Source organism: Gastrolobium bilobum, unplaced genomic scaffold (assembly GCF_033153095.1).
Source record: "Gastrolobium bilobum isolate Gb01-03AN ecotype WA unplaced genomic scaffold, APGP_CSIRO_Gbil_v1 utg18394, whole genome shotgun sequence".
Taxonomy (NCBI): domain Eukaryota; kingdom Viridiplantae; phylum Streptophyta; class Magnoliopsida; order Fabales; family Fabaceae; genus Gastrolobium; species Gastrolobium bilobum.
In genome coordinates, this window is record NW_026895274.1 from 51,767 (window position 1) to 123,855 (window position 72,089).

At 31.8% G+C, this 72,089-nt stretch overlaps 5 protein-coding genes across 8 annotated transcripts in view; 1 reads left to right on the top strand and 4 right to left on the bottom strand.

Moving 5' to 3' along the window:
• Positions 1-202: 202 nt before the first annotated feature.
• LOC133303382 (E3 ubiquitin-protein ligase At1g63170-like) lies at positions 203-3,718 on the bottom strand. The gene is made up of 5 exons (XM_061503290.1): positions 3,067-3,718; positions 2,039-2,158; positions 1,793-1,925; positions 1,061-1,222; positions 203-573 (listed from the first exon to the last, which is right to left on the bottom strand). Exons 1-5 carry the CDS (start codon positions 3,591-3,593, stop codon positions 403-405), a joined length of 1,113 nt encoding a protein of 370 aa, XP_061359274.1. The 5' UTR covers positions 3,594-3,718; the 3' UTR covers positions 203-402.
• Positions 3,719-9,059: 5,341 nt separating this feature from the next.
• Positions 9,060-15,297, top strand: LOC133303372 (pentatricopeptide repeat-containing protein At2g03880, mitochondrial). Its single transcript, XM_061503280.1, has 2 exons — positions 9,060-9,190; positions 12,768-15,297. Exons 1-2 carry the CDS (start codon positions 9,060-9,062, stop codon positions 15,295-15,297), a joined length of 2,661 nt encoding a protein of 886 aa, XP_061359264.1.
• A 648-nt stretch (positions 15,298-15,945) lies between these two features.
• LOC133303355 (shaggy-related protein kinase theta-like) lies at positions 15,946-21,349 on the bottom strand. The gene is made up of 13 exons (XM_061503262.1): positions 21,137-21,349; positions 20,184-20,387; positions 19,871-19,963; positions 19,334-19,393; positions 18,942-19,214; positions 18,728-18,802; positions 17,828-17,884; positions 17,608-17,748; positions 17,146-17,196; positions 16,948-17,043; positions 16,767-16,850; positions 16,411-16,513; positions 15,946-16,331 (listed from the first exon to the last, which is right to left on the bottom strand). The coding sequence occupies exons 1-13, from the start codon at positions 21,197-21,199 to the stop codon at positions 16,264-16,266; spliced, it is 1,368 nt and encodes a 455-aa protein (XP_061359246.1). The 5' UTR covers positions 21,200-21,349; the 3' UTR covers positions 15,946-16,263.
• A 15,259-nt stretch (positions 21,350-36,608) lies between these two features.
• Positions 36,609-43,509, bottom strand: LOC133303335 (homeobox-leucine zipper protein ANTHOCYANINLESS 2-like). Of its 4 annotated transcripts, XM_061503256.1 has the most exons (11): positions 42,761-43,509; positions 42,407-42,612; positions 42,152-42,269; positions 41,764-42,055; positions 41,360-41,613; positions 41,101-41,202; positions 40,782-40,994; positions 39,122-39,296; positions 38,323-38,688; positions 37,710-37,714; positions 36,609-37,418 (listed from the first exon to the last, which is right to left on the bottom strand). In XM_061503256.1, the coding sequence occupies exons 1-11, from the start codon at positions 42,965-42,967 to the stop codon at positions 37,047-37,049; spliced, it is 2,310 nt and encodes a 769-aa protein (XP_061359240.1). In that variant the 5' UTR covers positions 42,968-43,509; the 3' UTR covers positions 36,609-37,046. The 4 variants fall into 4 exon arrangements, with proteins under 4 accessions (XP_061359240.1, XP_061359232.1, XP_061359224.1 ...); XM_061503248.1 differs by lacking the exon at positions 37,710-37,714 and having other exon boundaries at positions 36,611-37,418; positions 38,321-38,688; positions 41,360-42,055; positions 42,761-43,093; positions 43,298-43,509; XM_061503240.1 differs by lacking the exon at positions 37,710-37,714 and having other exon boundaries at positions 36,611-37,418; positions 38,321-38,688; positions 41,360-42,055; positions 42,761-43,093; positions 43,295-43,509.
• Positions 43,510-67,269: 23,760 nt separating this feature from the next.
• The window catches only part of LOC133303389 (probable pectin methyltransferase QUA3), a 4,958-nt gene continuing 138 nt past the window's right edge, over positions 67,270-72,089 (bottom strand). Inside the window, exons 1-7 of the mRNA XM_061503302.1 lie at positions 71,531-72,089; positions 69,939-70,142; positions 69,649-69,859; positions 69,299-69,560; positions 68,755-69,129; positions 68,009-68,104; positions 67,270-67,725 (exon numbers count right to left, since the gene is read on the bottom strand). The exon at positions 71,531-72,089 is cut by the window's right edge and continues 138 nt beyond it. Coding sequence (XP_061359286.1) covers positions 67,518-67,725; positions 68,009-68,104; positions 68,755-69,129; positions 69,299-69,560; positions 69,649-69,859; positions 69,939-70,142; positions 71,531-71,977 — 1,803 coding nt within the window. The 5' untranslated portion in view covers positions 71,978-72,089 and the 3' untranslated portion in view covers positions 67,270-67,517. The remainder of the gene's footprint in view (positions 67,726-68,008; positions 68,105-68,754; positions 69,130-69,298; positions 69,561-69,648; positions 69,860-69,938; positions 70,143-71,530) is intronic.

Consider the following 72,089-nt stretch of genomic DNA (forward strand, 5'->3'; position numbering starts at 1 on the left):
ATAAAAATTTGAAATATGTGAATCATGTGGCCATGAAAAAATAAACATACGTATACATTCTAGAATACTAACTTGTTTAATTAGTATGCTATTAAGGTATGAAAATAAATAATTAAGTAAAATGCCATCTTTGATGCATATGTTTGTAGCTATAGTTGAACTACAAGTAATTCAAATATATTACAGTGATAAAGTTATCCACAAATGCAAGAATGTTATTGCTAATATACAATATTTGTGTCTTTGGGGTCATGTTATGAGAGGACTCAAATTCTGTATACATACTAGCTCATGGAAACAAACTGTTCCCAATATGGTTAGGACTTAGGAGAGAAATATACACAACAGAGAACAGAAAACAGGGCAAGGTCAGTCTGATGCTGCTTGCCACAAGGAACTAGTTCATACTTCTTGATGGTGATTACCAATCCTCAAAATGTTAAACTTGCAGAGAGGACAGGTAGCATTGATTAGCAGCCATTTGTCAATGCATGTGCAATGAAAATGGTGGTTGCAAGGAAGCTCTCTAAGTTCAACACCATCATCATAGGCAGAAAGACAGATACAGCATTCCTGTTATTAACAGCAAAAATTCATATCAAAAGTGGCATTTGTTAAGCATAATTGAATTTTGCAGTTGCAAAAATTGGGAAAGTGAAACCACCCATATATAGCATGCTAAGCATAAAAATAAGTATTATGACCCCAACCTTCAGAAAAAAGGTGAAAAGTATGACACATAAGATACTATATTTTACGTAGTTTACCATGGGAGAGTGCACGACTTGAATGCGAGTGATGAGGAAAGGTTTGCACAAGAGCTTACAATTATATAGCTTATAGGTAGCAACAGAATGTAAATAACTGTTTAATTAGCCGTTTTATGATTAGCATTAAACAAGCAACTAAATGTCAAAACACATCCAGAATGATGCATAAGCCGCAAAGCTTTAGGACCAAGGCATGGATAATTGTGAATGGTATACAAAAATATGGTGTTTCAAAGCATAACATGTTTAGAAAATTAGATAATGCTCATTTTGATACACTAGAAACTTACTGCATCTTCTAAGGCAATAACATGTTCAGAAGCTGTATCACTGTCACATTCCGTCATTATTCCTCTGGAAGATTCTTGGATTTCACCTTCTTCCTTAAATTCCTTTATCATTCTGAACTCATATTTTGGCAACTGGTCAATCTCTTCCTTGGTTGCCCCTTCCTGTTCCCACATTAAAGGTCAAATTAAGTCTTATAAAGAAGTTAAAAAAGAAGCATATGATAAATGCAAGTAAGTGAATGATGAAAATCATAAATAAATCTAATTAATCTATGATTGTACACATCAATGCTCCATGAATCTTTTGAAATTATAGGGATTTAGGTAGAGGAGGAGAAAAAGAGAGAACAAACTCCGAATAATAAATTATAATTGTGATATATGGTGTGTAATGTTGTGTTATAAAATACAATGCACTAACCCCTATATACACTAATATTAGATTCCTAATCCTAATCAAATAAATAAAAAATCATGAAATATAGAAATCACCCCTAGGAGACCATCTAAGATCTCAAAAGAGGCTTATCTATAGCACATGATAAAGCTGTTATTGAGCCAGAGACCCACAATCATGCCCATTTTTGGGAAGATTCATGGATGTGTAATTCTGAATACGTCTTTAATTTTGTATTATTATTTTTTTGAGCATTTCTATATGTTTAGTATAAATTTAGTTATCTCAAAATAACCTTTAGAACAAACAACAAAATAAGGGAAAAGGTTATTTACCTGATCTGCCACTGCATACAAAATAGCAAGTATGCATGGCAGACAACAGCAAACGGCAATACCGATAAGACATGCAACAGCAATACAGATCAGTACAATCACAACATCAAAAGCAAGAAATGTAATACAGAGCCTGCAAAACACAACATGCATGATGATTACAAAATAAGCAAGGCAGAATATGGATGAATGAATGCATAGAGAGAACAAATTAACCAGTAGATATTGTTCGATGTTCCAACTAACCAGTAAAGCTGAGGTGAATCCCTTGTCAAACTCTGGCCACCAGCAGTCACCCAGTAGAACCCAACCATCCACCACATGAATGAAAGCATGGTATTTGCAGACTCTACGTGTTTCATGATGCTGACAAAATAATGAACAATACAATTTACAAACAAGTATAAGGTCAAAAACAAAGAGTTCTGTACTCAACCTCAAAGGCCAAATACAACAAAGCATAAACTATACTAACAAATCACAAGAAGATACTCTCAAGTCTCAATTATGAACAGAATTTAGGTGTGGTTGAATTGGAAGAAGTGGAAGGGAAAGGTAAGTAAGGAGTGAAAATTGACAACTGTATCAAGAGATTATGGAAATGCATATATTGAATAATTGAAACATTGTCATTTTCCATCCTTTCCCTCTGCTGCTTCCATCCATTGTCACTCTAACCAAGCAAACCCCAGAATGATGCTTCTTGCACATCAACCAAGGCACACATAACATAAGGGGTAGGTAGCAGCATTAGAGTGTGGGAGAGCAAAAAACACAAGGTGAAATCAGCTGTAATCATATATGGTGGAAATGTATGGATGTGCCTAAAGCTTTATTCCATACAGCAATACATCATTTTTTTTTTTTCATTAAGTCAAATGGTTCTTCAGATGGGTTAACGCATAGAAACATGAAATCATGAACAAGTGATCCTGATACAACTTTGCTGAGAGAGGGAATGGATTCTCTCACATGAAAAATGGTCATATGGTCATGTTATTTGATCCTCACTCGTTGATGATGAGATAAGAAAAAAAAAAAATGTATAATTTTTAGACGAGTGATTGTGATCAAATAATATAACAACGTAATCACTTTTTCACGTGAGATGATTCATTTTCGGTAAGAGAAGATGTAAATTGCAGGATGCAAGAGGTGGTACCTGTTATCAGATCCCACACTCAATGAAGGAAAATACATACTTATATACACTCTCCAATCCAAAAGAAGAAAAAAGAAAAATAAAACAAGATTGAAATTGAAAGAGGTGGTACCTGTTTCCCTCACACTCCTGAAACTGCTCTACAGCATAATACTCATCATCACTCCCAGAACTGAAACTTCTATTCTGCTCAGAAAGGGAAGAACCCAATTGGGTCCTCCTCCTTCTGAATTCAACAACAACACAAAGAGAGTGAAACACACCTTGCAACAAGTACCCCACAATCCACACCCTTAAGGGAACACAAGGTTCCTCCTTGGCACTCAAACCCAAAACGGTGACCCCAATAGCAAGGAACGCTAAGTTCCACAGAACGTCAAGCACCACCACCGGCTTTGAGTAAGCCCAGTCGCTCTGCCGCTCCTCCACCTCCGCCGCCGCCGCCTCCCGGACCCGCACCGACGGCTCCCGGAGCATCATGCGCCGCCCGCTCGCGTGCCTGAAGAACCGCGCGGCCGTCCTAAGCTGCGGCGGAGGCGGCGTACGGCGGAAGAAGCTGCGGCTGCGGTGGAGGAACGGCGCGGTGTCCACGGCGGCGGAATCAGGTGGAGATGGAGGTGGCGGGTTTGAAGTCTGCATTTTTAAAAAAAAAAATTGTGTCAAGGTACAGAGAGGAAATGGGTTTGTGAGATTTGATGGAAAAAGCAGTGAATTGAATGTCAAAATTGAATCTTTGATCAGCTCCGGTGATACTTTTTTATTTTTATTTTTATTTTAAACACTTTTGAGGATTTTAGAGTGAAAACAAATATGGGTTTATATTGAAAAGTGTTGGTTATTTTAAGTGAGAGTAAGTTACGTCATTTTAAGAGAGATACAGACCTAAAAAATTTGAATTTTAAATTAAAAAAATCATCTACTTTCTCTCTTCCATGAGTTTTGTTCTTCTGTATTTATCTCTCTCTTAAAATGACATAACTTATGTCATTTAAAATGACAAACACCGAACCCGAGTTTTATTTACGGAAAAGAAAGTAAACATATAAATTTTTAGAATCAAGATGAAGCAGAATAAAAAAACTGGGGTTTGAGAAATTTTTTTTTTTTTTTATTTAAAAAGTGATTTTGAGAGTTTAATCCAAGCAAAAAAAATGGAAAATTAAAAAAAAAAATTGGGTAACTGATTTTGAGAGTTTTTTTGTTTTTTTGTTTTTTTTTTTTGATAACATTAAGGGGCGAAGCCCCAAACAAAAACAAACTAACAACCAGAAACAAAAAATAACTATCCAGGGTCTATACCCCTACAAGAGGAGATTCCCTGAAGATCGTGATCAAATAACTGAGCAAGGTGAAACGGCATAACTCTATGACTCCAGAATCCAGTATCTTTGTGAAGAGCAGACTTGGCTAACCAATCAGCACAGGAATTAGCTTCTCTTGGAATATGAGAAAGCGTTACCTCCCAATCCTGACCGATGAGTGCTTGTATCTTAGCCACTATACGAGGCTGACAAGCTGCATTGCAATCAGCAAGCAAAGAGAATACTTCAGAAGCATCTCCTTCTAGTTCCACCTTCTTAAATCCCAGTTGCCAAACCAATTCCAGACCTTTTAGAGTTCCCCAAAGCTCCGCCATTAAAGGAGTGCAAGCACCAATATGATACTCAAAGCCTCCCAACCAAGAGCCATCATCAGATCTGATAATCCCACCACAAGCAGCCACCTCAGTATTCCTTTCAACTGCCCCATCAATATTAATCTTCACCCAATTTAACCTTGGAGGTTTCCATAAACTCATACGAGTTGGATGAGGGCTAGTAGTAGCCATAGCCTTCCTACCCATGCAGTTACGAACTTCCTCTATATACATAGCAATTATGTGTGTTCCATGGGTTGGATGCTTGAAGTTAGTATCATGGACACTTTTGTTCCTCCATCCCCAAATGAACCAACAAGAGATAAAAAAAGACATCACGCCAATCATCTGAATTACTTTGATTCCAAGCTTTTGAGATATTATTTTCAACCCAATCTCTAAGATCCAAGTTGTAGAATAAGCTCTGCCGATTAGCTGAAACCAGAGAATTCCAAACACTTCTAGCATGCTTACAATCTCTTAGAACATGGAGGTTTGTTTCCAACTCACCAGGACATATTTTACAATGACCAGATTCCTCACTCCATCTAGATGTGCGGTCTTTAGTAAGAAGGCGGCCATGCATTATGATCCACATACAAGATTTAACACGTTGAGGCCCATGCCATTTCCATATGGTAGTCCAAGAATTTTTCAACGGCATGAGAGGGAAACCAAGCATGTTATAATACGCGGTTTTAACTAAAGAGCAGCCAACCTTTTGATTTCTCCAAATAATGCGGTCATTTCCATCCGATGCGCTAGGAATGAGAGCAGCTTGGATCCTTGCAACAGCTTGGATCCTTTTGTTTTTTTTTTTAGTACATTGATTTTGAGAGTTTCTTGTATTTAAGAGAAAAACGTTTTTGAATGACAAGTTGATGGAAAAGGACGTTGAGGCTTCATAATTATGAGGGTGAATTTTTTTGGATTTCTGAATTTGGCAGACTTTTTTGGATTTCTGAATTTGGCATTATTTGACAATGGATGATGATCTGAAAATGGATACTTTGGGTACAAGGAATTGAAAATTTCGTTGGTTTTTGTTTGTGATTGTTTATAAGTAGGGAAAAATTATTCTTATGTCACGTGATATAAGTTTTCTCTTCTACACACCCTTCGATAACTGTGCCATCTTTTTCTTTTCTTTTCTTTTCTTTTATTTTTTAAGTGGTGGAGCCCACTAGTTTATCTCTATGACATGTGATAACTATCTCTTTTAACATGAGATTAATAAAATCCTTATAAGTATGTAAATGAGAATCTTCAAAGTTCAAACAAAGGAAGCAGTAACGTGGAGCGTGGACTTTTCAATGTTGTGGGTCAGTTCTGTAGGCAGCAGCTGTCTTGAACAGGACAGAGGAGTTTTCGGTTTGTTATATGTTGTTGTGATGCGGTTCAATTATTCAATTCAAAATTGTTTAGCGTTTACTTTGCTTCTTTTTCTTTTCTTTTTTTTGGTAATTATACTTTGCTTTTTAAAAAAAAAAAAAAAATTATCCCTCATATGCTTGTATAGAATAATACATATTGATAAACTGCTCTCTGATCCATATACATTTTTTATTGGAACAATTTATGATCTTGGTTGCAAGTAAAAGTGAATTTGAATGCGTGAGACAGTCAGTCAAAAAAAAAAAGAGACAGAGAAAGAAAAGCAAAAGTAAATTTGAAAGAGAGTATATTTATGATATTTATGTCTTCTCAAAAAAGTTTTTTTTTTATAATTTAGTGTTTTTTTATAAAAGTTAAAGTTATTTATGTTTTTTTAAAAATATTAAATTTTTGAAAAAAATACTTTTTTCTTTTTTTAAAAGGTAAAATTTTTAGTTTTTTTTTTTTTTTTTTTTGATAACAAAATTTTTAGTTTTTAAAAAAGTAGAGTTTTGATTTTTTTATGATTTCTGCTTTTTTAAAAAGTAAACATCCAAATAGACTTTTTTTTAAAAGTGTTTTTTTTTTCTTAAAAAAAAAACAATTTTTGGAGAGAAAAAAATTCATCTAAATGGGTTCATATTTTTTTTTTACTAATACTGATATCACTTGGAAAAAAAATTCGTGTTAAGTTTGTATATATTTTATCATATGAATTTTTATATATATATTTTTTCTTAATAGATAATAAATCAGTGAGATTTTATAATAAAAAAAACAATTAAAAGAGATATAAACACAAAAATTTTATATAATCAACTATATGAAAATTTAACATGAAAAGATTATTTTATTTAAATAAAAGGAAGCAAAAGAGACCAATTATCACGAAAGACAAATGCTAAAAACTAAAAGCGAAAGATTCCAACCACTCGATGCACTATTTTGTTTACTTTATAGCATGCATTATGCAAATACTCAGTTAATGTTCTAATATTGTACTTTGGTCTTTGCTGTTTAATTATTGGCCTTAATTTTTTCGGTTATTTTTTTTTTCCCTTCGATTTTGTTCATCCATTTTCCATCTTCAGCACATTAAGAAACGTTGGTTTTGAGAATTTATTTGCTCATTATCAGTCATTTTAGTATTTAGCATATCGTTGATTATAAATGAACTATTTGTGTGATGAGATTAGGTTGTTTCTCTCTATGGGTTATATAATATCTCTATATAAGAAGGAAAATAATTTTCTCATGTTGTTGGAGATTGCTTTCTCATGTTGTTAGACATTGAAATTCGTGTTGTTTTTTTTTTTTTAACAAGTAATGAGACCTACCCCTTATTGTGTCTATAGCATGAGAGATGTTATCTCATGTGACATGAGAAAAGAGAAGTTCATATAACAATGATATGAAGTATTGATATAGATCAAAACTCGTATTTGATTAGTACTAAATTAAGTAAACAATCTTCTTTGTAAGTAAAAGTATTTGCTTATTACAAGTATATGATTACTGCTAAAGTAAGATGAATTTGAATGATCCAGGAAAAAATTGAAATTGAATGAAATACTTTAAAGGGTAATTGATCATTTTGTCCCTATTAATAAAATTACTATTTGGTCTCTCTTCCCAAATTATATATAGAGGACATCGTCCATATTTTTTCCCACGCTTTCTATCATTTTCCCTCGCTCATTCTTCGTCTTCTTTGCAACCTAACATATTAACTCACTCTTACCATCCAAATCTTTGTCCTTATCAAATCATTGTCATCATCTTTAGATTTTTGTGCAAAAATTCAAACCAATCTCCAAACCCTAGTCCTTGGCAAAGATGAACCAAAGGTCAAACTTTAGAAGGTTAAGCAAAAATTATATACATCAAACACGGTACTAAATACAATAATCTAAAGAGGATAAATCATCAAAAAATGAGGCTTCTAGGCAACTAATGCATTTCTCGCTTGACAACTAGATACAACACTTCAAATGGGAATTATCTTGGTAATCATCTTAATGACGATGAAGATGTGGAGTGTATGACCGATGTTTGTCTCGGTCAGTAAATGCAAAAATTTAATGAGACATTAAAATCGATTGTGATGAGTCGTCTTCTTTACTCATCCAACCAATGAATATGAATAGATAACTATAAGTTGATTTTGAAGACTAATTTGTCCCCTCATCAACACCTCCCCTAATTTTAAGTTAGATCACATCGTGGGAATAGGAAGACAATGATATCTCAGATATAGACAATGAAGAGTATAGAGATCCTGAAAGTGTCATTCCACTTGGTGATTTGTTGGACACTAACATTGAAGGTGGTTTTGACATTGATCTAGCCAATAAACATGGTTACCTCTTCTTCGATGGACCCTAACGTTTCACCAATAATTAGTAATTAGTTTACGAATTTCATTTTTTATTTAACATGTCATATTTTTGTAATGCAAAAATTAGTTCATTGTTGATTTAAACATACTTGATACGCCATTTACACTCCCCATCCAAAACAGTTGATGTCATAAAAGATAAGCAATTCAACCTTGAAATGCATAGAATTAACATTAATAAAAGATAAATACATAGGCAAATATGTGATTCATACAATACCATAAACATGAAATACATCATACGAAAACAACAATACATACTAAAAAATAATTCTATAATACTTTGAACAGGTGTCAACATTATCATCATCGTCACACTAATCCTTGTACTCATGTTCGTCATCACCAGCCACTTTAGACTCCTCCACGATGACTCCCTATATGCAACCTCCAAGTGCTAAATTCGATCTATAAGACTAGTCAGCCAAGTATCCATGATCTCCACCTTGAAGTTTGTTTATGCCTCATCGCCTCAACTCTCGTCTCATGGCATGGATAAATTTCTTGACATCATAAAGAGTATATCCACTCCAATTGCAAGTGGAGGTGGATCCACATCAGGTATAGGGATCTCCTCATCAACATCATCATCAATCTCCTCCATATTTGCATCCTCTTCTTCCATCAAATCGACTTCAGGCTCAGGACGCCATTGTCACGCATTCCCCACCTAGTTAATTTCACACTGCTCTAGTAGATGTTTCCTAAACTTATGGTTTCAGTCTTTCATAGTCTTCAAAGTTCATATATCCATGGGTACTTGGAACTGCTCCAGCATCTTCTGAACAAGCGTGGCATATGGAAGTGCGCTCTTCCTAGCAGCACATTGTATAAGGCAACAAATATAGTGCGTGCAATTGATCTGCACTTCATTACAAATGTTATACTTGACAATTAAGTCATTCTCCAACACCTCCCCAAATAATGAGTCTTCATATAGAATAATATACTAGTATCCAAAGTCAGAAACACAATACCAAAATGTGTATACTAAGCAAGTCTCACATCACACCTAGTCACTTTAGGCACAATGTCGACACGCCTATAACCCTCAATGGTTGATAAGACGTTGCCCATAGTAAGGCATAATATATTCAATTATATAGACTTGGCAAAGTAGGTTAAATCGAACGGGTCAACCCGCTAACATGCCAAAAAGGGGCAATTAAGTTATGTATTTTAACCCACCAACTCAAATAACTCACCTATATGCAAGGTGAGTCAACCGACAGGTTAACCTGTATATCACTTTTTCTAATATATATATATATATATATATATATATATATATATATATATATATATATATACACACATTAAATGTTAGATTATGACTTGGTTGTTCTATGTGAATGACTATTATGTGAGATAAACTATTTTCTTTTAGGGCTATAATGCTATTATTTTATCGGGAAGGTTATTTTCTATCCCCTTTCGACTTAGCAGAAAAAAAGATTAACACAAAGTAAAGAAAAAAAAAAACTTAAGCCTATCTTTGGATTCAAATGCTAGTATTTATACAAATTAAACTACTACTTATGAAATTCTGTTACAAGATGCAATGATGTGTTCATTTGCAAATATTGACATGTTTGATGTCATTATTTTGCTATATAATAACCCTAAAATTATTAATTAATTTTAAGAAATTATTTGTATAGTTAAGTTAAATGAAATTATTGCCTTAAATCATTCTTTTATCTTTGACTTATTGGTTGATACTTTTTTTAAACTTGAGAAATATTTAGATGTTAGAGATTAGAAATAAAATGTTAGCATTAGTATGATTATTAATTTTTTAATAATTTTTTTAAGCAGGTTGACTCGTCAACCCACTTCAAAACAGGATGGGTTAGTATTTTCAACCCACTCACTCACCTATGGTGGACGTTATGCTTCATTTTTTATGTGTTGAAGGCGGGGCCGAATAGGTTGGCCCGTTTTTCCAACTCTACATAACATCAATATCAAAACCATGCAAATCAATCTAGATATAAGAAGTCATAACATTTTCAATGTCACATACCCTAGATGTGATATCTCCATTAATGTAACATAAATTTTTGAAAAAAGTCTTCATCATCACCTCCGAACACGAACAAGATTTATCCTCAAGCATTCTCAAGTGTGCACAATAAAAAATTATACAATGTCAAACTCCTCACTCATGAAAAATGTTGAATCCAAATACTTCGGCTCCACTATTGTCTAGAGAAGATAGTCAGAGATGAACTATCTCGACTTGGACTGACTGCTCTAAAACAAATAACCGTTTAGCATGTCCACATTGCGGAGATCAATCGATGTAGAGGATGAACCAAGGAGGCAATCATGGTGGTTCTTAGTAAGACTTTCATCAACGGGTCACTAACGTGAGTGTCTCTCTACTATCGATAAATATTAATAATACTCTTCAATCAGTCATCAAATATTTCCAATCACAATGGAAAGCTACCAAAAGAAATCAATTTGAGTCAAAACCAAAAGGAATAGGTTAGTGTTCATAAAAGAGAGATTTAGGATGTGGTTGAGTGAAACAATTGATTTGGAGTTTTTCAAGGGTTAGGAAATCAATTTTTGTTCTTATGTTGGAGAGGAAGAGAGATTCAATAGTGTATTATGACCCTTTACTTGAGTAAATAAGGCTCTTAAAAAATGCCTGCATGTCGAGTATTTACTGAAGTAAATGTCGGTCAACTTGATTAAACAGGAGAAGATTATTATATAATATGGAAATTAGGACAAAATAATAATTTAAAAAAAAAATATGGAAAAAATGGTCAATCAACCATACTTTAAAAGTATTATGTTTTACAATAGTTGATATTACTTTTTTTAATGTATTCTTTTTGAATTTTGCACTTATTTATATATTGAATGGGTATATTATTAAAAAATATTACAAAATATAAATATAAAATTTAGAGGGAAGTTATATTTACAATCTCTTTTTCCTTAAATTTCTTACAATCAAATATTAATCATTAATTTTTGTCAATTTGACTGTTATAATTTATTAAAAATTAATAATTAATTAATAAATATGAAATTATAAAATGTTGTAAGTGAAAAAACCTTATAAATATAACACGCCTCTAAAATTTAAATAATAAAATTCATTCATAACTTTTTGTATTATGATAAAGGGAAGTAAAAGACACAACAGATACTAACCGTCAAAAGCTAGAAGTGAAACTTTTCTTGGTGTATACTTTGGCATGAATTTTGAAACACCATTTTTACTTTAAATACTAGCACCATTTTTACAATTAATTTTTTTTTCGTCCACTTTGTTCATCTATTTTCCATTATTCTTTTTCTTTTCATCTGTGTTTGCAGCATATTATTATTTGGTCTGTGTCAGCAAATTAGGTAGCAGATGGATGGCATCTATATAGTAGATAAATGGAATTTGTGTTAGATGGCAAAAGAGATGATAACTTAAATTAATACTAGTTTCGCGGTTTAAAATTCTAGTTTAAAGACATGTTCACTATGTTACGTATATCTCTACTTTTCCAAAAACATTACATAAAAAAAAAAAAAATTAAAATCTTTTGGGCTGGGCTGAAGTTATAGGGGCTTATTCTTTCATTGGGACAGCACAATAAAAAAAAGTTGGTCACTTTTCTAAGTTGTAAACGAGTTTTCAAGGTCCCAATTAGAATTGCTTAACCCAACCTCTTTGACAATTTTTTTTTTTAATTTTATTACTCTAATTATTTATTTGAAGCGATTCAGGTAAAAAAAAATAAACTTACATTTATATGAGATTAGTACTGAATCAAGTGTCATGATACCACTTCAGCCATTTGGCTGTTGTAGGGTTCATATTATCACTTCACCCAACTCTGGGGTACACTTTTTTTTTAATAAGTGGCACTTTTATTTTTTTCTTTATAAACATAATTATTTCTAATATTAAAAGAAAAAAATATTTTCTCATATTAAAAGAGACAACTTCTCTCTCCTCCACAAATAAAAAGGTGGATCTCTTAAATTTCTTTTTATTTTTTTAGCAAACAGTGAGGTTCGTATATTTATCTCTGTGACACGAAACAACTTGTCTCCTTTAACATGGAATTAATAACACCCTCGAAAGAACTCACATTTATGTATTTTATTTTATGGGGACAGTTATACTTACTACTTAAAAGTTTTACAACTCTTACTACTAAACTAATCACTGTTAATTTCCGTCAATCTAACGATTATAATTTATTGAGAATTAATAATAAATTAATAAGTGCGACCCAATAAATTATAACCGTTAAATTAACATAAATCAAATGACAATTAATTTAATAGTAAGAGGTGTAAAAAATTTTAGCAAGTAAGTGAAACTTCTCCCTTTTATTATCTTATTTATTAAATATTTTCTTTAAGGTAAATGTTAAAAACGCAGGCATAATGATTTCTTCCCTTGCCTCTGCTGCTGCTGCTGCAACCTTTTGTGGTTAAATGAAGACACTGATGAAAGTAAGGTGCATCAAGTGGTTATGCACAAGTTGGATTCAAAAGTTGTGGTATTTCCTCACAACCCATGCCGACCATTCAAGCTTCTGCCTTTTCTTCGTTGTATCCACACCTGCATTGCTGGTTCTTATCAATCTACGTACCATTCCAATCAGCTCCTCAATGGGTTGTCGAAATCTGGTCGAATGGATGATGCCCGGAAAGTGTTTGACAAAATGTCTCATCGGGATGAGTATACTTGGAACACCATGATATATGGTTATGTTAATATGGGAAGATTGGTTGAAGCAAGAGAGCTTTTTGATGGGTTTTCGAATAGAAGTTCTATCACTTGGTCCTCCATCATATCCGGGTATTGTAGATTTGGGTGTGAAGCTGAAGCTTTTGATTTGTTTAGGTGGATGAGGTTGGAGGGTCAGAAACCAAGCCAGTACACTTTAGGAAGTATTCTGAGGTTGTGCTCAGCATTGCGTTTGATCCAAAACGGGGAAATGATTCATGGGTATGTGGTGAAGAATGGATTTGAATCCAATGTGTATGTTGTCACTGGCCTTGTTGACATGTATGCAAAGTGTAAGCACCTTTCAGAAGCTGAGTTTCTCTTCAAGGGGTTGGCCTTTGACAAGGGAAATCATGTCCTGTGGACTGCCATGGTCACTGGTTATGCTCAAAATGGTGATGGTCATAAGGCAATCGAGTTTTTTCGTTACTTACGTGCAGAAGGGGTTGAGTCAAATCAGTTTACATTTCCTAGCATATTGACAGCATGTTCTGCAGTTTCAGCACGTTGTTTTGGAGAACAAGTGCATGGTTGCATTGTGCGGAGTGGTTTTGGATGCAATGTATTTGTTCAAAGTGCGTTGGTTGATATGTATGCAAAATGTGGAGATCTAAGTAGTGCAAAAAGGGTATTAGAAACTATGAAGGATGACGATGTTGTTTCATGGAACTCCCTGATAGTTGGGTGTGTAAGACACGGGTTTGAAGAGGAAGCTCTACTCTTGTTTAAAAAAATGCATTCAAGAAATATGAAGATTGATGATTATACATTCCCATCTGTCCTGAATTGTTGCATAATAGGCAGTATAGATGCAAAATCTGTTCACTGTTTGGTAGTCAAGACTGGATTTGATAATTATAAGCTTGTTAGCAATGCTCTTGTTGACATGTATGCCAAAACTGGGGACTTGAATTGTGCATATGCAGTGTTTGAAAAGATGATTGAGAAAGATGTCATCTCATGGACCTCCCTTGTCACTGGTTATGCACAAAATGGCTCCCACGAAGAATCCCTGAAGATTTTTTGTGACATGAGAATTGCAGGGGTAAGTCCAGACCAATTTATTGTTGCAAGTATTTTGAGTGCCTGCGCAGAACTGACTGTTCTAGAATTTGGTAAACAAGTGCATTCAGACTTTATAAAATCAGGCCTTAGATCGTCACTGTCAGTGGATAATTCCCTTGTAACCATGTACGCAAAATGCGGATGCCTGGATGATGCTGATACCATTTTTGTTTCAATGCAAGTTCGGGATGTAATTACTTGGACAGCTCTTATTGTTGGTTATGCACAGAATGGTAGGGGAAGAGACTCCTTAAGATTTTATGATACTATGATAACAAGTGGCACAAAACCAGATTTTATCACATTCATAGGATTATTATTTGCTTGTAGCCATGCTGGTCTTGTGGATGATGGTCGCATATATTTTCAGCAAATGTGTAAGGTTTACGGAATAAAACCTGGCCCTGAACACTACGCCTGCATGATTGATCTTTTTGGACGTTCAGGTAAGCTTGATGAGGCAAAAGAATTACTAAATGAAATGGATGTGGAGCCAGATGCAACGGTATGGAAGGCACTCCTTGCTGCATGTAGAGTGCATGGAAACTTAGAGTTGGGAGAGAGGGCAGCTACAAATCTTTTTGAGTTGGAACCCATGAATGCTATGCCTTATGTTATGTTGTCTAACATGTATTCTGCAGCTCATAAATGGGATGATGCTGCAAAAATTCGAAAGTTGATGAAATCAAAAGGAATAATTAAGGAGCCTGGATGCAGTTGGATTGGGATAAACAGCAGAGTGCATACCTTCATTTCTGAAGACAGAGGACATCCAATGGCAGCTGAGATTTATTCCAAGATTGATGACATTATAATAAGAATTAAGGAGGCTGGTTATGTTCCAGATATGAATTTTTCTTTGCATGACATGGATAGAGAGGGAAAGGAGGTTGGTCTTTCTTATCACAGTGAGAAGCTGGCTGTTGCTTTTGGATTACTTGCTTCTCCACCAGGTGCACCAATTCGCATATTTAAGAATCTCCGGGTTTGTGGAGATTGTCATTCTGCTATGAAATATATATCAACAGTTTTTACCCGTCATATAATATTGAGGGATTCAAATTGTTTTCATCATTTTAAAGATGGAGAATGTTCTTGTGGAGATTATTGGTAGTGGATATATAATATATACACATACATATTCATTGTCTCCATACTAGTACTTCATCCTGTTTCAAAAGGAACTGATACACATGACCATTTCAAGCTTTTAGAGCTTTGTTACGCAAACTTTGCTGTTTCTGTTGTGCTTTCATTGTTTAATTCAAATTTTTTTTTACAATGTTTGGACCTTACATTGAGAAATAAACCTTGTTCAAAAATATTAAGAACTTAATGTTTGATACAGACATGGATCTGAGATGGAGGAGGAAGCAAAACTACTCTTTTTTAAATTAAAATTTAAAGCATGTTGCACAGTGATGGAGTAGATATTTTCTGATTTACATTATGGGCTGCAAAATGATAATATGCACGATCGGGGACCATTAATAATGTGTTTCTTCAAATATTGTTATAGAGAGGAATTTAGCCAATTAATCTAAGGGATGCAATGTGTTTGCTATCCATTAAATGTTCATTTCTTTATTCACAAAAAGTAACTTGATAAAATGCCTTTATTTGTTTTCAAACTTGTAGCTGCTATTACAGCAAAAACAGTGCATCAATTAGTAGAATTATGTTTTCTCAACTTGATAACAAAAACAAAATAGAGAAACAGGGGTTGAAAAAAGATGCCTACTCATCTGATAATTCGCTTTGAGAAACAAACGAGCTTGAACTATATGAAACATGAGTACAATATTGTAAGAACTCGTTATCTTTTAAAATTGAGTCATACATCAATCATAAACTACTAAAAAAATGGTTGCAACCCTATCACCATTTAGTCCTACTTCATCCACATCTGATTGTCACCTGCCAGGTTTTTGATAAAGCAGTTGCATGGTTTTGAGGTTCATATGAGTTTTGTATAGTCATGATTGTGCAGGCTGGACAACAGAGACCTGGACTGCTAGGAATGTAGCATTGCTGGTGTGGTTATCTATTCATCCAAAAATCCATTTACAATGCCCCATAATCAATTCAACTCCCTTGCATGCTCAGGAATGAGACGTCTGCGCAACTCATCGGATGCGTCAGCCAGTTCTGCATCATTTTTTTTTTTAATATAAGCAATGGCAAAAGATTTATGCAACACATGAAGGTGATTTTACCACCACCTTACCTTGAGCTGTGAAATCAAACAAAGGAGGCAATGCTTGTCCATTCGGCAAGCATGCATTCCGGTCTCGTAGATCATCAAAGAAGGGATGTGCACATGCTTCCAGCTGTAAACAAGAGATAATCATCAGCACAACAGAATAACCAAACACAAATGAATATCTTCCTAAATTTTTATAATCTCAAACTGTGTACAAGCATGGATAAAATTAGGTAACGAATTTTGAAGATAAATAACCATCATGTGCAAAGATGGTCCATCTTCATTCCTTGATGTGTGTGAATGCAACCATGCGTGTACAAACAAAACTGTAGTGTGTATAAAAGGTAACATTTCTAAAAGCAAATTAAAATTCTTACAGCAGTGCAACGTAGATTTGGTGAATATTGAAGCATTCTTGACACAAGATCCACTGCTTGAGGAGGCATCCTTTTGTGAAAAATCTGGATATTACTAAGTCAGTCAGCTCTCTGATTGGAAGTATTTTATCAATTACAAATTACATACTTTAGGGGCAACTGGTGAGAAAGAACTGCTAACCTTGTGCCATGGGTGCGCTTTTATCTGAGGAAACTTAAACTCAGTGTAATTTGGATTCATGCACTTTATTTCTTCTCTGGTTGGTGTTCCCAAGATCTATAGTACATAGTTACACTCAGATTGAAGAACCAAAAACAACAGAAAGCAACTTTCAAGAAGGTTGTAAAACAAATGGACAAAGAACACAAGTAACTTTACCTTAATGATCTCTACTAACTGATCAACGCCACTCTCTCCGGGAAACATTGGCTGCAAATAACACAACACAGTCATGGATAAGAATCAATCTAAAAATGTGTCATTCATTCTAAGAACTAGTTAGTGGCCGCCAGGAAAGGAATCATCACACTCCAAGACAAATGCTTAAAGAAAAATATTGGACAACTGACACAAACTATAAATAAGTTTATTGCATGTGAGTTCTTGCAGGATTTGATAACTAAAGAGACAAGCCATAGGAGAAAATTTTCAGATAAACGAGAATCCACCAAAAACTAGAAGGCAGTACATTAAATTGCAAATATCACCCAAAAATGCAGAACAAATTGAGAATTCTCTATACACATTGAACTTCATGGAAATGCTGTTTTTGCCAATTGATATGAAAGCCCCCTCTACATGTAAGAGAGAGAGAGAGAGATAACTAATATAAATTCTCACCTGTCCTAGAAGAAGCTCAGCCAAAACACAACCAGCAGACCAAAGATCAATAGCAGTTGTGTATTCCGTTGCCCCAAATATAAGTTCTGGAGCTCTATAATACCGCGAGCATATGTATGATATGTTGGGTTCGCCAGGCACCTAAAAATGCAATAATATCTTAAGCTTGGGCACATACTATCATAAGATTTTCAAATTGATATAGAAAAAAAGAACATACCAACATCTTTGCACTCCCAAAATCACATATCTTTAACTGATGAGTCTGGGGATTAACCTGTGATATGCAACCACATGTCAGGCTAATACAATTTGGTACTATAAAGAAGGATTCCAAGCAATATAATGTGTTACAATAATCATTATCAGGAAACCTGATAAGAACTAAGTTTTACTATTAGAGAAATGGGAGACTAGCTTCTTAAACCAGAAATGAATTCTGGAATTCTTGGGAAACAAGAACAAACAGAAATGAAAAATACAGAATTAAGGGACCCCAAGAGAGTCCTAGCCTTAGGAATAACCAAACCCACCCAATAACTCTTCTCTACACAATTACCCCCTTCCCTTCTGCTTTTAAACATTTTCTCTAACTGAATTTGGTCAATTCACACCTTCCTCATTTCACTCTCTCCACCTTCCACCTGTCTAGGCAGTTACACAAGAAACTTCCCATGCATACTCCCTTCCACCTTACCTGTCTTGCTTCCATGAGTTGTCAACCTTTCCCTTAATTTTTCCTCACCTAGACAACTTGAATATCTATCAAAACCATAATTAAAATCTACAATGAGCAAACAAATTACTAATAGTTCATATTTTAGACAACAAGATCTACTAAATTCTTCTACATGGTGTGCATCGCAAATTAAACAATATGTGGCAAAGTTAAATCTGTCTCTTTCCGTCCTTCTAAGCAATAACATAGTAGATCATGTAGAACTGACAATTGTCTGCCCCCAGACAAGATGTAAATAAGGTTTAGCAAGCATATATCATATTGATCAATCGATGCAATAAACAGTATTGTGCATCGGACTTCGAAAATTCATTTATCCGGTTTGCATCAAAAAATATGGTTCACAATACAAGGAAATTTTAAAGAAAAAATTGATCTTACCAATAGATTCTGGGGTTTGATGTCCCGATGACAGACTCCGATCACATGATGCAAATAATTTAAACCACGGCATATCTACAAGAAAGTTTTTCCATGATCAATCAATAACAGCACAAAGTAACAAGCTCAAAGCAAATAACTGGAATTCTACACGAAACTCAGCCAATTCTTTTTTAAATAAAAAGGTCAATCAACTCAAAGTTTCTACACTTACCTGGTACATATATAGTTGCACGTAAATGATAGGCATGTGTTGGTGTATCCTGACATATTGCTTTGAAACTCTGTACACAGTTTCAGGTACATACTCCAAAACTAGGTTGAGATACAACTCATCTTTCTCGGCCGTTGAATAGAAACAGTGCTTTAATTTAAGAACATTAGTATGGTCAAGCACACGCATAACCTGGAGTTCCCTATTCTTATATCTCTTGTCTTGCAATACTTTCTTTATTGCAACTGCTTCACCAGTTTCAAGGCACTTAGCCTACAGTATATTCAAGGCATTGTAGATAAGTAAAGAAAGTAAATTGGCAAGCCCATAGAACAGTGAAGAAAGATTCATTTCTTACATATAAACAAATACTGTAAAGCGAGTATAAATACCTGATAAACAACACCGAAAGAACCAGTACCAACCACACGTTCTGCCATGTATGAGATTGTCTGAGACAGGTAAAATAAAGTTATTAAATGCACAATGGTTTTCAGCAAACCATTAATACAAGTTATTATGCATCTATGATGACATAGTAAAAGAAATGTTCTAAATAAACTAAATAAGTAAATATGTCATAATTATAACTTTTTGTCGAATATTATGCATAAAGTACTCGTTACAAATAAAATAATGTCGATATAGTACCAAAAAAATGGCCTAATCTGATTATCGATGTGTATATATAGTTCCATAATACCACTAGTGAAACTTGATAATAGACACTAGCGTTCAGTATTACAACTAACAAAATATGATAAATTATATCAGAAGTAATCTTCCCCTCAACCTATACCCCTAAAAAAACGTACATACCAAGCAGTGCAATACATAAATAATGAAAATGAGAAAATGGATTCTCAGAATCTAATTCCTCTAAGAGTGGGGAAGTAGAATATCAATTAAGGAACTAATGGGAACAATACCCGCTTTGGTTGTCCATCTCGACCACCAATAGCAGTTGTAATTATTTGACCTGTTTCTGTTCCATTTCCGTTCACAATAGTTGGCTCCATATCCTGCATGCAGCAAATCAATTACAAACTTAATAATTGATTGCATTTAAAAAAAATTCAGCTTCACGAAACTTTAAATGTAACTTGTTTAAGTACATCTTGGTGGAGACAAAAAGGTGCATATGCTAACATAGCAATGAATTTACATTTTAAGAGTATCATAGTAATGACTAACATAAGCATCTAAAAGTAGGAAAATAAGAAAAAAAATGAACAACATTACCTTTTCATTGTTGTTTTTGCCCTTATCGTCTTTAATTTTCATTTCATGTAATTCTTTTGGAAGCTGATCAACAGTAGTTTCTTTTGATGCATCTAAATGCTGCTCCTGATCTTTACCTCCTCTTTCAATAGGATTTGTTTCCTCATTAACCTTTCCTTCAGTCTCCTGATCAAACTTAACTCTTTTTGTAGTTAAATCCCCTCCCTGAGAAGAAGCAAGTTTGAATTTAACTAATACATTTGGGACATGTGTTTTATCCAGGTATGTTAAATGAGAAACCAAATTGAACTCCACAGTACAAACCATTCCCTACCCATAATTACATTAAGAGTATAATGACAATGAAGTGATGAACCATAAGCAAACAAACAACTAATGCATTACCCAATTCACAAGGGTTTAACACTTAATGCCTTAATAGCCACAACATGTCTGTTTCTAGAATCTTATCATCTTATAGTTTTGGCAAGACAACACCTTCAACAGCACAATCATGTCAAACTTACACAAAGCTTGTTCTCTCATCAGCTTAGAAAATCAGTAGACTCCAATCCACAAGGGTATAAACAAAACAACAGCAAATGAGACATTATGAGAGGCAGAACACAAATAGTCAGATTTTAAAACGTTTCAAATAAAAAAAACAGCTACATCTCAAAATAATAATAATAAATGGTGGTCACAATCACAAGTACCTAGCCAAAAAGGGACAATAATTCACATGTGTAAGAAATAACATCAGCAAAAGGGTGCTAAAAGCAAAATAACAATTTTATTAAAAGAATTTGAAGGAAAAAAAAAAAAAAAAAACTTTTATGCCTAACAAGTAACAACATTCAACATTTCCCAACAAGTTCCCAGCAACAACAACAAAACAAGGAACTCCATCCAAATATGGACAAAAAATAAATAAAAATTAAAACTTTTTGAGGAGCAAATCATGTTTAGCTTACTGGATCTGATGAAATGGAAGTCCTCCCAGAAGCAATGCTCTTCAACCTTCGCATCATATTCATTGTTGTTTATTCAAATCTCACCCAAAAAAGTTTGAATTTTTTTATCATAAAATGAAAAAGATGAACACAGAGAAGAGAGAGATATTCAGAGAGAGAAGGTTTCTCTCTCTCTTCCCTGCAAACAATATCTATTTTGAAGTTTCCTGCAAACAAAAAAGTGGACAAAGGAAAAAATGAGAGAAAACGGTGCCAGACAACACAATCTTATGAATCCTCTGTCTTTCTCTCTCCTCTGAATGACTGCCACGTTGCAATTTTGCATTTTTAATAATTAATTAATGAAATTATTAATTTTCTATGGTCAAACTTCCATCAATTCCAATCATTCCAACTTCAAAGTTTGTACCTCAGTCAAACATGAGATCTCCGCCGTTAATCAGTATGGATGGAGATTGGACGCTCCAGATCTTCTAGTTTCTACACGAAAAGGAACGTGTTTGGTGGTTTGGAGTTACGGAAATGCCCTCAGTTTAATTGCGGAAAAGGGATCCTCGGACATAAGCCGAGAATATTCCGGGGGCTTAACATGTTTTTAGGACGAATCATCCGGCATTTATTTTAAGACAACAAAGGATTATGTCATTGAGGGTAGAAATCAGGTTTTCTTTTTCCATTATGAAAAGTAAGAATATTCAATAAAATATGAGAACAATATCAATTGACACCGACACGAGATCCGATAAGATACGACACAGCGTTAACTTTAAAAAATATTAAATTTTGACGTGTCAAGACACGTTTTAATATTAAATAATATTTTTAATATATATAATATAATTTACATTTAAAACATATAGCAGTCCATAATAAATTATATAATTAATCAAAAATATATTATCACTTTTAGATACTATATAGATTTTGTTAATTTTTTTTCTCCTAAATCACCACCACAAAGACATTAATAGTAGAGACAGAAAGTTGTGTTTCTTGGAAATATTTTATATGTTCCGGGATCACTTTTTTTTTTATGCTTCCTCTCACAATATTAATTTTTTTCTTCCCTTTTTATTCTTGTTATTTTCTCTCTTTTCTAATTTTACCCTCCTATTTACACTAATGGACCACCTAAAATCATAAATATTCCATAAAATTAATATTTATCCAAACAACATAATATAGAACAAAATCATTCAAAAAGTATGTTTAACAAATAAAATGAGATAAAATGGATTGAGGAGAGAGAAGGTTATTACAAGTAGTATGAAAAATAAAAAATTAATATACTAAACCAACCTTAGAGACTCTAAAGCCAAACTTTAGAATCGAGCTTTTATATAAGTCTAAGCTTGGTTCCAACAACAAATTTTAGACATGTAAACTCAGGCCTTCACAAGTCGAGCCAAAGACCCCTGATTTATTTACCATCCCTAGTCCCGGCTTCAAGTATTCTGACCCATGGACCGAATGATTTCTCCGAGCTCACAGAATTCATGGCTGATTTCGTTGAAGCCATATAGTTGCGTTCATTTTTTTTTTTAACTTTTACGTTTTATTTTATAATTATTTTGATTTTATAAAAAAATTAAAATTTTACATTTTTGGCCTCTTAACCGTTCGGACACTTTGACCGCGTGTCGGATGTGTGTCTCAAAACGTTGACTGTGTCCAAAAACTTTGATCGTATATCAAATGTATGTCGAAACGTGTCAAAGCATGTCAGTGTTCAACACATGTCCAACGCGTATTTTTTCTACAAGCGAACGTGTGTGTGCATAAATGAATAATATTTCTCATTTTAAACGATATAATTTTGTGTCATTAAAAGTAAAATGATCATATTTTAGTCATTTTTTTGCATTATTTTTTTTAAATATTATGTCTTTTTATCTCTTTCTAATTTTGTGAAGAAAAAAAAAAGAATTTTAAATGTTAATATATATATACCATTGTTTCATTTTAAATAATACAAAATTATTTATTTTAAATAATAAATATTTTTTTCATAGATGGGAAAAAATATAATTTTGAATAAGGTGTAAATGAGTTAGGCAAGCTAATAGGGGCCTACGACCCAATCTATATTAGGCCACGCTTAGCCTATCATATATAGTCAAATAGCACAAGCTCAAGTTTTTTTTTTAAATCTATTTAGAAATCAAGTCATGGGCTTTCTTTTATATGTTGGGCCAATAAGTCTACATACTGACCTATATCATATCATTTATTTTAAATTAAATAAATAAAATTATTATTTTAATATTTTTGAATAATTAACATTATTCAATTATTTTTTAATTATTGAATGTCTAATAAGCTTAGACAAGCTTATACCAAGGCTTTTGTTTTGTTAAAATATAGTCCGATCAGAACCTATAATTTAAACCTACACAAGGCTAACAAACATATCAGACCTAAAGTATTTTACACAGGTCTAACCTATTTAAGCCAAAGTCCAGCCCATTTATACCCCTAATTTTGAGAATAATTAGTGTAAAAGGAAAATTATTTCTGCAGATATGACAAAAATAGTTTGTCTATCATAAATACAAAAATGAGAGAGAGAAACCATAAAGAAATGAGAGAGAAAAATTTATTAGAGCCCACTCAAATATTTCTGTCAGAGCTACAAAAATAGTTTCCCTAGTGTAAATTATTATTAGCACCAGTAAATTGAGATATCTGTACAATAAGTTGTTTCTTTAATGATTCAAGTATGTGTTTTTTACCCCCTCTAATACCCGTGCTTGAATTATTGCATATTTGTCGCGTGGCTATCTCTAATAAAAGACATTATATAAAACAATGTAGTATATATGTATCATGTAAAGTGTATGGAAATATTTAATATGATCCCGACCATCACTTGATTCGATAGTCCAAAATGGGATATTTTTTATATATGGTACTACGTAGAGAGAAAATAATTTTGTTTATCCAGATATCTTACACCCAATAAAAGAAGCACCTGCTCCTGGTGCACAAAAGATGATCTCCATATGTACACACTATCCCAACTTGGTAAGTATTATTTTGGTAATTATTTTTTATCCATGATGGTCAGTCAGCTTCTGATCTTTTGTTTATTTTTAAAAAAAAAGTACCAAATTCAAAAAAATTTATCAAATAACTTAATGAATAATTTAATCTTTTGTTGGTTTATGACTTTATGTTAATATTTAATATATATGAAAGGTTTTTTTTACCAATATATATATATATGAAAAGTTTAGATTTTTTTAGGAATTTATTATTAATAAATTAATATAAACATGACAGAAGAATGTATTAAAATGATTATTGTCTACCAAAAAAAATGATAATTAACATTTCTAAATTGAATGAAATTTGTGGTAAAACTTTAAAAAATAGTCTAAAGTTTAAAAAGGTTGTGGGTACTATTGACATGTGTGAAACTTAAAGTCATAAATTCTCTAATGTTCTTAAATAAACATATCCTGTGAACATCAACAGAGATATTAAATGGCTTCTAGAGAGTATGCCCTTTTTCTTAATCCAGAGGTTGTCTGGAAAGTCTATTATGCGGTTCAAATTTCTGCAAGCTATGGAACACCATTGTTATTGAATACATGTTATGAACAAAACCCACAAGCTCTCATTCTTTGGTCTAGTTGTTCCATTCATGTCAAGGATTGTGAACTATCCAAGCTGAAAGTAAGGAAGCTTCAAACACACTAGCAAAGAACTTAGGTATAGCGGAGCAAGAAATTTTTGTAAAAGAAGACAAGAAAGCAGAACTCAAATAGCTCACGCGGGTTATAACATCACAGTGAGTCAATATATAATCAGAGCAGGGGCGGTTGGTAATAATAATTAGCTCCTCCCTAAAAAAATATTTATAATAATTAATGACTTCTATTAGTCTTAATAATACTTATAATTTTAAAATTTTATTTTTATCCCCTATTATAAAAAATGCTAGGTGTGCCACTGAATTAGAGTTAAGAATCCTCTGAGGGGGTATTTGTTTTGGAGATTTTGTTTAGAATGATGGGGAAGTGAGGTGAGGAATATTTTTTGTCAGTGTATGGTATAAGTTATCGTGATTTATTGCCAGAAAAAAATTCTCCCATTAATTCCCATTTGCACTAAGCACTGGAAAAAAAACTATACCCCCAGTCTATGGTATTTAATTTTCCCTGTGTACTCTGATTCTGATTGTAATGAATTCAGGTATGAAAATGCAGGGACAATGGCGGCTTGCAGCGTTGCTCCTGACTTTTGGGTGAAAAACGACTATTGTTGACATTTGAAGATGCTGGGTTTAGAGCGCAAACGCGATGCTATACTTTCAGTCGGTGTGGACGGCGGAGGGACAAGGCTGGGAGGCGCGTTTGGCGGTGTGAAAAATGAACTTTTGATGTCAGAGCTACAATATTCAAAATTCATGGGTAAATTGGTAATTTATGTTAACTTTTCCTTCAATATTTTACAATCAACCAAACGCATCATCAGTAAAATTAAGCACATTTTTCCAGTAAAATTTTAATCTACTAAACAACTTTTCGTTACTTTCTAGGGATAAGTTATTTCTCACCATATTATCAGAAATCTTTTTTCCCTAGGCAAAAAAAATATCTCTCATACCAAACGTCCCTTAAGATTTTTTTTTATCTAAGAATAATAATGACAAAAATTATATAAATGGATATAATAAAATTATTCACTTACATTCATACGACTTAAGCTTTTGGTATAATTATTGCATGACATAGTATACAATTGATTGCATCACATAGTATCAATGCATTTGACCAAGTGATCTCCATAGATTCATCCTGATATTTCTGAACTAGTATATGATCAATCCACCAAGGATCACAAGAATATTGTTTGGTTTTCTATATCTATAACTTATCGCCAAATATTCTCTGAGAAAGACATCTTGGAAAACCATTCCCATGATCCAAAGAATATATTTCAGAGGCAAGGTAGTAGCTTTGGTAAGCAATAGTAATGTTCATTATTGTTTGTAGTCTTCTGCAGACTCAGAGTGACAGTTGTGTTATTTGTCCCACTAATAATTATGTTAAAAATGGGAAGAAAAATTAAGTGGTCCTTGCATTTGACCTAACACATGAAAGCCAAGTTCTTCTTCTACCTTTCCCAGATATAGATATAAAGGAAAACCAAGATCATGGATTTTAGGGAATGCCTTTATGCAATTAAAAACAAAGATTAATAAAAAATTGAGATGTGGTTTGTTAAAGGAAGATAAGGCCAAACTTCATTGGATGAAGATGATGTCCATTGAACATCCAGTATGTGAGTAGTGGTATTTGGGGCCAATATACTATACACAAGAGATGGTGAAGCGCTGATGAATATTGTAAAAGTTGGATTCAAAAACGAGAACTACACGTTCTACACTCATAATCCAAAAGATGATACATATAGAAAAGTTAAGGTCATTGGATTCAATAATTGGGCTCATGTGATGATTTATTAGAGAAATATAAAATCATTAATGTAGTCTTACACAACAGTTTAAGCTTTTAAGTTGAATTGGTACTATATATAGTATCAGAGCCTCGATGTCACGGATTTATTTAATGTTCCTTCCGTCTCTTGTTGCTCTACATGGTATTATCTGATACTATATAAAAAATCAATTCAACCTAAAAACTTAAATTATTGGATGAGACTATGGCTTTATATTTCTCTAACAGACTTATTATGCTCTTGTTCCACTTATCAATTTAATTAGTTAAGGATTTAAAGTCCATGGGAACAGAAGTAAGTGACAGTAAGATGACAAATCAAATTCTATTCTTATTTATTCTGGAATATATAGCTTGTGCCTTTAACTTAGAGATTTTTAACAAGAGTTCACAAGAGTGAAGATGGATATATACATTACTAGCATATCACAATGTTCGCCCGATGACAGAATCATAAAAATGTCCCATGCAAGTATGCATAACCCAGTTCAGGCAATGCAAATCCCAATTCAGACAACCCATCACCAATTTCTTACTAAAGTGACTTGGAAGTTCTTTGATACTCTCGTTCTTGTGGAACTCACGCACCCCTATAGGCTGGTAGATTTTTTCTACTTTCCTATGACACAGAGATTATGACCTTAGGCTTGAAAGGATAAGCTATGTAGTCTTTTCTTACTAAATATGTAATATTCAACGATTTTAGGGATATATCTTTTCTATAGACCAAGTAAAATCAATACTATTTTAGCTTCAAATTTGTAAGGAGGAAGTAAAAATAGGGATGGAATACATCAAAATAGAAGGGGAATTACTAAAAAACTTGCTTTGATACGAGATTATTTACAAATCTTACATGAATCGCAACCTCACAACATGAAAGAGACACGATTTTGTGGCATGAATTAATCTTATGGTTGAGCATCTCACCTGTCACTAGGTATGAAGATATATATATATATATGTGTGTGTGTAAGGTATGTGGTTAACTCATCCGGTAGACCACATAATTAAGCTTATAAACTTGAATCTTCTAAGCAAAAGTGCATTGCTTGTATTAGTTACGATTGTTCACGATCTGAGTTCAAACTTGAAAGAAATCAAACTTTTGATATCAATTATTTGAAAGTAAAAAAAAAAAAAAAGGTTCTTGCAAGTTGATTTTGCTATCCTCTTCCTAAATTTTGTTTTCTTAAAGGTACCATTTCATTTCTTCAACTGGGGTTTTCATTTCTTTTTTCCCTTTCTTTACTTGGTTTTGAAGTAGTGTAACCGTATGTTAAAATTGATGCAACGTCTTCTGGATTGGTATTGTGTCCTGCATGTTCTGTTATTGGCCTGTTTATGTTGAAATTATGTCTTTGAAGTTATTGTCCAGTTTTACTACTAAAAATGTTAATTATCAAGCTTGATTTTACTACATGGCCAGTTTTAGGAACTATTACAGAATTCTCATCTATATATCTCATGGCCTAGCTTGCAATCAAGTATATTGCATCAATTTTATTTATTTATTTTTTCGTACAAATAATTGTATTGCATCATTTTTAATTTATGCATAATATGTACTTAAGCATTGAGACCAAAACAGCATTTTACAACTGATTGTTCAGTTTTGCTGCCAAAGATACTTACCCCGTTGCTCTGATTTTTCTGTATGAACTGATTGAAGTTTTGTGACAAACTTCACCTTACTATTTGTTATGTACCCGTGCTGTTAAAATATTAACCTAACAAGCTCTAACTTTGGGCATAAACTGTTGTTCTAAGATACTTTCCATGATTATGAGATGCTAACTAACCACGACATATCAGCCAACTTACGTACAATCTTATTTTTACCCTTGCTGTCTAAGGTGATTTCCTGTATAAAATTGAACTTGGCTAGATTATTGTTCGAAATATTTAAGTGTGAAAAGTGACGTAAAGTCCCACATTAGTTAGACATAAATCAAGTAAACATCATATAAATACAAAAGACCCATAAACCCATAGCTTTAAGGTTTTTAGTTGAGATGTGGTATCGATCAACTTATTATGGTTTGTCGTTTGACTCATTAGTGAAAACATCCTTGTAAGGATTTTGGGCTCCCCGTACCATTTCAAACCAAACTGACTTTCTAATCTGGATTTGAGCCAGATAGAATTACAAAGGCGATAAAGTTTTTCCTATCAAATCTTAACATAATTGTGTATTCAAAACTCGAACTCGACAAAGTTCTTTTTTCTTTTTTGTGGAGCTTCCTGTCCAAATACTTTTTCTGCATAACTGGAGATTTACCAAAGCCTTCAGGCTTCCAAAAAAGCTGTAACATTCCTACAAATTCTAATTGTTTAATGTGTAAGTGTGATAGAAAACCCCCCATTGATGGTATGGGTTCAAGCTAATTCTGTAATTCAAGTGGATTTGAATTTGCTATCCAATTGTATTGCATAAATAGGTCAGGGCCGGATTCATGACTAACTTTGCATTTTTAGCTTGATTCCATACACAATCTGTTTAAGAAATTTGAAGATTTATAAGAGAGTTAAGTTTGCATTTTTAGGAGATGGATGAAGTATTTTCTTATATTATTGTTTCCTCATTCAATTAAGTGTCAACGTTGCCCATTCATAATATGTAGGACCATATATCTAACTTTTTTCTTATGTGTCTAGAAAGATGAAGTCCCTTTATATCTACCAAGGACAAACATACTTAAATACTTGCTATATGATAGATGTGTAGAGATTATTTTTATCTCTAGCATGACTCCACAAGAGAAACTTTTTGGTAAGCTTTTTTTATAAAAATATACTTCTGGGACCAAATTTTTAAAGAGGACAGAATATAATGCCCCATAATTTCTAAATTAAATTAATTACTCTAGGCTAGTCAAAATTTTAATTTGTGATTAAAGTTTTGGAATAGTAGAACATGGTATTAATTATTAGGGAAAAGTGTGTGTCGTTTAAAGGATGTAAAATTGGATCATTTTAAGTAAGAGAAAGAGATAAATAAAGGGGGAGAGAGTGAACAAAAAAATTAAAGGTGTGAGTCCCACCTCTTTGTGAGAGTGAAATGACAGAAGTTGTGTCATTTAAAAGGACAAACATTTTTCTCTAATTATTATTATTAATCCTTTACATAGTATTTATTTTTAAAAATATTTAGAAGTTTACCACTTTAAAACTATTTTGAGGAACTACTTTTATTTTATTTAAAGAAATTCTCATCCCGCTTTAGTCTCTTACCCTCTCATGTGTTTGAGGAAAAATTTTCTCCACCAAATTGTCTCTCACGTCACTTTTGCATGTTGAAGAGAAAGATATAGAGTTGCACCTACCTTTATCCAGTTTCATGATATCTCCTCCATACACACACAACCAGTGTCATTTTCTTCACCTCTCACAATTAATAAATCACCTCCATTAATCTTGCTACACACACAAAACCATTATATTCTCCAACAAACCCCACAACCACATTTATAAATGGCACAAGGAGGCTAAACAAAAGAATGGGGGTGTTTGGTAAAAAGAGAACTTGATAATATTGGAGGGGAAGGTCACAATTTTGAGGGGAGTTTGAAGGTTTTGGCTTAAATAAATTCAGAGATACTAGCTCAAATAAATTTGATTGTCTTGGTATTGTGTGTTTCTCTTTGTCATTGATTCTGCGATTATACAGCCATCTTTAATTAGCTCATTAACTTGAATATATATTCTAACAAATTAAACTTGAATAAAGAGGACGAGCCTGAAGTAGTGAAAAAGCTATTTTCTATGTGATTGAAAAGTGGAGAGTTTGAATTCAGAAAATAGTCTCTTTACACATATATTCTGGTAAGGCATCGTACAAAAATTGTTTGTTAGTTGGGGTTTAATAGGAAGTAATTTACTTAAACTTGGATCGAGTTTACTCACATCGAATTGAGCCCGAATTATGTGTCACCGCCACTTCCACTCACTCACTCACTTTCACCCGGTTGACTGTGAGAGCAAAACTTTTTTCAGTTTGGATTGCTTAGAATAATCAATGGACCACCCAAAAAGGTCATCATAATTAAAGGGTAAAGCTTTCAAGTGGTAGTTTTAGGACAATGCCATCAGTGTCACCTCATCAAACACTTTGACATTTTAATTACTCAAAGAGAAATGACTTGAAATATGAAGAAAGGTTGGGTTCCAATAATTTCTCAAATGTAGTTTTCAAATCCTATCTAATACCTCCAAATGTTGCCATCATAGTCATAATTTAATGCTTCAACTATATATAAGGAATAATGGAACCCACCCCCCATGTGTTGGAAGGAAGGTGACCGTGAAAGGCACCACAACACGAGGATGATGAGTAGCTGATATAGTGAGAAACAGGACCATAAGATAATGTCCTAATTAAAGATAATAAAACTAAAAACACCAACACCCATTTCTCTCTTTCGGATAGCCTTTCATTTTCTTGACTTTTCTTTACCATGATCACGTGTATCTTTGTGTGTGTATATGAGCATGCATGATATTTAGAGAGATATATAAAGAGAGGAAAGGAAAGAGAGAGAAAGATTCATACGTAGTAGAATTATTATCTACATAAAAGAAGATATATATATATATATATAGGGGCAAGTTATATTTACAAACTTTTTTGTTTACAAACTCTTACAAACTACACTATGTTCTCCCGGGAGAACATTGATTACACTATGTTCTCCCAGGAAAACATAGTGTAATTTGTAAAAAAATTCAAAAAAAATTTGTAAACGGATCATTCCATGCGTCTAACGGTTGAGATTTATTGGGAATTAAAAATTAATTAATGAGTGAGACCTAATAAATATTAACTGTTAGATGAAGAAAATCAATGGTTAAGATTTGGTGTAAGACTTCTTATTCTTACACCGGTGTAAGATGATCCCGCCTCATATATATATATATGGGCTTATAATTTCTCAAGTTGTCAGAGATAATTTTATCTCCAGTTAGTAAATAATAACCGTACAAAGATGGATCAATGGTAGTGAAGGAAGAAAAAGAAAAAGGGAATCATAACCATTCAAGGGTGAATCAATTAATATAAGGAAATAAATAAACCAAACGACGTAGTTTTAGGGTGGCCGGAGATAAACTTATCTCAAGTTGCCGGAGAAATATTTTTTCCATATATATATATATATATATATATATCTGAGAGCCGTTAGATTAAAAAAGATCAATGGCTCTGATTTGTGAACATGTGACACCATTGATCTTTTTTGATCTAACGGCTCTCAGATGAGGTATCAAATTTCAAATTTGACACTGGTGTCAAAGGATCCTACTCTCTCTCTCTATATATATATATATATATATATATATATATATATATATATATATATATATATATATAATATTGGGGCTAGGTTCAACGGTTGGATTGTAGTTTGTGTTGTAAATTCAAAAGTGGGTCCTTCACTTTCAATGAATGAGAAAATAAAACAAAAAATAATTTGTTAGAAGATATAAAAAACTATTGATCCTCTTCACTTACTAGGTTGAGCTGTTAAGTTGATTGTTTTACATGAGAGTCTATGTAATTAAGAATTAGTGAATTACGAGTTCAATTCTCATCAATCTCTACTTTTAAATGAAGTTCGATCCATGTTTCAACCCAATAAGTTTTTGGGTGAAGAAATATGTTAAATAAATATAAAAAATATTGATAGATCTTCACTTTTCAACTTAACTTTTTAGGTAAATTAGATGCTTTAAGGACTTGTTACTCCATTACAAGGTTCAATATTTCTCTGTTCTATTTACATGTTGAGTCCTTTTATACTTTGTACTCTTTTTTGGATACTTGCTTATATGTACAGCTATATATTATTTTCTTAGAAAATCCTTCAAATCTCTAAACTCCCATCGTTGATTCACATACAGAGCGTGAGGAATGACATATAGTGGATGGATTTAAAGTCCAAAAAGCAGATATTTAAGGGCCGTTTGATACGAAGTATTTTTCTGAATTTTCGAGATATTGAATTTTTCTAAATTTTAAATTTTTGGATATTACCGTATATTCGTATATTAAATGTAAAAATTATATTTTTGAAAATCGAAATTCTCAAGATAAAAAAAAAATTTCTAGTACCAAACGCCCTTTTAAGATTTTGTTAGAAAGGGCTCCACAAGGGAGGCCCACAGATGCGCAATTGGGCTATGGGTGAACAAGGGATCAATGTGAATTGTCTCCAATAATATTGGCAATTGTGAATGAAGTGTAAGACATTGATTGAGTGGTAAGTTGTAGCATGCATTTTTTCAGTTGAAAACAATTGATTGACCAAGAAATTTATATTTGTATACAGGTTGGAACCCTAAAGTGGGCCAAAAAGATCATTTTACACACATATATGGTGACTGGTAAGATTCCCATATCTTGTATTCACATTATTTGGAAATATGAAATGCATGTACTTATTAGCTAAGATGGGACATCTGTTTGTGCCTTGTGGAAGCAATAGTCAAATCACTTTATAATCTTCCAAAATTGATACTGTTCTCAACAGTACCAATTGAAAAATATCCTCTTAGCATTTATCTATATATATCTAGAGAGGGAGAATTTTTTAATTCTTGTGTGAAATTAAAAAAAAAATTACTTTTCATCTTAAGTAGTTAATTTTTGTCTTATTTTTTATGAGAGTTATTAATCTTATGTCATAAATATAGTTATATCATGTGAGTGAAATAAAATTGTGAACTTTTTTAAAAAAATAAAAAGAAAAAGGAAAAATAGACACAAAATTCTATAAGTATACAACATAAGATAATTGTCTTATGTGACATAAACTCTTTCCCTTTTTTATCTTACATTGTAATTAAAAAATCCATTCTCATATTTACTTTTGGGGCAAGATTAATCGAACAAGAAAATTGACTTGCTAGCTGGTTAGGAAGGAATAATTTTAGTGGATCAGATGCACTAAATTTAATATATTTGTCTATTTATTTTGTAACAAGTAGGTAAAAAAAATCATATTATCTATTTTTTAAATGATATGATATTTTTTATTCATATATCATAAAATAATTAAATAAATACACTGAATTTTCGATAAAATAATGTAGTAAAGATTTATTGATTAGGAAGATAGTGATAACTTTTAAAATTGATTAGCATATTGTGTCAGATAATGCTTTGTCAAAGTCTAATTGGGTAGGCTAACGTAACCATGTAGACGATGCCAAAGCTATAGCATTAAATGAAGGCAACGCTTCTCCCAACAATTTTTGCTCTCTCATTTAATGCAATGGCAGAGTACTCACTCGTCACCACCAAAAATCTAAGAAATTTTATTAAAATGCGTTATTAAATGCATTTTCCCTCAAAATCTCTTATAAGATATAGAAATAGAACAGATTTTTTTTTCTTTTAACAAATAATACTGGTAAACAAGATCGTTGTCAATTGTCACGCACATTTTTACTAACTTAAATTTCTTATTCTATTACTTAGTGTTTAGTTGGTTTTACTGCAACTGCCACCAAACGGCGCGTGGAATAACAACCCCTCATCACCAATGATGCTCCTTCGCAACTTTCAAAACACACAAGTCATATGTTCATATCTATAGGATTTTAGCTCAAAATATGAGTTGTCAACGAAGAGCAAATGTTAGGAAGAGAAAGTTTTAAAAAATATTCACTCAATTGTGAATAATTGTATATACTATAAGATATATATATATATATATATATATATATATATAGAAAGGTAGAAAATTTTAACTGAGTCTTAGTTCGGACTCGAAATTAATCTTATAGTCAACTCAAAGAATTAAAACTTGTGATAATACCCAAAATCATTTTGCATCAAAAAAGTAATTAGGTTGATATAAAAAAAAAAATTTATAAAAAGGAAGTCCTAATTACTAAAAAAAAACTAAAGACTTGTAAGTACCGTATTTATTTTCACAAAGGGTATATGTAAGTACCGTATTCTTATACTTTTCTATTATTTACTTTTATTATAATTTTTTTCTATCTAAATTCACCTTTAACATTATTAAAAAAATGAAAAACAAGGAGCTAAGTGATAAAATATAATATATTATGAGAGTTTTCAAACTTTTCCCTTATAATAATTACAAAATGAAAACTCTTGATGAACAACATGTAACTAAACAAGCGTATATGAGGGGTCTTGTTTAACATCCATTTGAATTTGTTGTCCACAAAAAAAGTTTAAAATCTCATTGTGAGAAAAAGGAGAATTGAAATGAACATAATTTTTTTCCCTCTTAATGTATTTAAATTAAGATTAGATTATATAAAATTATTTACTTTTTATGTAAAATATAAAATATGATGTTTAATGGGTTCTTTATTTTAACGATTAAAAATAAAGAAATAAATCATTCTTGAGCAAAGCAGACAGGGATTTTCAAATATTTCCCAAAATAGTTTTATAAAACTTGTTTGAACAAGTCGCATACATTACATAATAAACACAATACGTACAAAAATGTATATTATTATTTAATATAAAATAGTAATAATATGTTTACCAAAAAAAAAAAATAGTAATAATATATTACGTAGTGATGATATTTATACGTGAAGTACGTAACATACTTTTTTGAGTGTTTCATTGTAGTTAGTAGTTACTTTATGTTACGGAGGAGGGATATTTTTTCTACCAAAATTTTCCACTACCAACTTACTACCTATCTAATCACCATTAGATTAACATTTTCTCTCTCTTCAAAAACTTTTTAACATTCTCTCTCTTTGATCCAATGATGATGTGATGGGTAGTAAGTTAGTAGTAAGAATTTTTGGTAGTTAGAATATCCTTACTCTATGTTATGCATCTCTTAAAATTATATAAGTATCATATGGCGTCTGTAAAATTTTATTCAAGATGATGTTCACGGTGTTAATATTATCAAATATTCATTAATTTTATCAAATAAATACCAAAATTTATTACACAAATGAAGGACACATCAAATTACTAAAGTTGAGCAAAGAAAAATCTCGTATGAACTTAATTTTATATATAAAAAAGAAGATGGTTATACTTACCACCAGGTAAATTTACCACCCTTATCACCAATCTCATCACCGTTAGATTAAAATTAAATCTAACGGTCCATAAATATCTCTTATAATTCTAATTTTTTCTCTCACATTCCCTTTGCCTTTCTCTCTCTAAGTTTCCATACCCTCTCTCATCCTCTCTTCAATTGTTGTGCGCTTTCGATATCGATTCTCTGTGACAACTCATTTTAACTCGCTGCACATCCTCTCTTCAATTGTTGTGCGCTTTGTAGGGAAGATGATCAGATTAATAGAAATAATAGTTCATAATTATAAAAAATGTATTCACAGATTACCAAAAAAAAAAAGAATTCACAAGACCCTCCCTAATCCCACCAGTATTATGAAGAGCGAGCAATCAACAGAATAACTTTTGGCCAATTGTTTAGCATCCAATTCAACTCAAACTTTTGGCCATTTGTTCCTGAATAACTTTTGGCCAATTAACAGAAATAAATCCATCAATAGTCATAATGAAAACTTTTTTTTTCTCAACCTGAATTAGCATCCAATTCAACTCGAACTTACCCAGGAATAGATGCAGGATCGAAAGTTTGAAGAGAGGATGAGAAAGGGTATGGAAACCTAGAGAGAGAAAGATAAAGGGAATGTGGGAGAAAAATTAAGATTATAAGGAATAATTAAAGACCGTTAGAATTAATTTTAATCTAACAGTGATAAAATTGGTGGTAAGGATAGTAAACTTACCTAGTGGTAAGTATAACTATCCCCGTAAAAAACAAATTATTGATTTCATCATATTCAACAAACTAGATCCAATTCTAGTAAACTCAAGTCAAATACAAATCAAGATGACAACATTATAATAAGGGTTTTATGTTTATCATGTAACATGATATAACATCATTTTCCTACACACACATTAAAGAAGTGGAGTCCACATGTTTTTCTTTCTCTTTCATCATTCCACACTCTCTCCATTTTTTTTTGTGTGTCGAAAATAACACTTAAATCATGTAACATAACACTAATAAAACACTTATAATAAATACACCAAATCAAAAGATTTTATTTTTTTTTCCTCCATGTTTTCAACATTTCTATTCGTTTTTTGTTTTTTCTCTGCTACTAGTAGAGCAGACAAGGGGTCGACCCGAGTCAATACCCGAACCACCACCCTTGCCTTGTGTTAAAGATCCTGACCCGTTCGTGTCTCGGATCCTTACCACCATGCAAGGAGTATTATCAACACGCGCGGTTCGTTCTTGACTCAACACCCCCACCCCTCGGGTCCTTTACACGCGCCACCTAATGCATCTTAAACTACAAATGTTAATTTCAAAAATAAAGAACAACTTAACACCAATATAAAAAAAAATAAAAGAGTTCACGTGACAATCGATGTGTGTGTCACGTGACATTCAGCTCCCACATTGAAGTGCTGCTTTTATCTTCTGAACAGTGCACGAAATGAGGTTGTTCACCGTCTCCACCGACTCCACCGTGAGCTTCGCCGTGGGGAGGCTGTTCACAAGTATCTGAAACGCCACCGTCAAAAGGGACCCACTCATCCTCTGCTGAGACGCGCCACCATGACCTTCACCGCAACCGCCGGATCCATCGGGGACGACGGCGAACCCCGACGGAAGAAGCGCCACGTACGCCGAGTCACCGCCGTTCATCACGACGTGCATGGCGGGGATATCCACCGGCGCGTACACCACAAGCGAACCCGACGCGTCTGTGCATGTCTCCTGCAATATCAACATGCTGCTCTGGTTCGCATTCATAGCCTGCAACAAAAACAAAAACAAAAAAATAAGAAAAAATTTCGAGTTGTCGTTGTCGTTAAATTCAATGTGAGAGCTAGTCAAACCCTGGACCACTTTTTTTTTTTTTTTTTTATCTCTTCTTCTAAATTTTGTTTTTCAAAATTTAACATAAAATAATGAGGTCAGAAGTGAGAAAACATAGAAAGTTGACAAAAGTCCTGTATTTTGACTTTTTGCAAAAGTTTACTGAAACAAACACTGTCCTATTTCTGCCGCAAATTGTTCTCATAGATACTTCCAAATTTTCCAAACCTGTCCTTCTCAAATTTTACCTTTTTATCCCAAAACTAAACGACAAAGCAAGATCGACGTTTCTTCATACAATATTCAAATCATATTTTATGGAATTTTATTATTAAAAAACATAAAAAATTACTCTTAACAAATCCTAAAATGCAAAAACTATATTTATAACCTCTAATAATAATAAAGAAAAGGATGATGTTTTTTTTTTTTAATAAATCACATATATTCTCTACATTAAATAATTCTGTTAAAAAGAAGAGTAAATATTCTTTTTGGTCCTCCGCAAATTTTACGATACCCGCTATAGTCCCTATCAAATAAAAAGGTTCATCGTAGTCCTTAATAAATACAAAATGGAATCATTTTAGTCCTTTTGAGGACTAATATTGGTTTTTTTAGAATTTGTGAGGGATTATGATTTTAACTAAATGTGTTCATTTTGAATTTTTTAAGGACGAACCTTTTTATTTGTTAGAGACTAAAGCGGGTATCGTGAAATTCGTTTGATAACAAAAAAGTATTTAATCTAAAAAGAATTAAGCATATACCACCTAACTAATATGTTTTAGTAGCAAAGAATGATATTGAAAATGGAAAGTGATGATTGAAATGCATACACCGGCTCGTAAGAGGGAGACACAGTTGGCATGGTCTTGACCCTTGGCGATGTGAGTCATCTCTTGCATGGGTCCACCATTGGAGAGTATATCCCACTCGCTTCGAAGCCTCTCGTCTCTTAGGAAATTGAAGAGTCTGTGTGGTGAAACTGGGAGCCACACGGAGGTGGCTGCACTCAGCACAATTCCCGGTGGTTCACCTGGATCGTCCACGCTCTTCCTTGTCATCACCCTCACGTCCTCACCAAAGTTCCCAGCGTTCAGCTTGTTCCATTTGTGCACCGTTGATGCACATACACCAGCACAGAAGTTGTTTGTCATGCGCTGCGCCAGCTTCAACATGCTACGCCTTCCACCTGAGGTTATTGCTGCATACACATATAACACAACTCCTTAGGTTAGACCATGTGCATGTTGGTGTTGTCCCTGAGTCACATGTTAGCGTGTGTATACAAGTTACTAGGTTAAGAAGTATTACACTCAATCATTGATTTGCTTCTATCCAACGACTCATATAATTAAAAAATTAAAAACGTTATATATAAATGGGATGAACAAAATAATCCTGAGCCTGAATACAATATATACAGGTCACGATCATTTTACATTAGTGTAAATTATATTTTTAATTTGGATGTACACCTAAGAGCTTTGATTTATTAGATATGTATTACATATGCTATTTGTATCTAGCTAACGGCTCTGGTTTATTAGATATGTATTATAGATGCAACCAAATCAATGATCTAAAATTTATTATATCGATATATATAAGAATAATTTCCCTTGATGTATATATACCTGAGTGTTCTCTAGAGGGAGCTGCTGAGGACATAAGGATGGCTAGGCACTCGCATTGGCGTTGAAGGGTGGCAACCCAACGTTGTGCACCAAAGCCCATCCCTGATCTTAACAAGGGCCTGTAGAGCTGATGAACTTGGCTTTCGTCATATTCTGCATGCTCCACCCATGTCACCTGCATATTCACCCAAATCAACCATGTCATATATATATACTCACTCATACCCACCATTGGACAAGTTTCTATACATGTATTATGTGATATTGATTTTGAATTCATGCTACAAAATGGACGTGTTAATTTATGAGTTACTAAGTATTGTGTCATTTATTTTGAAGATCAAGTATTACCGCAGTGGTATACCGAGGACAAACTAGTTAATTGGTGAAATCATGATCTAGTTATTTTGCATAAGGACAACAAATAATTTTATGTAAATAAAAAAACAAATCTTGGAAAAGACTGAAGATTGAGCTCAACTATAGACAAGGTACATAAAATATTGGTATAAGATAAAGTTATCCGGGTTATAGAGTAGCTACGTGCACTGTAATGGAACATCGAGATTTGTTATAGCAGTGTGGTGAACTCATCCAAAACACTCATATAAGAAAAAGACAAAATGTCTAGTCTTTGATCTTGACCCACAGGATCTGCACTGAATATTATTTTATTTTTTTAATAACAGACCTATGGATTATAGGGCTGGAACCAGGTCATATACAGTCTCATGAATTAAATAATGCTTGGGGAACTGCCAATGTAGCATAAAAGTAGATTGGAATAGAAACATCATATGAATTGTTTATAGAATAAAAAAAGTAGGTGGAAAATTACAAAGCAAATTTCTTGAAAGGGATATGTAATTAATGTGTTTCATGATACAGAAATTTAAGTGACGGAGGCTTCTATGAATAAATTAATGGATTAGCCTAGATTCATGCAACATGGTGCATTACTCAAATAGTTTTATGGGATCAAAATCAATTGTTGAAAACTGAAGTTTGGAATAAAATTGAGACAAGGGGAAGCATCCTAGCTGAGGGTCAAATTCTTTGAGAGACTAAAAATATAATAAGGGAATCATCACTGACAGAGTGGTTCTAGAGTGAGTAGTCACTAAACAAGCTTATAGTTACTTCGAACCATGAGCTCTCTTTTAAGTAGCTTGGAAAAGCAAAAGCCCCATGATTCCTTAGCATGGTGTTTTGGCCCCTCTTTAAATATTGCTCAACTAAGTTACCATGTTGCAGATACTTGCCCCCACTTGAAGAAAAAAAAATACAATATTTAAATGAGATGAAAACATCAAAGGAAAGTGAGATAGTACGGTTTTGTAGGTGGCCCTGTATTAACAAAGGAAAATATTAGTCTCCTTTTACATAAGGTAGCTTATTTCATTTTCTCTCACTTCAATTTTTGTACCTCATTTTTTTTTTTTTTCTTGTAATGGTGGGACCCACCTAGTTTCTCTCTACAATATAAGATACCTATAGATTAATAAAACCCATTATCAAAACTATTCAGAACCCAACGTTTGGCAGAATCTAAATCATTTTTACTGTCTTCAAAAAATTGCAGATTCTAAAAATGCGGTAAGAACATAAAACCAGTCATTCCCATATTAACAACCAGAAAGAAACTTGGCAAAATATTTACCTTAGAGTAACCATTTGGCATATCTTGCACCACACAACCAGAAGGAAGCCTTCTGCAGTTCAGAAAAGTGGGTGCACCAGAAGTTTCTCGGATGGTATCTATGGACACATCTACCACAGCCCATACCCCTTCTGCATGCTGCTTGCAAAAGCGTAGAAAATTGACCTCACGGACAGGAACCAAGGGCGAAAGGACTTGAAGTTCAGCATGCATCTGAGAATAAAAAAAAATAAAAAAATTGTGGTTAAAATAATAATAATAAAATCCACCACTTTTAAAGAAAGAAAAACTAATTGGAAGAAAACAATTTTTAACTTACTAGTTGAAGGGCACCATTTCTGGTTCCATTTATTCCACTAGATATCACTTCAGTTGTGGAGGTTCTTGCAATCATACAAGGGAACATATCTGACCATCGATTCTGTGGCAACAGAAAGCAAATAAGTTTCTCTCTCTTTCTCCGCACACACACACACACATAAATATATTTGAACATAAAATTGGAAAAACAACAAAGAATAATAAAGGGAGGGGGGGAAAAAGTTGGAGAAAAATGAATTGGTAGTTGAATTGCTTACTGAGTCCATTAAAGTTTCAACAAGGGCCAAGCTGTTTATGATGACCATGCCAGTTTCTCTAGAGGCTTCTGAGACAAAACCATTTGGTCTCAAGCCAATGCAAGGAGGAACCATTATCCTTGTGTATTCCTCATGGTTCAGAATTTCTCTTCCACCTTCTAAACTTCTGATCCAAAGAGGGTCCCCAGTTTGAGCCATCTTCACCAACTCTTCCATTGCAGCCAAAGCAAGCTCTAGAAACATAGACCTTTCTACTGATCTGTCAAAGCCAGTGACCAAAGTTGTTGCTCTTGTTGGAGGTGATACCATGCCTAAAGGGCTAGATATCCCAACCCCAAAATCATGCCCCAAAGGCAATGTTGAAGGGACAGTGTTCAAACCATCAAAACCATTACTGCCAACACCAAGCTCCAAACTTGAGTTTGGCAATGGAGGACCAATTGAGCTTGTTAAACAAGAAATGGGGCGACCTAAAAACTTGCCAGCAAGGGCACAAACTCGGTCTAGTTCATCCTTCAATCGAGCATTCTCAATCCTAATATGCTGTTCTTCAAGTGAAATCTCACCGATAATAGCTGGACCTCCACAGTTTGAGCATATAGGGTTCCTCATAGCTTCCCTCATAGACATGTTCTCCGCTCTAAGCTTATCATTCTCTTGCCTTAGCAGCGAGTTCTCATGGCGTTCCAATTGAGTCTGGTACATACAAACAACAACATATCAGAACCCCAAAAAGCAAGTAACAATTCCATGTGAAAATGACTAGTAAAAGTGTTGAAAAAACTGTGTTACCTTCATTTGGGTTCTTCGATTTTGGAACCAAAACTTCACCTGCCTCGTTTCCAAACAAAGCCTTTTGCTGAGTTCAAGTCTTTGCTTCTCATCTGGGTGAGGACACTCCTTGAACAGCCTAAAATCCGTAAGATAATAAAAAACTCAGATAAACCCCACCATAAAAAAAAAAAGTTAAAAAATTTATGCAGTGTTGGAAGAAGGAAGCTTTCAAAAAGGTGAAATTTTTTATGGAAAAAAGAAAAATTATCATACGTTTCAAGTTCTTGTATTTGCTGAGGAGTGTGTCGGTGATAACGCTTTTTTCTGGGTGGATTGTCGGCAGCATCAAAATCATCACCAGAAGCACCATCCATGTTATCACTGCCAGATCTGCTTTCATGTTCTTCTTCCCTGTTCCTTCTCAAACCATTTGTCTCAAAATTCTCGTTCACATCACCTTGTCCATCTATATTAGTTTGCTGAATTTTTCCCAAAGAAAAAAAAAAAGGGTAAACAAATAAGCAATAGTACTAAAAACCCTGATCAAATTTAACAAAACTTTAGAAGAAGAAAGTATCAATGAAGAAGAAAGTATCAATGAAGAAGGTATCTATGTATCTATCTCACAAGTGCCAGAGAGAGCCCAGGAGAGTTGAACATGGATTTAACCAAAGTTGGAGTGGCTAATCGAGGGTGTGAGATTGCACCAGAGGGCATTGTATCGTTGTTGATGCTGTTATTATTGTGGTTGATACCGTTGCTGTAAGGTATATCTGCTACAATCCTAGCACCTCCACCACCTGATTTGTTCTCAAGAAACCCCCCAAAACTCATCAAAGTAGCCACTTTTCCCCTTCCTCTTCTTCTTTTCCCCCCCTACTTTGTTCTTTTGACAATCGAGCAGTGAATGATAACTTGTGTCTATTCAACAAACCCCAGAATTTCCAAGCCAGAGAGCACCTCAAAATATGAAATGGGTTTCTCAGTATCAGCTTTATATTCTTGATATGACAATCAAAATCTAACCTTTTAAAGCTTTAAGGAATAAAAAAAGGAAAAATAGATAAGAGGAGAGGAAAGGATAAAGAAAAAAAAATTGTTTTTTTTTTCCTACTGTTATTTGGAGAGAGAAAAAAGATTTAAAAAATAAAAGTTCATTACTACTTTGCTCTTCATTCCTTATAAATCAAAGGCTAACATGGCGTCTTCAGTTCAGTGTGTGTCGTCTCGTTCTCTGCATGCCAACCGCTAAGCTTGACTATATGCTAAAGCTTCAAAGAAGAAGAAGAAAAAAGAAATGAATATTTGAAGAAAATGGTTAGAAAATGAAACTCCTGTGGACTTTTGCACAGATAAGAGGGAGAGAAGAAAGGAAAGAGTAGAGAGAAAAAAAAGAAAAAAAAAAATGACACAAATAAAAGGGCACATGTGGACTCTTGAAAGCCTTACAAATACATACATCCAAAAAGGTTTGGTTGACTCTTCATATTGTGATATTACTCTCTTTCTTTCTCTGTACCTTTATATGTGTTCACTCTATTTCTCTCTCTCTCTTTGATATTTGCTTTAACCCTTTAAAGCCTGTGAATGACTGTGAAAATTGAAATATGCCTTTTGAGTAACTTTTTGGGGATACGAAAGAAAATGAAGTTACAAATGAAAATGTTGCACAGATCCACCCCACGGGGCTCTCTTTCTCTCTCTCTCTCTGTGCTAGCAATCTTTCCTAAACTGTTCCCTTGGGACTTTCAAGTTTCAATAATTTGACTAAATTAGCTTAAACCACTCATATGGCAACAACTCATCACGGAAAATATAAACTTGAGACTATTTTCTTTTGTCTATTTGTTCACGAGGAGAGTACCAAAATTTTCTACTATCAACTTATTACCTATCTAATTATCATTGGATCAACATTTTCTCTTTTTTCAAAAACTTTTTAGCATTCTCTCTCTTTGATTCAATGATGATTAGATAGATAGTAAATTAGTAGTAAAGAAATTTGGTAGTAAGAATATCTACTTCTTTGTTCATATCTATATACTTACTTACAGTGTACCCACAAAAAATATGTACCATCCTGTGTGATTTTATCAATGGTACGTTTTTATTAAATATTAATTTTGTTCCGTGTAAGTAAGTGCCATTGCTTAAAAGAGCTTGATTATGAAAACAATTGCAAAATAAAGAATTTTAATTCTATTACTGAATTAGTCTTAATATCTTTTTGGCGGTTTCTTTTAAAAAGAATATATGAAATACGTTTTAAGTTTTTAAGATATTAACACTTTATTTTCTATTATTTATCATTTGAATTTTGTTAGGAGTGAATGAATTATCTTATGTGTTATTTAATATGATCACACCATGTAAGAGGATGATCTTAATTATTTATGGACTAATCAATGATAATAAAAGAAGAAAGAGAAAAAACTATTAGAGTAGGGAATAACAAAATCATCACCTTTAATTTATTTATTAATGATTAAAATCATTTCACGTAATATAATTACGTTAAATAATAAATAAGAGGATCCACTCATTTATTTCGATGATGGATTTTGAAAAGAAAAAAAAAGAAAATATTAATTTTTTCAAAATTGTTAAAGTTATAAATTATGTACAAAAATGATGACCAGTTAATTGAAAGGTGACATGATTATTTCTCATTTTATTTTTATTTAAATTATATTTTATATTTAATATAAAGGAAAAAGTAACTCAGTTTTACATACCCTTAAACTAATTACACAAGAATTTAGAATGTTATTAAATAGCGTTGATAAAAATAAAATAAAATTATATCCACCTAGGTTATTATTGTATTTAAATGTCTAAAATAGGATTCTGCCCTTCTAGCGTATTAACAAATTAGATAGCATCTATAAATTTTAATTGAATTATTTTAGTTACATAAAGAAGAACATATTAAATACTTTTTAGATTTATCAGAAGCTAACTAATTATTTAATAATTTCTGTTTTTTTAACATGCTCCGAAGGCCCACATTAACATAATTCTTTAAAATATTATGACCTTATTAATTCTATTTCCTCCATTAAGTGATAATAGTAAGAGACACTCATAAAGTTGAGAAAATAATTAATACTTTATTAATATTTTACAATACAAACAAAATGAAGTAGTTTTTTTAAGGCCACATACTTAAAAACAAAAGCGGGGAATAACAAAGAATATATTAGGACGTATATATATGGCAGTTATCTTTCAAAAAAAAAAGGATTGAATTAATTTATTTAAATAAGGTAACATTGAATTCAACAATATTAAAGAAACAACTCACATTGGAATTTGGCATTACATATTTGAATATAGGAAAAAATATTTCTGCTTTTGCTCCATAAATTTTTTTTATCACGCTCACACAAAAGTGAGAAAATTTCATTAATTTTTTTTCTCATCTCTTTATGACGAGACTTACTCTCTTTTTTGTGAATATGATTGAGAAATTTTTTCTAAAAAAAAAAAGGAATCAAAATTAAAAAAAGATATCGGTTACATTTATGTTTTCTTTTCTCTCACGTTTTTTCAATATTGATTGTATTTATGTTTTCCATGTTAAAATTATTAATTTCTAAAGATTTGGCTCATTTTTACCTTATTCTCATATTTAATGCATATCGATTTTATTTATGTTTTTCCACTCTGGGAATATCCTCTTGGAAAATCTTAAATCCTCTTAATGAATCAGTTTAATATTTCTCCTAATTATTTAAAAAAGAAAACATTGAATATCTTTTGAGTTTTCAATACATTTCATGTTATAATTTTTATTAATTTTTCTGTTTTGAATAATCATGAGACTTTAATAGGAGTATATAACATTTGCTGATTGATTTTCAAATACTCGTCCCAATTCTCATATAGTTTTTGGTATTTTATCACATTTAGTTCATGTTGACGATATTTACGTTTATTTCGTATATTAAGAAAATTAATTCCTAAAGTATTGTAAGTTGTCCATGTACCGGTAGAAGATTCGGCAGCTAGCACTTGCTTCTTCAGGTGGAACTCTTGATGAGTTACTCGGAATGATGTTAAGATATTAGTATCTTTGGTTTCATAGTGAGGAGTATAATAACTCAATTTATAGTCTAAACACCAACTTTGAACCCAACACTTGCTTTAGTTTCTATTTGGGGTAACATAAATCTCTCTCTCCCTATAACTCAAGAATTAAGAATTATCGCAACAACACGGTCTACTCGACATGATTTAGTGCATGTTTAGATCCTCTTATTTTTAAATTATAAGCTACTTACAAATAAAAGCTAGGCCAAACAGGTTTTAAGAAAAACTCTTATAATAAATAAAAAAAGTTAAAAGCCAAAAGTTCCTAGGACGAATTTTTTTTAAGCTCTTATCAACTTTTCTTAAATTGTGTGTGTTTTTTTTAATGAAAGGCTATGGAGATACACATAGAGAGAGATAAAGAGATTTTTCTTGAAATGTCTGCTTTTAAATAACTTTTTAATCTAAAAATTTTATGTAATCACCAAATAACTTTTAAATTTTTTTTAAGCTCTTTTTTTTGTTTTAGCTTAAAAGTAGATTCTAACTTAAAAAAAAAGAATATCTAAAGAGACTCTTAGGAATTAATGAAACCTTTCACTTCACAGTAATCGTTCACAAATGATCAACTAATATTATCAAATGGTTTGTTCGTTATTAAACTAAACCATGGTATTTGCTTTGCCAAATTGTATACTCTTTTGTATGTACGGCGCAACCCAATCCTTTTTCTTTTTTTTCAAATTTGGAAGATGTTATCCTTTCCTTTTTTCAAAGAAAATTTTGAATGAAAATAATAAGATCGAACTAATATAATAAGAAATGCACTCTTGTTTTGGGAGTGATATATGTTGTATATGTTACCTAAATGTAAAAGTGGATATAATTCGTACACGAAAAGAAATAGGTAAAAAATTTATGTCGGGTATAAATCATATGCAAATGAAATATGAAATAAGGACCAATAGGAGAGACAAATTGAATCGCAAGTTCGATCTGGGTTCGAATTTCATAGATAATGACGGTTTTGTATATCATTATAGACAAATGAAATACTCTCCAAATATTTTATCTAAATGAAATTTTAAAAATGACTTGGTTGAACTTGAAAATTCAATCATTAGATTCAAAGGAATTTAAAAAATAAATAAAAGCAATTGAATTGAATCAGTTGGACGGTACCACGAAATTAGAGGGAGTAATAACTTCCATTTCTTATTTCTTCGTTGAATTAATTAATTAACAAATCAATTTTCTTTGTTATAGAAAATTTATTTATTTATTTATTTTGAGTGAAAAATTTTTCAAAAAAAATGGTTTATTTTCATTAATATGATAGACAATCCTATTACCTTTGGTCCTAAAGTTTCCGCACTTAAAAAAAAATTTCAGGGACGTATCTCCCAAATAATTGGGTCGGTACTATATGTAGCCTTTTTCCATAGAAGATGCCTAATATTTACAACACTTTTGTAGTTAAAGGTCAAGATACCGTTGGTCAACAAATTAATGTGACTTGTGAAGTACAACAATTATTAGGAAATAATCGAGTGATAGTTGTACTTATATATGAGTGCTATACATGGTCTAATGGAAAAAAAATTATACGATCCCGGCCCATTTTATATTTTCGTGGTCCCACTCACAATCAACACTTTGTTTTTACTATTCTACCCCTGCTTTTTCTTTTCTTTTCCGTTTTTGTCCTTTGCATGTGAGAGGGAGCATTTGTCAATTATATAGGACCGATCCATAGAATAACTCCTCGGTCTAATGAGAGGAATGGAAGTGATTGACAAAGGAGATCCTCTAAGTGTTCCAATCGGTGGAGCAACTCTTGGATGAATTTTCAATGTACTTGGAGAGCCTATTGATAATTTAGGTCCTATAGATACTCACACAATATCCCCTATTCATAGATCCGCGCTGCCTTTATATAGTTAGATACAAAATTATCCATTTTTGAAACAGGAATTAAAGTAGTAGATCTTTTAGCTTCTTATGGGTCAAACGATCTATTAAGTTCTTATTTTAGGCTTGGCTTGGCTTGACTTGATCTATTTAGGACATGTTAGGTTTTTTTGTTTTTTTACAATATATCAACTCAAACATATAAACCAAGCATTTAATAGACTAATAGGCCGATATAAATTTTAAATATTTTATATAGGCTTAGGGCAAAATCTGACTGACCCGTTTACCCTTTGTACGAAGTAAAATACATGATCAAATGAATCACAATCAACGAGGTATTTATAATTTTTGTTTTGCCATCTAAGAAATCATTGGGATCCTCTGTACAATGACTTACAAAAATCTTTGATGCACTTCCTAAAACTTCTACAACTATCAATTAATTACCAACAAGTAACAACGGTTATGGTATTAAGCAAGCAACATGTGAGGATATCTAGTTAAAATCTAAAAATATTATTAAAATAGTTTGACTTATATGAAAATTATTATCATAATCAAATTAATTCAATGATATGACAATGGTCAAACTCATATTATTGTCAGAGGAACTCTTAGTCACCAAACTATTCGAATAGTTAATTTCTCAATATATTGAAAGAATATCACAATAAAAGGCCCTAAAAAAAAGATAGAGAACCTATAATTCATCTTAATAAAATATTTCCATGCCCTATTTATTTGTTAGTAAAGTCAAATTATTTAAGGATACCTAAAAATAAAGTGAAATTATTTAAGCGATACGGTTGTGGCAAAATTCTTCTAATAATCTATACTATATATGATAAAATGTCTTGAAATTTAATTCAGGATATTGTAAGTTGTACCCTACAAATATAAAATTATTTTGAAAAATTGTTAATCATAAAATGAATTGATGGATAAATAATTTTTTTCTAACAACAACATGAATTCATAATTAATAAAAATGTAAAAAAAAAGGATAAATTTACAAAAAAAAAGAGGATAAAGCAAAATTTATATAGGATTTTCATATTATGAAAAAGTTACTTGACATATCTAAATAAATTAAAATGATCTTTTTGTCTTTTCATTTTTGTATTCTATTTGCACAACCAAATATTGGTACAAATAAAAGAATAAAGAAAATTTCTATAAATATTACAATTTAAATATCAATATCTCTTTTTCACTTTATAAATTTAAAAGTATATTTAAAATAATTTATCATTAGCTAAAAAATAATTTCTGTCCAAAATTTTAAAATTTTGATTATGAACTTTTTTAAAAGCAAAACAAGCTAACACAAAAAATGGGAAATAATTAATTCCTCTAAATACATTAGACCATATGGAGGGGGCGCCTTCAGATTATGTTAATCAAAATTAGTTTTAATCGACACAAAAGTTTATTGAAAGATAACCTTATAAATAAAAATAAAAAGCTAAATCAAACATGTATATATATCTGCCGATTGAATTTAAAATATAAATATAAATATAAAATTTAATTCAACATGTACCATCACTACTAGAAAAGTCAATTTTTTGACGGAAAAATTCCGTCTAAAATAGAAAAAAATTCGTCGAAAATGAAATTTTTGATGAAATTATCGACGGAATACAAGCCGTTAAATTTTTTTTCGTTGATAACAAATTTTTCTACGGAATTAGAGATTTCATAGAAAATTTTTGACAGAATTTATTTTCGTCGAAAAAATTCAACGGAAGTTATTTCCGTAAAAAATTATGGATGAAAAATCAGTGATATTCCGTCGTAATTTGTTGTGATGATTCTTGACGGAAAACAGATTCCGTATAAAGTTTTCCATGGAAAATCAATTATTTTCCGTCGAAAACTGATATATAGATTTTCGACGAAAAAAATTTTGTCGAAAATTTTCAACGAAAAATCAATAGAATTCCCTCGAAAATTGTTGTAATAATTTTCGACGGAAAATCAATGAACGCTCCTATAAATTTTGATGTATATCTTACGCATAAATTTTCGACGAAGTATATCTTACGCAGAAATTTCTAAAAATTGACGAACGCTCGTATAAATTTTGACGTGGAACAATATTTTTGGAAATATTCCAATCGGTTCATTGCTTCGCAACTAATCCGATTCGGGGCGGGTCCAGGATTAAGGCTTTAAACCCCTTCTAAATGTGGTACTCGGGAGATTCAAACACATGCTCTCACCCCCACCTGCTTAGCTCTCATGCGCCAACTGAGCTACCACCATTTGGTGATGTGGAACAATATTATAACAAAATAATAAGAAGTAAATAAATAATAAAATAACATTGTAATAAATAAATATTCAAATTATAAATCTTATCATATTACTCGGCGAATCTAATGATTCTTTTCCAAAAATAGCCTGTATGTAAAATTGCAATAACTAACTGAATAACCTCGTTAACATAAATAGAGTATCAAGTCATTTTCAATAATGATAATTTGATGATTATTTTTCTCTTTGTTCCTTATTTATATGAAAAAGTACTGACATGTAAATAATTATTTTCAAAAATTGATATTAAATTTCTTTTTGATTTATTTATTTGTAATGATTTTTGACGGAATTCATTTTCTGTCGAAATTTTTGACGGAATAATATTTTCGTCGAACACTTCGACGTAATACCTCTTTTGTTGAAATTTCTATCTTTAATTTTGACGAAATATTTTTCGTAGAAAATTTCCGTAAAAAAATTGGGTTTTTCTAGTAGTGAACGGATAGACAAGGTAACTAGTTATGCACTAAAGTTATCTTGAAGCAATTAATGATACTATTAAATAATAAAATATTTGCATAAAAAATAATCAAATGTAGTACTTCTTCTTGAAGCAATGAATTACATTATTAACAATACTTCTTTAAGATTACAAAATTATGTAGTTAAACTCGCAGATATAATAAGTAAAAGTGATACAAATCTTCTATATTATAAAAACTCAATATATATGTCAAAATTAAGAATAATGAAAATGACATTTTTTATTCTATTTGCAAAACTAAATATTTTCACGAAAGTTCTAATTAAATTAATAACTATTATATTTCAAATAATTTTTTATAATTGTTATAACTACTTTAAAAGGATGCCTAATTAACTTTTAGACAAAACAACATTTGAATTTGAATTTTTTTTTTTTGGTAATCACGATTAGAAACTATTTTAAAAGAAAAATGCATTAATTTAAATATCCGTCAGATAAAATTAAATCAAAACTCATAATCATAGATATTAAATTTAAAATATATATAGAATAACTAGTGTCCTAATACATAATTAAGTTATGGTGTAAAATAAAATAAAATCATACCGTACTGATTTAAATGTTAAGGTTTGATGTTTTTCATTTTAAATGACATAAGTTATGTCATTTTAGAAAAGAGATAGATACTAGGAATAAAAATCAATGGAGAGAAAGTGGGTGGTTTTTTTTAATTTAAATTTTGAAAAAAAAATATTATTATGTGTCTGTCTCTCACTTAAAATAACATAACTTTATGTCATTTAAAATGACAAACACTATTCTTTAAATTTTATTAAATTTACTTAAATATATTACTTTATAAAAAATTGACTACGAAAACTATAATTTACTGGATAGTTTTGGACGACTGTTATTTAACCTTTTAAATAGGGGTGTAGGTCGGTCTAGCTTATATTAGGTCAAGTTTGACCTATTATAAATAGTAAAGTAGAACATGTCTAGGCTTTTAAATAAATCTATTTAGAAAATAGGCCATAGATTTTTTTGGTACATATCAGGTCGGCCTATATCATATTATTTATTTTAAATAAAATAAATAAAATCATTATTTTAATAATTTTTATAATAAAATAATATTTTTTTTATTCTTTTAATTATTGAATGTTTAATAGGCTTAAACAGGCTAACAGGCCTAGGCGAAAACTTTTATTTTTTAAATATAGGTCAGGCAGGCTTATAATTTGAGGCCTACACAGGTTAACAGGCCAAGCCATACCTAATATTTTTAACATAGGCTTAGCCTATTTAAGCCAAAGTCTATAGCCCATCCCAGCCTATTTACACCCTTAGTTTTAAATATTCAGTTCAAAAAATTGAACTAAATTATCATAATAAATGATCGATTGATCATTTTGCATAAATGTTATGATTCTTCCCGTTATTCTTTTAAACTTTCACATAGATTAATTTATACGTAACAAAATAAGAGTTATGGCAGTTTTTAATTCTCACTTAAATGTAAGTTGGAAATTTTTTGTTCGGAAAACAAGTGTATTTTCTTGGCTGGTTTTTGTGCCAAGTGAAACCAGATACTAACTGTACATTAGTTTTAAGAGTATCAAATATCTTATATTGCTTAGGTAAAAAAAAAAAAAAAAAAAAACCTTCATTAACCACCAAATCAACACTTGTATGAGATTTTGATTGTAGTACTATCAAGTATCAACTATGATCTAACCAGATACTAAATTAACACGGGTAATCAATTTGATTGTAGTACTCATATTATCCAAGAATAAATAAATTTCAAATTTCAAATTTTAGATTGTGTAGTAAGATATTATTGAATTGTTTTCATAAATAACATATTATTCAATATTTGAAATAAAAATAAATTTAAATTGTTTTTTATAGTAATTCATTATAGATGATAATACAAAAACAATTATGGTACAAGTTCTTTTTGGATATAATCCATCGGTTTCATCGATTACTTGACTATGTCTAGCTAGATTCAAGCCAGGTAGGACCATATAGGCAGCAAATCTCTTCCTACCAAGTTTTGAACACATCTGTGTTCCAATTATGATACATGTTATTGTTACAATAAATTTTACTAACTGATCATAAAATAGCATAATAAAAAATTCAAATTACCTTTTAAAAATGGTCGTTTGAATTGCTACTTAAATAGATATTATACAATTTTTTTCCTTTTTTATTATAAATTATTAACTTAAAACTTCTGTGATGCATGGATAATATTTCAAAAAATAAAGGCTGTCAGTTTATAGATAATAAATAAATGACAACAGATTTGAAAAAATTTAGCATTACAGAAGCCTAGTTTAATTTAGTTCTGTAAAACTTTCAAATTAAGTTAATTCTATATAAATTTGAGATGAAATGTTATTATAAATGTTTATCTATCCGGCTTATATTAATAGGGTCCGTTTGGATGGACTTCCAAAAAAATACTTTTTATGCCTTATTTATTTTGGAAGTAATTTTTACAAAAATTAAAACTATTTAAATTTTTTAAAAAAATATTTGAATTTTGAAAAAAATATTTGACTTTTGACTTCTATTTTTTTAGAAGCTAAAATTTTTAGCTTATAAAAAAAGCATATTTTTAATTTTTTTATGACTTTTATTTTTTTTAAAAAAGTAAACATCCAAATAGACTTTCTACGATAAATATTTTTTGTTTTGAAAAAAAAACACCTTTTGGAGAAAAAAAAAACTCATCTAAAAAGGCCCTTAGTCTTGTAAAAGATAGATAAATTTAATTATCGTCTCAAATTGTAAATGAAACATTTAATCTATTACAAAATTATTGTTTATTACTAGTCTAAGGAGAGTCTCCCTACCCAAACCTTTTGGCACAGTTGGTCTGGAGGCTGTGTTCCTTTAATCAGTGGTCTCGAGTTCGAGTCCTGGGTATGAAAAAAAAGAATTGGGTAGAGCCGCCCCCGCAAGAGTCTTACGATACTCGATTGGGATTAGTCTCACCTCAAGAGGGTGGGGATACCCTTAAATTACTGGGGAAAAAAAGGAGAGTCTCCCTTATATCGGTTCAATAGTGCTTGAATCGTAAATCGCAATAGTGGAGTTTTCGATTAATTAATTTGGAAAAAGTATAATTAATGTTTAAATCAATTTTTAAAAATTATTAATTTAAATAAAACGTGATATTCATAACACTTATTATAAAAGTAAATAAGTATAAATATATTTAAATTCATTTAAAATTTTAAAATTTATAACAAGCATATACTATTCTTAAAAAGATGATGTTTTTGTCATTTAAATTAAATTAATTCAGTTATTAGTTAAACATGAATTAGATTTGAACTTTTTAATATAAAAATTAAATTCACCAAATTAAGCAGATTGAATTTTAAGGGGAAAAACTAAACTATAACATTGACCTTAATTAATTAACTAAGTTAGTCCATTTTTTCCATAAACTTAAATGAATATAAATGAATCCTAATTTAGGAACTAATTTAATAATATTTTATATAATTGAAGAAATTAATTAGTAATAATTTGTATTTATTAAATGACTCAATTAATGTAAAAATTTATTTGAATAATTAATTAAGTTTTTTTTATTATTAAGAGATTAAATTAATAAAAAAAATCAAGAATCAAAGTGATAACGTTTGTGAGGGGAGTTTACCTTATAAAAAAATTACAGTTACCTTTTTTTTTCCAGGTCACATTGACCTTTATGTTTATCTCACTATGCCTAAAATATTCATGGGTTAAGAGGGCTAAAACGTGCATTTCTCAACTGTAATAGAAGTAATCACTACAATAAATTAAAATTGAGCGGAGTTTAAAATTACTAGCATTCAACGAGACAATAAACCTGATGTGATTTAATTATCCACCCGTATTGTCTTGTCATGTGATTTGAATTTTTCTTATCTACCCGAATTGTTAGAATATAGAAAAAATTGAATCAAAACGAACTTTTGGGTGTACAAAAATAAATATGTGTATTTACAAATAAAAAGTTAATTTTTCCTGTTTCATCCAACAACACCAAAAAAAGTTAAAAAAGAGAGTCTTCTTTACAATAAATAATTTGTTATTACTTTTTTGGTAGGTATTCTCATAAACATGCTGAACACACTTGAAAATTACTATTTGCATTCAAGCACAAATGTAGGAAGATGAACGTCTTGGAGCGTATTGAAATTAATGCATTCAATATTATCGTATCGAAGCAGCTAATGCAGCAACTCTTCAATTTTATCGTATTGAAATTAATGCATTCAGGCATTAATTTTATATAGTCTGAAATTACATACCGAAAGTAGAAAATAAGTCCTACAAACAACGGCAACTCTAAAGGCCATAAATTACATACAATCGACATGTAAAGCAAGATTATCTCTGTTATAAAAAAAAAAAAAGATTAGCTCTAAAAATGTTAAGCACACTCCATACGTATATAACTCACATTTACTAGGATAATTTGTGCCAAAAAAAAAAAGAGAAAAAAAAAAGAGACTATAGAATTAGTTGGTTTATAAGACCTTCTTATGGTAAGCAAAAATGCGAATAAAGACAATTTACAAGCTGATGTCAATAGAGATAGATTTAACATAGTGGATCGACTGAAGAACAGAGAATATTTTAGAATATTTCCATGCATGTAAAACCCCCGATATTTCTCTCCTACTTTTAATAAAAATTTATTAATAAATGTCAATTAAGTAACAAGGGTTAAAATAATTTCACAAAATTAATTTTACTCTTTACTAGCTTGTTGATTAGACATCAAAGAGATTTTCTTTTTAACTTTTTTAATTATTGAATAAATTTTCACATTAAATTCGCTCACTTGAAATTTTTATTAGTTTTTCTTGTACTGAACTATCGCCTATTCATTTATATAAAACAATTGCAATAATCTTATTATCAAAGCATGTCTAGCTAGGGATATTAACATATGAGACTGATGCCCTGAGTCCAAAAAGTTAGGCACAAAACGATCTGAATATTAAAGTGGCTTTGTATTTATAATGTCTCAAAATTCACGTTAAGCATTGAGAGAATGTATTTATAGTATCTCTCAAAAAAAAAAAAGTATTTATAGTAAGTGTCACAGAAAGAGATGTTAAGTTCGAATTAAAATTCTAAGAAACGAGCTGAACGAATAATTAAAGGCACATACAAGAAGGCTTAATTTTCATATGTGATATCTTTTCCAAAAAAAAAATATATATATATATATTCATATGTGATATCGTTCCATGGATGTGGTAGCTAGAAGGGACTTTCTATATCTTGTAAATGTAATTTGTTTTGTGTCATTCACTTGTATACATATGAATGGAGTTTAACCTACCAAAAGAAAAAGTGGTCTCAAATTAAGGGGGAAAACAAGCCAGAATTGAAATGGCCAGGGTAGAGAAATAAATGACCAATTGAGAGAGAGAGAGAGAGAGAGAGAGAGAGAGATTGCTCAGCAAATCATCGTAATTGCTAAGAGCCATGTTGTCCTTTTAGTTGTTCTGCCTGATGTGGTATGGACTAGCTACTTGCATTGAAAATTGCACATGCTATGTTTGGTGACTGGCAAATGAATAAATGTATATAGATAGTTATAGCTAGTTAACTTAACTGAGCATGCAACATTTATTGGGTAATTAATAATTAGCCCGTTTTAAAATAATTTTTACTTTAAAAATTTCAAATTATTTGTTATTTTAGAAAATAAAGAAGACAGTAATTATTTTTTTAATTTTATTTTTGTCTCTTAATATCTTCAATAAGTACAAAAAAGAAAAGCATTAACGTCGTAGCGAAATTGTGATTTAATCAAATATAAAAAAAAAAGTGCTTACCGATGTTGAAATTTATTTTGTGTGAAGCTAAATATAAGTTGCAGCCAATGTTGTTAAAATCGAGATTTTAGGTCAAATTGGAAGAAGATTAAAAAATCGTAATGTAAAAAAATCATAAAAATGTAAAAGCGTTTAGAATATTAGTAAAATTGTTTTGATGAAAAAAAATCGTAAAAATATAAAATCATAGTAATAAATCAAAATTTTAACTACAATAGTTGCAGCAAAGGGAGATAACCGCAACTGGGACATCTCATGAAGTCAACATAATAAGTGGTTTTATTATTTAATTGATGAAATTTTCAATCAAAATCAGTGCTGACAAATAATTACTTAAAATCCTACCTCCTAGGTCTCCTTTTATCGTTAATTTCCCTTCTTAATTATGTGGACATTGACAAACATATTAATATTTGCATTTTCTCTTGAAAATGGTTGGGTAATGTTCTGCGACTGTGCGAGTAATGTATTTTACAGAATTGCAGTTAAATATAACAACTCAAGTTGAGCCGTGAGCTTATTGAAAATCGTTACATATATAAGATTATACAAACTGTGCACATTAAACTTTTATTATTATAGCTAGCAAAAATATCAAAATTCTTGGTTTATTTTATCTTTCTTACTATATAATTTTTTAGAGTATCTATATAGCTAGATGTCATATATGATTTTGTCTCTGGAAATTTCTGATAGTTTATAGCAAGGGAATACTTAAAAGAAAAATGTTATAAAAACAAAAAAAAACTTGAAATGACAATTAATCAAGCCCGTAGAATTGTTGAATTGCATATGAATTTATAAAAAGGATAGGTTATTATACCTACCTCTTTTTCTGCCTATCTTTGTTTATACTCTAAAACATCATTAGATTAGAATATCAACTAATTTTTTTTTCTCTCTCACATCTTAAGATTCTGATCTAACATTATTAGAAAGTGACAAGCAAAAAAGAGAGGGGGTAAAATAGCCTATCCCTTTATAAAAATAGATTTACTATGAGTCTGTGACCTTGGAGAAACTTTAAGGTAAGTAAGATTATATATATATATATATATATATATATATATATATATATATATAGGGATAGGTTATTCTACTTACCATTTTTTCTGCTTACCTGTGCCTATCATCCTTCAATACTGCTAGATCAGAACCTCAATAGGAGAGAGAAATGAGAAATGTAGTTGAGATTCTGATCTAACGGTATTAAAGGGTGGTAGGCATAGGTAGGAAGAAAAAATGGTAGGTAAAATAACCTATCACACACACAGATATATATATATATATATAAGAGATAAGTTATTCTATCTACCTCTTTTTCTGCCTACTTTGCCTACTACTCTGAAACACTGTTAGATCATAATCTCAACTAACATTTATCTTTCTCTCCATCTTTATCTTCCCTCTTGAGATTCTGATAGTGTTAGAGAGTGATAGGTAAAGGTAGATAAAATAATCTATCCAAAAAAAAACCAAAATTGAAAAGTTTCTTTTTTTCTTTCCTAAGATCCAATCAATTTGATATTGCAACATGGTTTCCACGAATGCTCCAGATAGATGTCGTGCCATTGCGTTCACTTCCATAAAAGGCCCAACAAATTCATCTATATTAGGGTATTTGATCAACAGACAATAGATATAGAAGATATACACACAACACACAGTAAAAAAAATTGTTAGAATTGAACACATAACCTAACACATCGTGTAATTTCAAAATTGGTATGAAATATGAGAAACGTGAACAGCTGAAGAAAGTGGAATAATGTGTTTTATGACAACCTGTTCCGGTAGGAAAATTCAAATCCCAAATTAAGAATGTGTCATTGTCATTGTGGCACTGAAATATAGGGACATGTAATAGTTACGAGGGAGGTGGCTCGAGGTTGAGTTTACTATTCGAAACCCACAACCCCACAAGGTTGAATGTATAACAAATAGACATATTGTTCATACTTACATGCAATGTCTTCGCTATCTTGGACTTGATTTTGGTGAAGGTACGTGTGAAAGAGAAAGAGAAAGAGAAAGGGTTATAGATTTTTTTTGAGAACAATGGTCTAATAGGAAAGGAAGGACCACTAAGCTAATTGGTTAGGTATAGCCGTGTATTTGCATTTATATATGGAAATTTCGTGTTCCAGCACATTCACAACTATTCTGGTCTGTCTTTGTGTTCAAGCCACCACTCTTAAGTGTCCCACACTCATCATGTTAATTTTTCACCTTCTAACCGTCCTTGAGCCACACTCTAAGGATAGGAATATAGGAATAGCCCCCATAAATTTCTTAATTATTTTATTATTATTTATCTTTTGCTTCGTCGTATTTGAAACCACAAAACAAACAATATAGCTCAAATTTTGCACATTCTTTGCCTCATTTTGCGACATCATTTTATTTTTAGAATGCCAATTTTATATATATATATATATATATATATAAGGACAGGATATACTTACCACCAAAAAAGTTTAACTTCTTTACAACTAACTTAATCACTGTTGATTTCCTTCAATCTAACGATTATAATTTCTTGGATTTATTGAGAATTAATAATTAATTAATAAATACGATCCAATAATTTTCAATAAATTATAATCATTAGATTGACGAAAATCAACGATGATTAAGTTAGTTGTAAATGTGGTAAAATTTTTTTTTTTGGTAAGTATATCCTTCCCCATATATATATATATATATATATATATATATATATATATATATATATATATATATATAGGGATAGGATCATTTGACACTGGTATCAAACTAAAAAGTTTGATATGAAATTTTAATCGTTGATTTCCGTAAATTTAATTGTTATAATTTATTTGGTCACACTTATTAATTAATTATTTAATTTATTAATTTTTAATAAATTATAACTATTAGATTGACAGAAATCAATGTTAAAATTTAGTATGAAATGATCATGTCCTATATATTGGAGTTTCGTATGTAATATACTTTGTGATTTTATGGTTAATTTCCGCATAATATAACATCACGTGAAAAATACATAATGACAACAGTTGTTATATTTACATATATATGCTTGACTTTTTAGAATAGTTAAAATGTGTATATATGATTTAACTTTAGGTTATTTTTGTATGATTTAGGCCAGATCTAAGTAATTATAATTTATTTTGAAAATTATATAAAAATACTAAATTTAATATTTTGGGAAAAGTTCACCAATGTCTCTGTGGTTTGCTTCAGAATTACCTATGCTCCAGTGATTTTTTTTATCACATGTGACCCTGTGCTTTGTAAAAAATAAAAAACCACAGGGACATATATGATAAAAAAACATACCATTTTGCAAACCATAGGGCCATATGTGATAGAAAAAGAATCACAGGGGCATAAGTGATTCTGAAATAAATCACAGGAATATCGGTGAACTTTTCCTTAATATTTTTTAAGAAAAAAAGTTAATTCTGTTATTATAATATATAGGATTGAAAATTGTGAGAGGGGATTGAAACTCATACTCGAGATTCCTAGGTTTAATTCGTCGATATAATATGAAGATGTAATTGACCAAGTGGTTCCGAGGATGGTGTCGCTTAATTAACTAATCCCTACTCTTTAATAATAATAATAATAAAATACTAATCAGTCAATAATCTTTTTGTTAAAATTTATCTCAAAATAAAATTGGCATCGATATTAACTTTTAAATAAATGAATAGTCTTCGCCAGTCTAACATATTCAACGACCAGCCTTAAGTCTAACCAAATCTTAATCAAATTCTGTCAAATATTTTCACACTTGTAGCGTTACCATAATAAAATTAGAATTCCCAATGGAATATTTAACAAAGTGTCATTGTTTTGTAAAATTTTTATTCAAATACCACGTGAACAGTGTTTTTTATCAAATTGTCGCATGACATAATTTGCTACGACTGGTAGCGAATTACGTTCATCAATAATTTTATGACACGTGACATATTTTCGCAGAAAAAATTAACTAGACAAAGTTCGCTGCTAGTGGTAGCGAATTTGGTACACAATGTAGCCATGTGCCACGAAATCATAGACGAACGTAATTCGCTACCAGTCGTAGTGAATTACGTCACGTGGTAAAAATATATATATATATATATATATATATATATATATATATATATATATAGGGGTGAAAGTGGGCTGGGCTGGGTCAAGCTTTGCCCCGAAAAGCCCAAGCCTACGTCAAAAAATTTTAATTTGGCCTGGCCCAAGCCTAGTATGAGTCTAACTGTTAGCTTGGTTCGGTCCGTTTATAAAAAAACAAATGGCCTGGCTTGGCCCGTTAGCCTGTTAATTTTTAACTTCCAAGCAGAACCATGAATCAACTTTACAAAGTACTCAAATTCAGTTGCTACACCAAAAATCATAATTTCAACGTCCAAACAGAATCATGAATCATAACAAAACTCATACAATATGCACTTAAGTCATTTTCGAAAGCAAAATGCTCAAACTAAATAACATATATTTCATCAGATCCAATAAACAAATCTATACTATGTAAATCAAAATAACTACATGAATCCAACAAACAAATCATAATGCTTGTAGTAAGTATAACTCTTCCAAAATTCTTTTAATATATTCATATATACAATCTAACATGTTGAGATGTTGGTTCCTTATATATAAGAAATAAAATAAGATTTCTATTAAAATATAATCGAATATAATTAAGTTATAAATAATTGCAATTGATTAAATTTATATCTTTTGTTTTTTCTTCACGACATACTTACTCTATTTTATTTTATTTAAAATAAATAGTACAATATAGGCTGGCCTATGGACTTATAGGCCCGATCTTTTGAAAGTGGGCCTACGGCCTTTTTATTAAACAGGTTTTTTTAAGGCCCAAGTCCGACCTATTATACAAAATATACTAGGTTAGATCTGGCCTAATGTAGGCCGAGCCGTAGGCTCCTGTAGGCCAGGTCGGCCCAGTTTCACCCTTATATATATATAGGTAAAATTATTTCTGCAGTCGCTTTACGTACAGCAACGACATGTGTATGGTTATGATTCCCTGCATTTAATGCTTTCAAGTATATATATGGGAAGTATTTGATTGCTGCACGTACAGCAGCTGTAGAAATGTAAATCTCATATATATATATATATATATATATATATATATATATATAAGAAAAGTGTTTCTACAGTCACTTTAGATAAGCTTATCTACAATTATCCCTTTTTAACTAAGTATAACCTGTCATACTTAGTTATAACATATAACAATAAGTTTGTTCTTTTTTTCTCTCTCCTCATACACTATCGGCTGACGTGGTGGAGAGAGAAAATGCAATTTTAAAGTACGACTGGTCATACTTAGTTAAAAAGGGCTAGCTGTAGACAAACTTATCTAAAGTGACTGTAGAAATATTTTTCCCTATATATATGAGATTTGTTTTTCTTATGTTGCATGAGAAAATAAACTCTTCCTACACACACCATAAAAAGGTGTGCCACTTTTTTTTTATATTTTGTTAAATAGGTGGGTCTCACACTTGATGTATCTATGACATGAGGTTAGAAATTTCCTACAACATAAAATTTATTTTTTCCTATATATATATTTTAAGGAAAGATTATATTGACAAAAAAAATTTCTTACAAACTTATAAACTATACTAAGTCTGATTAGTCATACATTCTTGATTGAAGTCTGACTAGTCAAACTTAATGTAGTTTATAAGTTTGTAAGAAAAAAGTTTATCAATATAAACTTTCCCATATTTTTATACATAAATAATTTCTGATACCCAGCCTGGAAGGCACTGACACAGCAGCAATCACGGTGTCAACGAAAGCAGTCCAAGATTGCTGGACCAATGATCTAGGTTTAAGAAATTAAATGTTCTCTGATGCACACTGTATCAATGGCCCACTTGAAAATAACTTCAATGCAAGTTATTGGGATTTTGACATAGTGGGGATGAGTTTAGATAAATCATATTAAATTATGCGTTTAATTTTTATTTTGTATAAAAAAATAAAAATAAAATAACTTCGATGCTATTCAAAAGAATAAAGGAAGTCAACACTCAACATGCATGGCCATCTATAGAACTTTTTATTTTTTATTTTTGGAAGAAACACTATAAAAGTGGTTTTCATGAGATTTTCCCTAAAAAACCAAGGGTTTTATTATTTTTATGTTGTATAAGAAAGAAACCATATTTTATACACATAAATTTAAGATGAGTCTCATTTTATTTTATTTTCTCTCTCTTTCTAACAGTGAACTCCGCTTGTATAAATGAGTTAATAATTTTCTCCTAGAGAAAATTGTTACCGAAAAACCAATTGAGAAAATGGGAGGAAGAGGAATAGAAAATTAATATTCTGTCGAAATATTAAATCTCTTAGTAAAATTTGGAAATAAATATCTCAATTAAATGAGTTAAGCTCGTGCAATGAACTAACTATTTATTTAAAGCATTTTAAGTGTCCTCATCTCTTTCTCTTTTATTTCTCATGCAATATTTAATAGTTTAATACAGTCCTACGTACATTTGTAGTTATTTTTTAACTTTATAAATATCATTATGTAAGTTAATAAAAAAAATGCTTTAAGTAGAGAAAATTAAATTCCAATAAAACCACTTCCAAATTGAATATTTTAGAATTTTTAAAATTCAATTCGATTGGAACCTAACGTAGTTTTATAAGACCAAACAGTTGTTTGCAAAATTAAAATTTTAACTTTATTATCCATCCCCCCACCCCCCAAAAAAGAACAACCCAAAATAAATAAATAAATAACTTTAGAACTTAATTGAATTAAAAAAAGAGAAGAGTTATTAAGTTTTCCAATGTTCCATGTTAATTTCAGGCTCAATTGCTGAAAATTGTCTACCTTATTACCAAAAAGAAATTATAAACAAGATGATATGACTATATATATGATGCTTATATATAAAATAACTTTTACACATATTCATCTATCTAATTTGTATTTATGATGGCATAGAATTCGGATATTAGTTATTCTTAAAAGATTGTTTTTAATCAGTGCTACCATAAAGGAACAAATCGTAGGGTGTGAGTCGTGTGACCTTGAATTGAACATTACTGGCATGTTTTACAATTATAAAAATGCGTAAATCCTCATTCCTTAAGCAATCTTGTACATCACGGTTTGCCCTTTATAAAATAATAAATTTAGTGAAATTAATAATGTGTAAGACTTATATATCGTTATAAAAAATGATACTATACTCCCTTTTATATATATATATATATATATATATATATATATATATATGTGTGTGTGTGTGTGTGTGTTGTGCATCTAAGTATAGTCTTTCTTGAGCGGCATAAGATCATAAATGTGTGTGCAGTGTGTGTGTAGCAGTGAACATTGAATGGCACTGAAAAGAGTAAAGGGTCCATCTGAGGAGCTTATGGTACGTTAAAGTCCCCACTCCCATCCTTGAATGCAATCATGCATGTACTCTCTCAGCCACCTCTCATTAATTCATTCACATAATAAAATAAGAGACCCACGTTTATTGCACCCACCACTCTGCCTCTAAGGACACTTCCTCTGAAATTTTTGGAGCTTCCAATTCTCAACTATAATATAATTAATTTCATTTTTGCTACACAAACCACTTGAATTGAATGTGCACTAGTATGTAGTATAAGTTGGGTAAATAGGTTAAGGAGTGTATTCACCAGAATGTATCCCAAAAAAAACAAAAAACAAAAAACAAATTGTACTCACCACAACCTGCCATAAGAAGCCATAATGATTCCTGGGTTCAGTTTTTTCTTTCTTTCTTTTTTTAATGGTGACCCAGGGTTCACAAATTCCGAGGCAACTAGAACCTGCTACCTGCTACCTGCTAAGTTCTAGGATCATGTTTCCCAAAGGTATTTAACGTCTCTTTTGAGTTGGAAATGATAGGTGAAAATACGATCCCAATAATATATTTGTGCAGAGAATCATAAGATAAATTAATAATAATAAAAGAAGAAAAAATATATATTAAAATAAATAATTACAAAATTATAATTATTAATTTATCTTTATATAATTATGATATATAGTTATAATCATTCACTATGACCATGTTATATTTTTTTTTATACGAAAAAATCCATTTTCGTCAAGCGCCAGCCTTCTATCATTTTCTTCTCATAATTAAACATTGAGTTTTATAAGAGTTATGTTGTAGAAAAAATGATTGTGTAATGTTATAGAGATTCATTTTGCGTGAGTAATTTTTTTTTTCTTCAAAAAATGTGAGTCCCACAAAATGTTGTGTGTGTAGAAAAATTTGTTGTGTCATGTTAAATGACAAATGCAAATCCCTTAAACATTTAAGTGAGCGTTTGATTTTTTAAAGAATAAAAGATACGATAATATAAAAATACTTGTTCAATATTTAATTTTGCAATATATAATCATATGACAGAGAAAAATAAAATATGAATGTAATTAGGTCTACATGCGATTTCAATCTTTAATATTTTTTCGTAACAATCATATTTTTTCAAGCAAAAAAAAAAAATACTCCTGCAATCTTTCCAATTTTTAACAAAGGTGAATGAGGTGGTCTACTATTTACATGGGTGGTTTAATTTGTTACTGAGTAGAGTATTTTAATCGTTGAATCAATGAATTTAATATATTTAAATATATCATTTTATATTTAATCTATTTATATTTGAAAATTTAAATAAATTAAAGTTACCGGTGGGTTCACTAAAATATTATTCTTAATAAAGTACCACACTAGTCATTATATAAAATGTTTATCACGTCACTAACTTCTGTTAATAATAGGACGGAAGACCAACGAAGGGACTTGGATTTTCTTTCAATTAAAAAAATTCAAGGATTTAATTGGACAAAAAAATTATAGAGAAACCAAAATTGTACATCAACTATGATGGAGAAACACAAATTATAATCAAGCCAATAAATAAATTGAGGGCGAAAAATAATAAATTTAGGGAAGCTTTATATGGAACCTCACTTAGACCTTTACCTCCACTTAAAATTAACTTACTGAAGAAAGTTTTTAAGAAAAAGAACCACTTCTCTAAGAAAGGCACCATTCATTTCAATTTAATGTTTATACGCCCAAACACAACACAAGTTAACTTTCTAATTCAATGGAATTTTTTACATGTTAGTACAAAATTCCTGAAAATTGCTATTTGGACTTTTGAATTGTTGATATTGGGTCACTCATACTTACTGTCCCACATACAGAGTTCCAATAACAGCATGTTTGTCTAGATGGTTTATAGGCCCAAAATTACCTGTTAAAAAACTGGTTCAACACTTAAATGAGGTGTGAGTGAGTTTCATTTAACCTTGCTAAAGGAGTAACATATGTTAGTTGGTAAATGAGAACTTAGTAGGTGAAAGTGAGAACGTGTATTCGATCTTCTCCAATATCATCTTTGGAAGGAGTTTAAAGTCTTAATCCTAGATCTGCTCCGAATTAAACTAGTCACGCAGCGATGAACCAGTTGAAATATTAAAAAAATAAAAGCAACATACGTGCATTAACTTTCGCTAACGTTATCCTCATATATTGTTATGTAAGCCATTGAATAAGGTCTGATTGTAAATTTTTTGATGTGGATGCTTTTATGTCATGTCATATGAAAACTCTTAACGATTAATTCACACATCAATGATCAATAACTAAAGTTATAATTTTTACTTCCTCGTTCTACGAATTTTTTCATAAAATTTTGAAGGTTTAAATAAAGGGAAAAAGAAGAATAATGTTGTAGGAAAGTTGGTAGATAATGTTATAGAGATAGGGATTGTGGGACCCGCCATTGTTTTCAAAAAACAAAACAAGATGTGGGTCCCACAATTCCTATCTCTATAACATAACCTAACAATTTTCCTACAACATTATACTTTTATTCTCCTTAAATAAATGATTGAGATGTTCCACATAACATGGTCATATTAAAAAATGACATTAGAAGATTAATTCCCAAATGTTTTTCAAATTGTTTAAATAGCAATTATGCATGTTACATCAATCAGGTCATTTTTTAAAGTGATGCAAACTCACTTGAAAACGCCATTTTCGGACTGAAAATCCAAACCTAACCAGCATATGCCATTTTGCTCTGGTAGAAAACTCGGAAATTTGTTACCCAAAATATGACAAAGAAATGAAGACGTTAACCAATACTGTACAAAAAATAGCAAAACAAAACTTAATAAAATATCATACGTTGTCTTGGAATGGAGTGAAAAGAATTATTTAACATTGTGGAAGAATAATTTTTTTTTCTATTCATTTTTTTTTGTCTTATTATATATTTTTTATTTTATTTATATTTCATGAGTTCATATGGCTGCTGGCTCAGGTGACATTAATGTATTATGGTGAAAAGCTTCAACTTCAAGCCACTACTGTATAATTTTTTTTAGACTTAAATGACAGTAGGCATAAATCTCCACACAATCACTCACATAAAAATAAATACATACAGAAAGAACAAAGGATGAAATGTAGCCAAATTAGAATCAGTGATAATTCTTCTTTAATTAATACGTAATGAAAAATAAGTGTGTTTTAAATTACAATTCATCCTTAAAGCTATGAGAAAATACAATTAACATTGGCTTGAGCTTTCCACATAAAACTGCACAAAACTTTTCCCATCTTTTTTTCAAATCCTAACCTTACTATTCTTCTCTTTATATGAATATGGAACTCTGGTTAGAAGGTATATCTTTGACACCCCACCCCACAGAACAGAGAGAAGGGAATTTTACCTAAAGAACACAGTTGTATCAGTGGGATGACAATTAGAGCTTCCAGAAGATCTTGGTTGCAACTAGAATTTTTTCTCTGCCGTGTGATTCAGGTTCTTTATTGTATATGGTAGGCTTCCACCTCACTGCGCGAGCAATGCCAGCTACTTTGTCAATTACTTCAGGGGCATCCCTCACCACAAGAGTTCCCTCTGGCCGCAACATTCGATCTATTTCCACCATCAAATCAACAAGATTACATCTGCAATGAAGTCGTGAAAAGATCCGGAGTGAGCGTAAGAAGAGGAGCCTTGACATAATGGTTAGTGTTCCACCATGTGGACCAGAGGTTACAGTTTCGATTCATGTATTATAGCAGTAGCAGGTTGCCCTTTAATTGTTTATGCATGAAAGGATACTTGATGATAAGATTAAAGAAAGGTATACAAATGTTGAATCAACAAAAGACCTCTCAAATCAATAGGTCAACAGCTGAGGAAGCCAGAAGCTTTGACATTAGATTAGCAGTTTAACATAAAAAATACCTGCTTTTACCAGAAGCTGGATCTTTTATAAGTGATTCAATGCTAGCCACATGGATCAGATCATAACTACGAGGGTATGTTGAAAAAGGTTCACACCTGGGAACATATAACCATACAGCTTAGATCGAAGAAAATTCATCCATTACGAATTTAAATACATTTTCAAATAGATTACATAAACTTTTTTGACTGAAGATCAGAAGCAGGATTCACATTAAATTCAAAAAAAGTTCGAGAGCTTAAGTACATTAGTTTTCCTTTATAATGATACCTAGAAGATTCTCACTCCTTTTCCAGAGAAAGCTCCCTAAAATACAACTAAAAGTTTTATTGAAAAAAGTTTATTATTGCCTAATTGAGCAGAGTTGAATATCAAATGAGAACTTGATTAGATCGAGACATTCTGAGACAAGCATATCTACACACACAAACAAAAAAGATACAATAGAGTAGTAGTTGCCAATAAGCCACAAGCATCATGAACAAGTCAAAACTAGAGTGCAGGAAGCAACTCGTAAGCAACATGATACAGCAGCCAGTTGAATTGGTGTTTTGGCCCAAGACAAATATCATTGCAGTACACAATTTTCCCCCACAATATATCCTATTTTAAAATCATGTCATCAATGAAAAATAGGAAGGTTTCTTTGCCAAGTATTAAGATATATGCCAAAAGTTTAGAATTCTTAACAATCCTGGATAATTCCTTTAAGAGAAAATGCATGAAACTTTCAGCAAAAACTCACCAATCATGATAGACTCCAATAAGGCCTCTGTCAAAGATCACATCAAGAGTGGGAGGCTTTCGAGCTGGAACTACATTCATTACCCACACAGGATCAGATTTTAAGGCTGCTGCAAAACCCCCAAACAATGCATTCATGTCCATGACGTTGCGTACAGCTGGAGTGCCCAACTTTATGTTTAGAGAATTCTTATAGTGTGCAACCCTCCTTAACCAACGCTTAGTGTCCGCCTCATACACATCAACACCATTTTTCAGGAGTGTGGACCTTGGAGGTGCAGCAGTTAGCCTGTCTGGCCACTTGGGAATCATCCCAATAGCATATTCTCCTTTGACAGAAGATGTCCCACTGATACATTTCTTCAATTTGAAGTACCTGCAAAATAACCAAATTAATTTTGTAGTTTGAAGTAAAAAGAGATCTGTTAACAATGATAGCATTCACTCATGTGCTATATGTCTATATCGACACTGGACAAGACACAGAGAAGAAAGGATAATAAAAGGAAGAAAACTCGAACTAGCAATAATCTCCAGGAAATTACCAAGCTTGACTTGGGACATCTAAATCATCACATAAGTCGAGACCAAATTCATTTTGGTTGGGAAGACACGCATCCTCTGCAGGCTTCTTCCAGATCACAGTGTTACCATCTACAGCAATCAGTTCATAACACAAAGCTCTTGCCACAGCCTGGAGATCGGACCATTCTTTATCTTGTTTAGGCCACTGAACAGGGGGACCAGAGATGACTAAATATCCACCAGGGCGAAGTAATCTATCCACTTCAATGAAATAAGTTGCATCTGCAAGGCAGATTTTCTGCATTAGGGAAGTGATAAGTACGTAGAAGACTGGAAGATATGCATACGTGAGCTGCAACGAAGAACTTACTGTAGGCTGTAAAAGGGATCAAACACCGAGAACAATGAACTAAGTCAAATCCAAATGCAGGGAATGGGAGTCTACGAGTACCAAGCATAGCAACAAAAGCTGGTATTCCTCTTTCCAAGGCAAATTGTATCTGTGATTTATGTGAATCTCTTGGAGCAAATGACATTGTTAAAATATTTTGAGATAGTAAATATCCTCCAAAACTAGCAACCTGTAAAAAAAGAAAAGTACTTGCATGTTAAATAAAATCTTTTTAAGTTCTCAAAGGGAAACAGCAAAACAGCTCTTACCCCACATCCCATGTCAAGAGCAGTCCTCAGAACACCTCCATTTATTGGAATGTATTGACCGAGTTTTTCAATATATTGCTCTGCTCCATCTGGAAACATTGTACCCCCACCAGGGAATATAAAGTGTTGACCTTCTAGTTTCATCCATCCCTGGTGACCTTTCCTGTCAGCAATCTTGTTGTGTGGCATGTTGTTGTACCATATCTGCACAGAATATATTAATGCTTTAAGATAGATGGATGGATCAATGAGTGACAAATATCAGCAACATTCTAAACTATGGTATGATATGTTGTTGATGACCCTCATTAAATGTAAAAAAGAAAAAGTGGAAAATACAGAAAGAAAAAATCTTATGTACATTACCTGCTCCAATCCATCCTCTAAAAAAACTTTTCACATTACAGAGAATAATTATAATGGAAAGCATCTATTTCATAAAGCGAAGAGGGAAACCTCAATTAAGCAAAGGTCCATATAAACAAATACATAAAACATCTTTTTCCCAGAGCTCTATCAGGCACAATGAATTTACTCAAGAACAAAGATTTTTCAGATCTCTTATTTAACAAAGGTACTTAACAGAAGAGATTCCACCACACAAAGGGAATTGATTAATTTAACCCCGTCTCTTTTCTGTCTTCCTTTTTCTTATTCTTCCATGCCTCTATCACCTCTTCCTCACTTTCATCACACTGCAAACAGAATTCTAATTTGGCTGATAGCCTCACCTCAAGATTAATAAAGTCAAAACAACAACCAAAAAACCTCTCCTCAGACATTTCAATTCCTATTATGAAGGGAATCTTTTCTGTCCTAGGGTATTCTTGAAACAATGTGGCCTTAGTTGCTCCAAAACTTGCAGCCAGAAAACATGAATATAGCATTCTGTTAGATCAAGAAGAATTCTAAACTAGAGGCACCCATCAAGTCATCTTCCTTCCAAAAAAGACATATTGACGTTGCATTAAGAAGTGATCCTGGTGTGTGACAACATAAATATGAACAACCCAACAGCATAATTATTTTCCTATTTTAATCACAAAGACATATCAACTACTTAAGCATCATACTGGCAACAAGGTCCAGGATCCAGAAGCAGCTCGAAATGCAGTGTCCTTCTCAAGACTCAAACTCCAAAACACTTGCAAGGTTCCAAATAAGAGCTCTATCCAGTCCTAAACTAAAAATCTACAAAAAAAAAAAAAAAAAAAAAAAAAAAAAAAAAAAAAAAAAAAAAAAAAAAAACTCCTTAGCCCTTAGCTCCAAGATAAGCTGATTCACCAAACACCACAACTCCTACAGCATTACACATAACAAGGTTCCATCACCCACATCTAAAAACACCACAATTAACTTAACCAGTGATCTCGGGTTTAAGTCTTATGGAAATGCGTTAAAATTTGATAGGAATAACTTTAGTGCCTATGTGGACTCACCCTGCTCAAATCGAACCAGTCTAGTATTGGATGAACCAATGGATAATATTTATCTAAAAAAACACCACAATTACCAAAAAAAAAAAAAAAAACATTTACTGACTTTCCATTATTTTCTCAGCACACAAACAAAACAATGAACTAACACCACACCTTGTGCAAGCTCTCAGGCCACTGCACCGGAATCTTGTACCCATTAGGCGGCGGAATCAAGCAGAGGGGAGTGTTCTCCGGCGGCGGGCAATGCCTCTCCCTGTAGTAGTTCATCTCTCTACTGAGCTGGCTATTCAGCCTCGGATCCTCGCATGGCATGTGGTCCACTTCATCGGCGGGGCAAGCTTCGATGGTCCGACCCGGCTGTTGACCCGTCTCGATCACCGCCACAAGGCCGTGGCGCTGCCGCGGGTCTGCGCCGGAGAGAAGGAGGGTCTGGCGGCCGGAGGCGGCGAGGGAGTCGCCGAGAGGTGTGTAAACGAGGACGAAGAAGAGGAAGACCAAGAAGAACAACATTGCTGAGACAAGGTCCAGGACCCGCCATTGACGTGGGTTGTGATGGTGGTTGCTGTTGCGCTTGGAAGGTGGCGAATTGGAGTGACCCATTTGGGAAGAAGGTGGATCTGATCAAACCACCATCTGGGTCTTGTGTTTCAGTGCAGTTAGAGAATAAAAATCAGTGCTTTTTGTAGGAATCAAAAGTGATTGCTTGGTGGGG

Coding starts and splice junctions, on each gene's coding strand:
- LOC133303382 (XM_061503290.1), bottom strand. CDS start 3,593: ATGCAGACTTCAAACCCGCCACCTCCATCTCCACCTGATTCCGCCGCC. Junction 1,926..2,038: donor GATTCACCTCAGCTTTACTG/GTTAGTTGGAAC, acceptor TGTGTTTTGCAG/GCTCTGTATTACATTTCTTG. Junction 574..1,060: donor TTATTGCCTTAGAAGATGCA/GTAAGTTTCTAG, acceptor TGTTAATAACAG/GAATGCTGTATCTGTCTTTC.
- LOC133303372 (XM_061503280.1), top strand. CDS start 9,060: ATGTTTCCTAAACTTATGGTTTCAGTCTTTCATAGTCTTCAAAGTTCA. Junction 9,191..12,767: donor GCTCTTCCTAGCAGCACATT/GTATAAGGCAAC, acceptor TTAAAAACGCAG/GCATAATGATTTCTTCCCTT.
- LOC133303355 (XM_061503262.1), bottom strand. CDS start 21,199: ATGAATATGATGCGAAGGTTGAAGAGCATTGCTTCTGGGAGGACTTCC. Junction 17,885..18,727: donor TCAAACCCCAGAATCTATTG/GTAAGATCAATT, acceptor TGCATATCACAG/GTTAATCCCCAGACTCATCA. Junction 17,197..17,607: donor CTGAGCTTCTTCTAGGACAG/GTGAGAATTTAT, acceptor TGTTATTTGCAG/CCAATGTTTCCCGGAGAGAG.
- LOC133303335 (XM_061503248.1), bottom strand. CDS start 42,967: ATGAGTTTTGGGGGGTTTCTTGAGAACAAATCAGGTGGTGGAGGTGCT. Junction 42,270..42,406: donor CAAATACAAGAACTTGAAAC/GTATGATAATTT, acceptor TACGGATTTTAG/GCTGTTCAAGGAGTGTCCTC. Junction 42,056..42,151: donor ATCGAAGAACCCAAATGAAG/GTAACACAGTTT, acceptor TGTATGTACCAG/ACTCAATTGGAACGCCATGA.